Below are 72,089 nucleotides of genomic sequence, written 5' to 3' on the forward strand. Positions count from 1 at the left end.
CTTAACTAACAACCCAGCCACATATAATGACACCAATTTTGACCAACACCCCGTAAATTTTGACACTACTTTAAATGGTTTGTATCTCCGGGAAATAAATGATTACTTTTATGAAGGCCATGACTGTCATAGGTAAAAAAAACATGCAACAATTCCAAAAAGGAATTATTTTAACATCGGAATCTATGATAGGACTATATTTTCATCTTAGGGATAACTTTAAAGTCAATTATATACTAACCCACAGGGTAAACCAAGATTGCTTGGAAAACTTTTTTTCCCAATTAAGAACGCGGGGGGGGGCCTAGATAATCACCCAACCCCCTTAAATGCAATTTACAGAATCCGAATGATTATTCTTGGAAAGAACCCTGGGGTTATAACATCAAATACGAATACTGTGTCGCAATCAGATGACGAATACTTTATAACGAATGTTTTAAAGCAATCTGATATTTCTATTGACGTAGCTGATATTGAAAATCCAAATCAAGTTGATTCTAGCTTTAATTATAGAAGCCCAACACAATCTCCAATGAAAAAAGTTCCTAGAGTAATTCGTAGAACACCCCTCGTAATTATTCGGAAAACAACTGCTCCTCAACTTTCTATTTTAAACCAAGTACCTTTAAGTTTGCCCCCTACGAGTACGAGCTCTACTGCCCCCACACCTGATAAAGAAAACGAGCTTATTTTAAATAATTTTGAAGAAGGTGGAATGGAATATCTAGCGGGATGGGTAGCTAAAAGATTCCACGAAAAATACCACGATTTACATTTGAAATCAAATCGCAACGACCATGATTATATTGTACCTACATGGGTTGAACACCTCAGTTATCATGGTATAATAGTTCCTTCCGAGACATTTTTAAAGGATACGAAATTTATAGAATTAGAGTTTTCAAAATACCATAAAGGAAAAACTTCTAAAGATATTGCTCTAAGCAAAGACAGGGGAGTTACAAATATTTTAACAAATGTAATTTCTGACCAACTTTTAAATTACCCGCGAGACATTATTTATACTTACGTCAAAATGAGAACTATTATAAGAATGAATTATTTAAATTCCAAATTTACTACCGACGCTCAAAACAGAAGGCAAGCGAAAAAAATAACAAAATACATCCAAAACAAAAATCAAAAAGTTCCTCAAATTTAATATTTTACATTATATATACTAAATGTTTTTAAAATTTAGCTTTAGCTTTTGTTTTTTGTTAAAATCTGACATTAAAATCGAAAGTTTTGCCACATTTTGGTATTTGTTTACTATTTTAATATTTAAAAATATAAATAAAATTTCTTAATTCACAATCGCATTTATGGAAATAAAAATACTTCATAAATAATAAAGTTATGTTATTTGATTATTAATAAATATTTATACTATTATTATTAAACCTATCTTGATGAAAACGGCAAAAATAATTGTGCCATTTGCCATTTAGTGCTTTACCTATAAGAACTTCGGGCAGGGCTAAGATTAGTATAAAAGCAAAAAACCGCTTATATTGAAGGACAGACTCTTATAAGAACAGACGTAGCCACCCCGAAAATAGCTCTTTTGAAATCTGACCAGTGACGTCACTGGTCAGAGAGAAATATACCTCTCTCTATTCCTTTCGACTTTCTCTCAAAAAACGAGTTCCAGAGATGCGCCCCCCTTGGTGTTAACCTATGAGCAAAAGATGTGTATGACGTCAGCGCCCCTAGCGGATTATTATTTTTAGTATAGTTTTAACATTTGTTATCTTTATAATCAAAACGAGGCGAGTCTCTCAAAATTTAAAATACACAGCAAAATACTATGAGAACTTTACAGTTTTTTACGAGCTAAAATAAAGAATCGTCTGCGTTTTTCAAATGTTTTCTCCGCTACTGCTCGCGTGTGAATCGAGGGGCTATCCAATCATTCCAATGTTAGAAATTGTGTACATCTGATTTCAGATTACAAGTGATTTCAATATTTAATTGATTAAAGTTATTGAAGCTACTAAATTTACGTGAATTCAAGTGATTTCACGGCTGATTTGTACACCTGAAATCCCTCGGTATGAATATTACGGTATGAGATTTTGTATTTTATTAAATTAAATTAAATTTTAAATTATCAATAATTAAAAACTATTTGTACAATAAAAAAAAATGTTTACAAAAGATTTTGATTGGGGAAATTATTAGTGTAAATGTTGATATTTTGGGTCTCTTATTACAAGCCAAACCCTTATATTATGGTAGCCCTCAATCGGTCCCAGGCTCAGTTACGAAACGTAGGTAACAAAATCTTGTCACTGTAAGATATTTTTAAAATTTTATTGTTTTTAAACTTTTAAAGTGAATTTAGAATTTTACACTGCACGATTTTGCTTTAAAAATATTAATTAATTGTCTGCAGAAATCCGTCAAAGAAGGTTCAGGCAGGGAACACTGTTACTCCTCATTTTCATGCTCGCTGGCAGCGGGTAAAAATCGTCTAAATCCGCTTCAGCTATACACTTTTCACTTTCCGCTTCGATCTGTTTCAAACAGATATTTTAGCTTTATTTTCACGCTTGCGAGTGGCAGAAGTGAATTTTGACAATTTTTACCCGCTTCCAGCGAGCATGAAAATGGGGCTTTAAGTGTTCCCTGGTTCAGGGTCGCCGGGTTCACCAATTAAGCCTTTCTATAAAGTCATTACGCTTGCCCAACTTGTTTTAATGTATCGCTTTCGTCACGAGATACGTAGTAGTTCAGTTCAGTTTTGAAGGTTAGTTCTTTATAAAAAGGGTGACTCGTCGAATTTTAATTCGTGTCTTGCTCAACTTGCTAAAATGTTCCACGCGCTCTTTAATATTTGAGCGTAAAAGGCTCGCGCATTTTTTTTTCATTTCAGGGTGCACGCGCGAAATCGCTCGAGCCCGTTTACGCTAAAATATCAAGACGCGCGTGGAACTTTTTAACAAGTTGAATAAGACATAAATAGAGTTTATGCTAGCGTCAATTGGCTGTCATAGCGAAACGTCACTTCTACGTCACGAGTGACGCGCCCGATACATCTAAACAAGAACGCCAATGTTACTTTATAGAAAGGCCAATTTAATGTTAAAATTTACAGTCGATTCGAATTAGGGTTTCCGTTCGTTCCTTTCAGTTAATTTGGGGAACTTGTACCCAAGTGGATCTAAATCACAGTACCCCATTTTGACGAATGTCAGACCCTTAATTTGTTCAACGTCGTAAAATCATTCTAGTTTTAGCTTGATTCAAATCCATCGAGGACATAATGTGTTATAAAAGAGGGCGTTCTGTTGTGGGGCTACATTTTGCAAACGATAGATTCGGATGACATTTTTAATGAACCGCGTCGGTTAGAATTACTCCTTAATTCGCTCGACGCGCCCACTCGACAAAAAGCCGACTCGGGGGTAACCTAATAGCGCCATCAAAAAGAAGGTGCTATTATTCGTTTATACCCCTGCCTTTTCCCTTCGCTACCAAGTTACCCTTGAGAAACCGCTTCGAAATGATTTACAGTGACATTGCGTATATAAAATATAATTAAAGGGGGCTAATTTAACAAATAATGGACGCGGAAACCTTCGCTGGATTTTTTTTCGCGAGAATGTTTATCACACACAATCCTAAAGGATTTGTGTGTATTGGGCCCACGTACAGTGTAGCCGATGCCGACGTACTCCACATAACTCTACAAGAATTAGGTTTAGAAGGGCCTGGGATATCTTAATCGAAAGTAAATATCTTGCTCTCGGTAGCCCACTCTGAATTTTAAAGATCGGGGGCCCAAATGTTGGTCGATCGGGGCCACAAGTTGGTAATTTCCCTTTTAAGTGCATTTCGGCCATATCCGACTTTAAATCCACATATTTTTTAAATTAATACCGATTTGGTTGAAAATTACATTTTTAGTTAGAACTGATCATTTCTGAACTAAGTTTTCGGTCGCATTAAGAAATTTTAATTTGAAGTTAGATTTTTGGCCAATTCGCGGGACCCCACAACCCGCGTACGCGCTATTGTGATATTTGAATTTCGTACCAATTGATACAGGCGCCATCTAACCCCAAAAATCATTTGCATTTCACTACCTTATTTCCAAAACCAGGTAACTTTAAAAACTCGGTTTGTCTAAAAATTAATTTAAATTAAGGTGTTTACGTTTCACTACCTTATTTCCAAAACCAGGTAATTTTTCAATAAAATTCCTTTAATTTAAGGGGTTTGCGTTTCGCTATTTTATTTCCAAAACCAGGTAACTCGGAAAATTCGGTTTGTCTAAAAATTAATTTAAATTAAGGTGTTTGAGTTTCGCTATTTTATTATCAAAACCAGGTATCTGGAAAAATTCATTTTAAAAATTGTTCAAATTTAAATTTAATATTTATAATATTTTAATACATCGGGGTAGAGGTCGGCGGAACAAATAAATTAACCGCAAAATTTTCAATTAATCATTAAAATTAGTATTATTTGTTTTATACGAATAAACAACGATTTAACTTGCAAAATTAATCATTTTGTAGAATATTTCTGAATAATTCTCGGTTATGGATAAATATAAACAATCGTATAATTTCTTATTCAAACGCCGATTTCTACATCGGGGGACTGTGTACTTAAATGTTCGTGACATCTTGTTTGGAAACTAAACTGTATTTCACAATTTAATGAAAAAAAAGCAAACGAAAGAATAACATTTTTAGGGCTTACCTAATTCGAGCGAAATTGTATTACCGTTTATTTCCTAACTTGGCAATACAACCTCTAGCGTTCCGCGTTCAATATAAACTGACTTTCGATCACGAATCACGCCACTACAGCGGGGTGATTATGTAGCGGTATATCAAATCACGATTGGTTCAAATTATGGGTCTATTATCTGCAAATTGTTTATTCCACTACGAGGATTTTCGAAATTGGTGGGAAGAAAAAAAGCAGGAAACACTTACCGAAAAGATGAAAATGTTCCGTTTCATAGACATCTCGCTTGTCGATGGGGAGGCTCTGGCTGCTCTCTGCGGAAATGAGACTTTGAACTGCCTGCAGGTTCGTCGTCTTCGTGGCGGGTGTCACAACGTGAAGCAAGCGAGCGAGGCGCTCCCAATGACCCCGTCCACATTCACACATTGGGGCGAAATAGCGATTCCTTTCAATCGATCGAGAACGATAAATAAGGCACGAACGTGTTAACAGATTCTACAATTTTTCGATTCCAGTAAACTCTGCGAAATTATTTAATTCAAATTTACGTCGATAGCTATGCCGCAAAATTTTCGTTTGAAAACGAAAACATTTGAGAGAGTTAGCCGTTTTCGGTCTATTGAAATCTGGCAGCCTTGCCTGCCTTCCGGCCTGTATCTCCATACCGAAAATGACCGACGATTACGGCGCCGAAAATATTTTACTAAACTGATCGGCGACGTTTTTGACCGTTATTTTGATTTATCGACTAAGACTAATAGTGATATTTCTCGGGTATAATAATTTCTTAATTTTGTAGTATTGTATTCAGTCATTTTTCCAACATCCTGCAAATTTTAAAAAAGCTTTTTTCATATTTTAAAAATATTTTTACGTTGCTTTGAAAAGTGAAATAATGATTTGCGCGCAGGGCCGCAGGGCGGATTGCGAAAAGCTTCCAATCTGTAAAGTGTCCAGGTGCGTGGAAAGTTTCGGATAGTGGAGCGAGGTCAGGGGCTCAAGCAGTTTCCTCTCTTTTTGGGGAAATTTTCGACGTCACTGAACAAGCTCGGACTTTTAAAATATTGTAAACAAGGCGCGATGGACAAGTACACACAATCGAACTTATTTTGTAGATTCCACGACAAAAAATTGACCAAAATCACTAAAATGGTGGAATGTTCCAATTTTAGGTCACCAAAATTCATAATGGGCCATCGAGGGCAAGATTTTCGCTATCGATGGGCATATAATAGACCCTTCTTGACCTAATTGTTAAAGAGTTATGTAGAATTCGATTAACGGTAATAGTTAGTGTAGGGAGCTGTTGGCTCGCGTGGCATGCAGGGCTTGCCCCCACCCTCCTACGCATTATAACCCGGCCACCTGAATTAAAGGCTTCAAAAGTCGCTTGATGACTTAGGCCTAAGGTGGTGCCTTGGGTATTAGCCTAGCTGATTATTATTAAGAATTTGATGTTCCGTCACTCTCTTCGGGTTTAAACTAAGGGACTGTATCTACTCAAACTTTAAAATTAATTTAAACCCAAGTTAAACTCTCCAATTTTCCAAAACGTTCCAGCATCCGGCTTTAGTTCAAACAAAAACGATAACATAGTCTTAGTCGATAGCTACGCCGCAAAATTTTCGTTTTGAAAACAAAACAGTTGAGAGAGTTGGCCGTTTTCGGTCTATCTAAATCTGGCAGCCTTGCCTGCCTTCCGGCCTGTATCTCCGTACCGAAAATGGCCGGCGATTACGCCGCCGCAAATATTTTACTAAACCGATCGGCGGGGTTTTTTACCGTTATTTTAATTATCGACTAAGACTATTGCTTATCATCAAATAAAATTAATGAATTTCGACAACGTTTTTATTAAATTGACTAATTATCTAATAGTTATAATGATTTCGGCAATACCAAAAGTAAATAGACATAACAGAAAGTCTCAAATTTGAACTTGAACCAGGGCCATGTAATCTGGGAGACTACTTTATCCCTAATCTGCGGCGCGATACTAGTTGGGACATTGAACAAGGTACATGCGTAAACTGGCCCCAAAAGACGCACCAGAGAGCTTACGCAAAATCCCACCAGAGGCGCTAGTTTCGTCTGACACTACTTTCCCAAATTTCCAACCAAATTTCAAACTTTGAGGAGCCTTTAAAATTTAAAGAAACATTTCGTGAAGTGACTCAGGAAAATTAGGATAGAGTTGGCCAAATCAAGGCTTCTTCCCCACCAACGTAAATTCCCCCCCCCCCCCTCTGTACGGCCCTGGTGACAAGGCAATTGAACCGAAACAAAATATTTACTAATAACCGTTCGTCCTTAATTCAAGGGAATTTCAGCGTCTGCATAGTCCCGACCATAAACTAGAGATAGTATCTCGCGAATCTTTCGAAATACTCAACATTACTTTCCGTATTCGAAAGAAATACATAAAATATCTTCAATAATATCCGCTTTCACCACGGCTTTCACTTATACCGAAAAAATAACACTTTCTTCGCTAAACGTTTATTATTATTAAAGGACTTGAGTTGGACAGGTGAAGTTCATTGGATGACAAGTTTGTGGCTCGTCGAAGAACTATGAACATTTTTAATGAACATCGTGAAATTATACTTTTCAAAATCAGGGAATTGACTGACTACATTTTCATATGGAAAATGCAGTCTACAAATTTAAATTTATTATTAAAATTTAAAGTTATAATTTTTATTTTTATGATTATAAATTATAATAAGTCAGCGAATTCAAATTAAAAAATAACTTTCAATTTTTAAATCTTCAAGCACAACGGGGCAGGGAAATATAACTCTTTTCCAATTCCCAGATGGCGCTAGAGACCAACTCCTTTCTGAAAAGAATAAGATCATGGAAAAAGTTATCGTACAATTAAGTTCTTCGTTACTTCGAAATGTTAATTTAATTAAAACCACCTACGGACTGCATTGCAAAGGGATAAAATACGCGAACAGGTAGAATAGTCCATAATGAAAAAGGATGAAAAAGCTAAACCCTAAACAAATTTGAATTGTACAAATTGATACGAGTTATTTGCAAGTTGTTTAAATTTATTCAAATTTGTTTAGAGTTTAGTTTTTTCTTGTCCCTTTCCATTATGGACTATTCTACCTATTCGCGTATTTTATAACTCCAAGTTACTTCTATGCGTTCTTGATTTCCCCGCATTGGCACGATTTTGGGTTGAAAATAATGTGAAAAACCGTAAACGAATTTGAGATAAATTGTGAAAACTTTATTGTTATCAAAAGCAAGCACGAAGATTAAGAAATTGAGTAACAATTTAAACCAAAATTCTTCAAAATGTGAGCTGGGAGAAGCAACCGAAAATGTAACGCTTGCGTGGGACCACTTTTATCACTCAATAGATCGTTAAGCTTAATATTGAGACAATATTGACGGATTTTGAAATGACGTTCTAGCGCGTGACACTACAGGTACATGTCTTGGGCACACAGCCTTCTTTGCGTGCTTTTTTGACCATAATATGTAGAGGTATTTAAAAAGCCGTCAATAGTTACGTAGCCAGGAATCTCAGTGGCGGCGCTCCCGTGGGGGCTCAAGCCCTCACCTGGAAAAACATACGGGGGCAGAGCCCCCACAGAAATAAAATTGAGGATCAATAGCCACTACCACTAGGGAAAGATTTCTAAACTCACTGCCTTTATTATGGTCCGAATTAAGTCCATTTACAGAAGATATTTTGATATTGAAGATGCGACTAACACTAATATGAAATAAGCATCAAATTGATTTCGATAGATTAGTCCTAACAGCATATCGCCTCGTCGTGCACCCTGTTTTACCCAATTATTTTAAGTTACGCTAGATATCCTAAAATATCTTCCTAATGTATGTGACCAAGAAAGGCTTAATGATTTTCTTAAGACATCGACTTAAATTTGGTTACCAATGAACCCATTGTCGGATGAGATATTAGAAAGAACACTTTAAAAAATATATATACAGGGTGCTAACTAAAAAACGATACATGGCCAATAACCCAAAATGTGTTTTAGCTAGGAATGTAAAATTTTCAGGACCTATAGACAATGGAAATTTCCATGACCTTGAACCATCTCTTCAAGGTCATTCAAAATTTATCTCTAGAACCATTAGAAATACAAAGTTGGTTTCAATCAGAAACGTGTTCCCCGTCATATTTTAGAACTAAATAGCTTTGGGCCCACCTAGTTTGACCAATAACAAGTCGAGGGAGTTTAGACAAAATTTTAAAATCGTGATGAAAATAATGTACCAATTAAAGACCAGGTTAAAGGGCTAATAACTCGAAAAGTACTCATGTTAGAGTATAAAAATTTGCTAAACATATTTATCTGGTAGGGTTTTTTTTTAGAATTTTCAAACTCATGGTTCAAAGTCATTAAAACTTTATCTCTAAAACCAAAGGATTTAGAGAAATGGTTCCAATTGGAAATGTTTTAATCATGGTGTTTTTCATATTGTTAAAGTCATTTAGACCGGTTTTTGTCTAAATTCTTTCAACTTAAATGTTATTGATCAAAAAAGAAAGAACCTAAAATGTGACGGGAGACACTTTTCTAATTGAACCATCTTTGTATCTCTAACGGTTCTCGAGATAAATTTTAAATGACCTTGAAGACATGATTCAAGGTCATGAACATTTCCGTTGTCAAGTAACCCCCTGCACGTTCTATTTGTCAACAAATTTAAAATCATTGAAAAGGCGGCAAAAACTCAGCGTTGGAGAACGTCTACGGGAAAAACTCATTTTAGGCCTGACGAATAATTTTTGCACTGACGAGAATAAGCTGTCTATTTGCTTGATTTCCACTAGCGCACGTCGCCGCGTCATAATGCATTTTTCTCTACGCATGTCTAAACATTTGTACTTCCAAACTTGCATGACGTGCCGTTACGCGCGCTAGTGGAAACCAAGGCCTAGTTCTAACCGATAGTTTTTACGTCAACACTCACCATAGCGCCAATTTTCATTTCGAAAAATTCAAATAACGGAAGAAAATTGTGCGTATGAAGTGAATTACGGACCTAGTTGACTTGAGTATGGATTGAAATTTACATCTTTGGATAGCCAGCCGCATCTGGTAACCGACCAACAGGAAATATTTCATTCGGCGCTCCCACTTACGCCACGTTTAGGGTTACGGACGCTTGGCAGGTTTCATGGAACCACTTTGAGTCCAATAGTTTTGTTTTTGGTTTGTTTATTCCTCTCCCCATCACTGTTTGTATATACTTTAAATTTGTTGTCTAATTCTGTATGATGCCCATGGTGTGAAGGCCTACGCTGCCATATACACCAATAAAGTCTTTCTTTAAAAAAAAAAAAAATAGCTTGAGCTGTGTTACTAGTGGCGCCTCTAGCCGCGGGTCCAAATTTTAACCCAGCTTTTACAGTGCTACAGAGGTGTTAACAGGTTTTTCCTTGGAACACGCCTGTCTAGTAAGCGAAGCGTATATATAGTCTTTGGGTTAGGGGGAAGTAAAAAGATATGTAGCTCATTCGTCTCGTAGAAGTTCAGTTCAGTTTATACTTAAAAACAGGGTGCCTCGTCGAATTTACTATTATGTCCCAGGCTTTTGGTAATAAAACGTCATCGATACGTCACCCGTGACGCAGTAGCAACATCAAAACAAGAAAGCCATTGTTCCTTTATAGAAAGGCCTATTGTGATTCAACTCATAGCGTCTTCTTCTCAGAATATAGGCTGAGTTCTTAAATGGGTCCTTCTGTCCCATGGGTTTAAGCCAAGGTTCCGGCAATTATGGCAGCTTATCCGACGCCAGTAGTTTGAAACCACGTAAGATTAAATAAAGGGGGGGGGGGTGTATATCTCGGAAAGCCCTCATATCATGCGCTAAAAACAAGTTCACCATAAAGCGCGTGACACTACAGGTACATGTCTTGGGCACACAGCCTTCTTTGCGTACTTTTTTGACCATAACATGTAGAGGTATTTAAAAAGCCGTCAATAGTTACGTGCTCAGACAGCGGTAATCATTAAATGACGTCAAGATGAGCCGCGGTCACCCTTTACTTTACTTTTACATGTTTGAGTTTTATTGGAAGCGCTGATAGAGGACATGCTTTTGTAGTCTAGTTTCTTTTGGTTATCCGTTCGTGTACGCGTGTGAGATAATTGAACTTTTACCCTGGGAGGCTATTCTCTAAAAATCAAAAATGACAATGTGCGTGTACAGAAGAGGCAGCTATCAAAATATCAAAAAATCGATTGTATTGGTCAAATTCAAAAACGTCGTGGCCGGTCTGTAATGCCGACGTAAGGGATTTTAACGAAATGCTTCGACATACGGTCGATGGTGCCTATTTAAGTCTTGGGCACCAAAAATAAACAGGTATTTTACGTCCGCTTAAGAATTTAGTTTATTTTTTGACTAAAATACCAGATATAGCGTAACATTCTGCCACTACTTAAAATTTAACTTACACAATTGATATTTTGATATCCACCCCTTCTCCACATGCGAATTGCCATTTTTGACTGATCGAGATTTTATTTTGGAATTTTTGATTTTTACAGAATAGACTTCCAGGCAAATTTATTCAAATGACTTTCCAACGTCATTAGTACAGGTTAAAATTTTAGTATTTTAATTTACTTTGATATTCCGCCCGGTAGCTGATATTGACAGTCAGTGGGTTTCCGCAATGGTTTCTATTTATCACAAATATTCCGAATTATTTATTATTTCTTACTTATTATATTTTCTTATTTATTATGGAAAATATTTATAAATAATTCCATGTAAGAAAATGCATTGAATTTAATAAGTTAAAATGAACGAAAAATAAGTAAAGTAGTTTGGATTTTAAATATGGAAAAGTTAATAATATGTCATTTAACCTGAACCCGCGACGCACGAGACTACAACGCAAAAAAATATAACGTCAATTATTCCACAAAAAGACTGTACTAACCAGTTTGGTCGAATTTTGACCACTGATACTGGACAAACCATAGGAGCTAGGGGAAATCGGTTATGGACAATTTTGCTCCTTTAACCAGGCTTAACAACATATTCAAATTTGAAATAAATCCGTAGAGAGGCATTTTCCACAGAAAAGTTCGATGTCCTTTGATCTGGCATTCAATTAACTGACAAATATAATTTTTAATCTAATTGTAGTAAGAGATTCGATAAAATACCGGAGGCCACGTGTTTATGGTAGTGTTAAAGGTAGAGTTATATTTTCTATCGTATGTTTGAACAAAAAAAAGCAATTAAGATTAGCAAGCGAGTGTTTTAATTTTCAGAAAACATTGTGAAACGTAATATAATAACCGTTGAGATGAAAACAATTTGAGTTGGCGGTACATTATTACATAAATAAATTTTGAAGCCAACAGATAATTATCAAAAGAAAAGTTTTGAGTCCAGGTAGTCGTGTGGAATTGTTAGGTCTGTCACTGGTTTTACAATATTGGAAATTTTCGCAGTTGAGTGAATTGAGACCACTTGCCAGAATTCCGATTAATGTCTTTCCGTCTTCGTCAATTTTGCAATTACCGTCAGCCAGGGTTGTCGTTACGCAGGCCAAATAAATTTTGCTCGCGCTTAAGGATAAAAAAACATTAATGTGTAATATCGTATATTTCACAAAGTTAGCGGCGTACCAGCAAAACGTAAATTTATGATATTTGCGTTTATCCGTGGACTTCATTGCGTGTCCCCAATCGCACTTTTTGGCCATTGATACTGTTAGGTTTTGGTCGCATTTCCGCTAATGTGAATTAAACAATATTTGAACTATCGCTTGTAATCATTAAAAACGTTAACGAAATTTACCTTATGAATTTTTCCTTTGATATTTTTCGAATACCACTTGTAGGTAGTGTAATTAACGGTCTGTAAAGTAGTAATTGCAGGTGATGTCCAATCGATTTCAGGGAGATGTAGAGGTGATGTCCAAGCGTTCTCAGGGCGACGTTTTCTGGTGGTAAAAGAACTATCTTGGCCTTGTTTGGGACGTTTGCTTTTCTTACGCTTAGGTTCCTGGGGTCGGCTACCTCCCACGGGTCGTACTATTGGAGTAGGTTCTGGTGGATCGGAAATAGCATGAACTTTGTCTGGAGTAGGTTCTGGCTGATGGGAAATAGCATGCCCTTTGTCTGGAGTAGGTTCTGGTGGATGGGAAATCGCTTGAGCTTTGTCTGGAGTAGGTTCTGGTGGATGGGAAATAGCATGCACCTTGTCTGGAGCAGGTTCTGGCGGATGGGAAATAGCATGCACTTTGCCTGGAGTAGGTTGTGGTGGATGGGAAATAGCATGAACTTTGTCTGGAGTTGGTTCTTGTGGATGAGAAATAGCATGCACTTTGTCTGGAGTAGGTTCTTGTGGTTGAGAAATAGCATGCACCTTGTCTGGAGTAGGTTCTGGCGGATGGGAAATAGCATGCACTTTGCCTGGAGTAGCTTGTGGTGGATGGGAAATAGCATGCACTTGGTCTGGAGTAGGTTCTTGTGGATGAGAAATAGCATGGACTTTGACTAGAGTAGGTTCTTGAGGATGGAAAATAGGATGAATACCCGCAGTTTCTGGTGCAGCAAGAGAATCTAAACGGTTAAACAAACGTATCCTGTCCTATACAGTGAAAGCAAAAACTATTCTTCCAACTCACTCTCCGAATCCCTCTCGTCATCATCGTAGTATGGTTCTACGATTGGGTTTTTCACTTCGTCGTCGTCGTATTTCCCTTTCTCGATGTATTCATCTCCTTCTTCGTCATCGTTAAACTCAATTGGTCCTTGGAAATCGCGTCCTCCACTTGATCCATTGACTTCGTCGTCTTCGTCATCTAAATCCGTCTCCGGGTTCTTTGCATCATCATCATCAATCTCGTCATCTTCAAGGTGCCAACCGTCATCTTTATCCCAGTTTTCATCGTCTTCCATATTACGTTCATTTTCCTCTCTAGCAAGGACTTTCTCGTCAGTTCCATAAGGATTCACAAGGCGTTCGAATAGAGGCCTTGGTAGCGGTTCCTCAACGTCACTATCCCACGATGAATCCGATAATCTTTCGTCGACTTCACGTTGTCCGTCGACAAGTAATGGCAGTGACAATTCATGACCGAAAACGCTATCCGGAAAGGACAATAACGCGAAACAAATACAACCAACTATTTTAATCACCATTACATTAGGCAAATCTTTAGCAAATATTTTTAGTCAAGTTTTAAAAAGAAGAGATTTAAAATATACTTGTTTGTAGCGCATGACTCAGCGCGTGAAATTGAATAGTGCGAAATCACGAGATTTCGAGTTAAAAATGTTTAAGAGATTACGCGTTGCTCAGAAATTAATTAATGACAAGGCTTAGAGAGTCGCGTATAGGGCAAGTTTTATCAAGAACAGTAGATACAGGGACGAGAAAGCAGGAAAAACAATTTCAATTTTAAACGTCTTCATATTCACGGGGAGTTACATGTAGATGTAAACAAACCGCGGCCATTGTTAAGACGTGGTTCACAATGGACAGTATTATTGTAGTTATTTGTTTATTTATTTATCATCAACAAAGACCACGAAGCCACAACAGGCTTATGTGCGGTCTGAAAATGGTTAAATATAAAATTAAAAAAAAAGAAGATAAAACCATTTTTATGTTAAATTAAAAATAAAACTACGGGCGTAATTAAAAAAATTCCCATTTGTTTTGAACACTTAAGCCTTGTCTAGAACCGCTAAAATTAGGTGACCGCCATTTTTTTGGTTTACAACTAACTCTCCTTGAGTTTAGGTCGTTTTGGGTGATATATTCCAACAGAGGCCGCCAATACACTTTCTCGTCCTTGTATCTACTATCCTTGCTTTTATAGAGAGATGGTTAAAAGACTGGGATTTTTCGCCATAGCATAGCTTTGAAAATTCCAGTGAGAAATTCAGATGGCGCTGGCGTCGCCATGAAATATTGGTAACATAGAGATAGAAAATAAATAGAGGCCCAATGAAATCTGAGGATTTGTTCCGTGGTGCTATCCCATTCCCGAGCTATGCGTTATAGGGAAGAAAATACGTGGCGCCACAAACGGCCATCTAAGAAACTAAACTCCCGTTATGGCAACCAGCTGGGCTCTACGACGTTATTGCAGAATGTAAACAAAGACGATATTTCGAGATAAGAAAGGTAAATTTACCTCAAATTTTCAAGAATAAATACAACTATCAATCGTAATAGTATATTTCTGATAGACTGGCATTGCATACAAAATTGGCCTTGGAAAAGGATTATTGTGGTAAGTTTTCTTCGAACTGCTTCTTTCTTTTGACTATCGTTGATGTATCTGCTGATTTGACTTAATCTTATATCCTATGGGCAGTGGTGTAGTCGGGTCAGGGCGGGCCAGGGCGTCGCCCCGGTGCTTTTTTCAAAGGCAGGGCCCCACCCCGCCTTGGTTTTTCCATTTTGCCCGGGCGCGCCCTGCCTCTTTTTTTTTTCCAACTTTCCAGGGTGCGCCCTGCTTCTATTTCGTAAATCATTTTTCTGGAATAAAGGGTGTGTGAATTTATGATAAATTTTGCCCGCAGAAAAATACCATAACAATTTCAAATCGTTACCTATAGCAAAGATAATATAACTACGTACCCTAGATTGGAAATCAAGCGCCTTGAACGTAACGCAGGCTCTTACTGAGTTCCCGGCGGAAGTCGGAAAAAACTACTCCCATGCAGCTGGCAGGGCTACCGACATATAGTTAAAACGTAAAGTTTTAGTGAAAATTGCGCCGTGGTTTTTGACTTGCGGTTTTCAAGATACCAGATATTTTTGCGTTATATTGTTTTAAAACAATAATGGATCATGCCTGTAGCTCTAAAAATGTTTCTAAACGAAAGAAAACTAAAGGTGAGTATAATAATTTTGGGTTATCTATTGAAATTCCTTATCTCTCACCCTGCTATGGAGCCCGATTTTTCCGAGTTCCGGCGCGAACTCAGTAAAAGCCTCACGAGAAAACGGGCTATCGAGAAACGCTGAGATTTCGAATCTAGGGTACGTAGTTATATTATCTTTGCCTATAGGTACGCGAAAAATCAAAGTTGGACGTACATTTATAGCAGCCGGTACAGCCAACTTCGGTTACGCGTGAAATTGAAGTTTGCTGTACCCATGTAGGTAGCGCCCCGGTTCTTTGTTTTTTTAGGACTGCACCACTGCCTATGGGGACTTTCCAATGGCCGTTGATAGCCACAGCCATAAATACAAGGCCTGATGTTGCAATTTCGTCAGTGGCTTGAGTTTACGAATCCGGAAAATTCATTTCCTGTCCATTTAGTATGTTTCTTGATTGACGTTTCACCAATAGATATTGCTATTAAAAGTTGATGATCTGATTTGTCACTCTCATTTTTAATGTAGTTAAAACTTTCAGCTGTGAAGCTAGGCTGGACCGATTTGGTTTATCCATTCTCCTAGAGGGTTGGGATGTGGTAAACAAAGGTGTTTTCTTAAGAAATTGTATGCTTTTGGAGAATAAAAATTAACTGTCATGGCAAAGCTTCGTAGTAACTGAGGGTATTGCTGTTCAATCCAGTTTGGTGTAAAAATTTAAACAGTTCTATTGAAGTTGGACGAAACCTTTCGTCTACATTCAATAAAAGCTTTCGTTTTCTCATTTCGGGAAGAGAGTTTTTTAGAGTTGAAAGCTTTAAATTATTGCTATTCTGCGCTTGCTTAGTTACATAATAAAAAAATATTCTCATAGTTACATGAAGTTGTTTTCACAGCAATCTAACTTTGTTTCTCTCAGTTTCCAGAGCCTTTTGGAGGGTAAGTAGCCTGTGTAACCTAGTGCATTGATGTTTAAGACGATTTATAATGAATAAATTTGAAATTCAAAATCCATCCATACTGACTACAAATTTTAAATAACATTAATCACGGAATATTAATTATTAAGGCAACAATTTTCTTCTGTATATTCTTTATCTGAGGATGACACTTCTAACTCGAGAGTGTCGAGACTATAGAACGTTTCATCTTGGACATCCGAAGACGTTTTGGGAGTTTTAATGTTTCCGTGCAACAGTAGGTGCTAGATGTATATTATTAATCTCGAGTGTCTCCGAACTAACCAAATCATTATGTTAGCTGTAAGTCCGCTATAAAGTTGTTTTTATATATACCGATATCACAAATATTATTAAACCATTAAAATTGTATACTTTTCTCCCGGTTTTGTTGAAGATAAAATCCAATTTGCAACTTCACAAGCTTCAACCACTTATTTAAATTTACATAATTACTATAGTTAAATTATTATAATTCATTCAAAATTGTAAAAAAAGTAATATTTCAAACTTCAAAAATTTTACTTTATTTATGATAATAAAGCCTATTACAAGTTACAGGAACTTCCTTAAAGCCTAAAAAATTTGGTCTTTCAAAAGCTGTAGTTTGTTTCTTACGTCTATTTCTAGTTCGTTCAGAACGGTGTGGTGGCGCTACGTACTTCTTCCCTATAACGCATGCCGCGGAGGGATGAAATTTCCATAACAGAAAAAAGCTCTTCCCCCCCCCCTGGTTGGCCCTCTACTTATTTTCTATCTCTATGATTGGTTACTTCTGTACTATAGCGTTTTGAAAAAAAAATGTGTTTATTAAACCCAAAACGCTGATGATTTCGGTCTTTTTGTTTGTTTTTCTAAAAATCTACTGCATATTTGCTATACTTAGTTGCAGGTTAAGAAAGGCAAAAGATCTAGTACATTTGGTAGAAAGATACCAGCACGAATTTCCGGTAAATCGGCGGTGTGAATTTCGAATTTGGCCTATTTTCTGTTGAATTCCTAAAGGTTCCTACGCTTGTTATATTAATCCATTTTAAAAATGTCTATTGCGCAAATTTCAAAGTGATCAATAAATATTAAATGTAGATTATTATTTTTAAGCTTCATTATATTCATTGAATTATTCTCCTAAACAATCATCAAATCGCACGTTTATGGTCGTCAACGTGGTAATCTCGGCATTACCCGTTCTATACTTACCCTGGACTCAACAAACGGAATTGTTTAGATATGCCTCACTTGAAGTACTAAAAAAAATATTACACCTACTTTTAAATCTTATCTATGTTAATTAATTATTATCACTTTGAAATATAAAGCAGTAGACGGTATTTTCCAAAATTATATAACTCACGCGGTTATACTTAGAAATTCAACTGTAAACAGGCCAAATTCTAAATTCCCGTCGCCGATTCACCGGAACTTCGTGCTAGTATCTTTCCGCCAAATGTACTAGATATTTTGTCTCTCTTAATCTGCAACTGAGTATATATAATGATTTTCACAACAATAGAGCAGTGTTTAGCTAATTGCAAGTCTAATTCAGTATTGAATTAAATCTATAGCTTAATTTGTATAATTATATGAATATAGTATTATAATATGTATAATGTTATTAATATTTCGAGGTTTTTGTAAAATTATAGACCAAATCTTTTTTGGGGCAATTTGGGGGGGTACAAATAAATTGGTTGTACCCCCCGCATGAAATATAAGAGGGTACAATGAACCCCTGTATCCCCTATGCAGCCGCCACTGCCGATAGCCACACTTCATAGGATAATTTAAAATAACTAATAATCATTGGCAAAAATGGCTTACAAACCTTGAAGTCTGATTTTATTGGGAATATTGATTCAAACTTGATATGACTGTACAGATATTTAATAGTCTATTTTTTATTAATAAAACAATCGGTTAAATGAAATAGTCTATTTTGCAGGTTCTGTTAGTTAAATTCACTTTCTGGTAAGAGTATTTTTTTCCACGGTGCGGTTTCTTAGCGACTGCAATTAGACACTGAATTTTTAAAAACGCACAACGTCATATATTCAACGTAGTTTAAGCCCCAGCCGTTTCTCGAGCCGCTTTCGCAACACTGGCCCAATTTAGGTTTTTAGGTACAGTGTTCAAAACAGGATTTTATTAAATTTTTAATAGCTCTATTTTGAAAAATGTAAGTGATAGAGTTATGGCATTTAAATTGTTAGTTGGTGTAGGGATATGTTAGTTCGCGTGGCATATGAGGGGTTTAACACCATCCTCCTACGCATTGTAACCCGGCTAACTGAATTAAAGGCTTTAAAAGTTGCTCGATGACTTAGTCGAGTGAAAATACTGCCATGTTAGGGTATAAAAGCAGGTAAATAAGCCTGTTATACCTTACAATGTAAAGGTATGAAATCGGTCAATTAGCCTAGCTGATTATTAAATTTATTATTATTTGTTGTCAATATAACTGAAAATATTCTATATAAAACTAAATATGGAACCCACCCAAGTTTAATTTTTTTAAATTTAAATATCAATAAAAATCGCTTAATTTGCAGCATTAAAATGATCCAAGTGAAGAAAATAAATTGGCCTATTATTTATAATATTCACAATATTTTAGCTTTCTCACGTGCATATCTCAAATTTCACCTATCTGCCTGGACGCCAGCCAGTCCATTTGACCCTTTTTAGCCCACCTTTTCTATAGAAAGTCGTCCTGGGACCTCTGACCTCGGCTCCCCTTTCGCTTTGTTCTTGCCGTCCTGCACTACCTTGTTTTGGCCCTTTGTCATTTTTAAGAGCAAGGACCCATTTCTCTCCATTTCGCCCCAAAGCCCACCATTATTTATATTTTCTTGGAAATTCGTGGAGATCAGGGGTATTTCCCTGTCAATGTATTTTTCTACGCATTGTTTGTAGTTGGTCCGTATTTTATGACTGTCGCCAATCTGGCACCGTATTTGACATTTATAAGTAGAAGTGATGGCGGATAAACCTTTGATGGTACCATGAATTTATTCATTTACCCATGAATATGGATCAGCTATAGTGCTGTAGGCATCCTCGTCAAAAGGAGGTTGGTCTATAAACTTCGCGCCATTCGTGGGCCCGCCCCTTCTGTTACGCGTCGTCTGCTATCGCATCTGAACGAAAATTCCTAGCCTCGGCGATTGAGTTGGATGGGTTCGAGCTCGTTCGAGAACCAATGCCTAAGAAAAATTCCAAACTAGGGCGTGATATTGAAAATAGTTTAACTAAAATAACAACAAGTGAGGAATCATTATCTCAAAAAGCTATGGCCAGGTTAACCTTTGATAAGGAAGAAGGACTTTTTTAAAAATCCTCGATTTCAACTGGTAGAATATTTTGGTTCAAGTTCCTTGACAGAAAATGAATGTTTGACCACCTGCACTACCTATTCATCTTCAAAATGTGATATTAATTTTTGGCGGAGTGGTTAGCACTTTCGCCTCGCAGCAAGAGGAGCCGTGTTCGATCCCAGCTGGTGGCACTGGGTGCAAACTCGGAACAACTCCTTCTGCGTTGAGTTTGCAAGTTCTCTCCCCACTGGTTTAAGGGGTTTTTCCCCCGAGGTCTTCGGTTTCCCCTTCCATAAAAACTTGTTGAGGTTAACGGTAATAGTTAGTGTAGGGAGCTGTTGGCTCGATCTCGTGGCATGCAGGGCTTGCCACCACCCTCCTACGCATTGTAACCCGGCCACCTGAATTAAGGGCTTCAAAAGTCGCATGATGACTTAGGCCTAGGGTGGTGCCTTGGGTATTAGCCTAGCTGATTATTATTATTCAAATATTTTGAATGAACATAAAATAATATTTGAAACTGAGTTCCTAGCTGTTGGTAATGATAGCAAAATTATACAACCTGATAAATACATGCAATTTGAAGCAAATTGGTATGCTTGTCTAGGAAGATTTTCTTCTGTGTTTTTAAAATGTGATTCAATCTGTGCCCTTACCAAAAAATAAGTGGTCTAGGAAATACTTTAAGTTGGTATTTGGAACAAATACCGCAGTGGTGTAGTCCTAAAATAAAAAGAACCGGGGCGCTACCGGGGTACAGCCAATTTCGATTACGCGTGAAATCGAAGTTGGCTGTACCGGCAAAGGATTGTATTTGGTTTCTGTTTAACGAAATTATGCATCAAGATGATATTCCGGATAGCTGGAAAGAGTCACGTGGTTTTCAAAGGAAAGGGAAAGGCTGAGGAAGAACTCAGTTCCTATCGTCCTATAGCAGTAACGTCGGTCTTCCACAAAGTGTATGCCATACTTGGGAAAGAACGTAATTAGCGGGTATATGGAAATAAACGGCTTGCTCGATGAAGCTCAGTATGGTTTTCGAAGAGGTAGAAGGATTTCGGACATTATTTTTGTGCTTTATTCAAAAACTGTACGCTGATAGCTCGTATATATACACAGCCCAAGGTGTTACTACTGAGGCGTTGAGGTGTGGTGTAGGTTTGCGTCAGGGGTGTCCACTGTCCCCCGTACTGTTAATTTCTTATATCAATGGCCTTGCGGTGAGTTTGTCCGAGTCGGGAGTTGGCCCTAAGATCGAAAAGGTGGAGAAGGATAAAGGTGCCTCTGTTGGCAAAGTGTCGATCCCTGGCTTACTGTTTGCATATGACATTCTTCTTTTGGCACATTCTGTGGCGGATTTACAGGAGCTGTTGGATAGATGTTCCGCTTATGCTAATTCCAAGGCGTTAAGGTTTAGCCCAGAGAAATCAAAAGTTTTGATGTTTGGTACGTCAAAGGAAGCTAGCCCAGTCCCCTTTACGTTGCAAAACGCCTCTTTGGAAGTGGTGGAAGAGTAAAGCTATCTTGGTGTCCTGTTCTGTTCCAAGCCTAACTATATGGAAAATCATGAGCGCAACCTTGTAGCTAAAACTACTCGTCTACGGTGGGCGGTCAAGAATATGGCGGATGGATCATATAACAAATACAGTGTATCTAGGACTTTGTGGAAAGCTGTGGCGGTACCCACCATCACGTATGCAAACGATGTTCTACCGTATTCCCGGGTCTCAATCACAGCCTTTGAATATGCTCAGAGATAAGTTGGCCGTGCTGCACTTGCGGCGGGCCCTTTCGCGGCTAAGGCTGCAATTAAAGGTGAAATGGGTTGGAGCAGCATGGAGGAACGTGAAGCTACGAATAAGCTGAAATACCTAGGGCGGCTGTTACTTATGCCGGCGTCCATGCTTCCTGGTCTAGTTTTTAGATCGCTGAGGCTTCAAGGAGTTGAGACCTGGCTACTTAAGCGTATGGCACAGCTTGATCGTGTCTTTGGCAATGGCACGACCCGGAATACAGCGACGAACGAGAGAGAATGGGCTGCTGTAGTAGCACGAGATGTTCATGAAGCGGCGGAGAGGCGTTGGCGTAATGATGTCAAAAGCAAGAATAGTCTGAAGCTCTACCAAGTGAAACAGAAGCCACAGAGCGAATCGTGTTATGATGGTTCTTGGTGTAGTGGCCTCCTGTTCGACGCTAGAACGGGCTGCCTTCTGACGGGAGAGAGGCAACATCGGTTGTTTGGTTTTGAACCGGCCTGCAAGCTGTGTGGGAATGCCTATGAAGACATCGCCTATGTACTCTTTCATTGTCCGGTTGGTGAAAGCGATGAAGATATCTTTGAATGGCGCATGCGGAACCGGGAAATCTCCTTAGAGGAAGCCCTTGGATTGTCAGGAAATTTTCATCACTTGTATATAGTTAAACACGTTCTGGTTACCTGGAGGGCTAATAAAGATAAGTGGCGTCGTGAAAATATTTAGGAATTTAAATGTTTATTCGTTATATATATATAATTTTATTGTTGCATTCTGTAACTTATATTTGATATTTTCCAGTACTATACACTGAGAGAAAAAACCGTAGTTTTAACAGAAAATTTTTACATGAAAATATGATGCAACACGTTGACAGAATAGTCCTGTAAATATTACCGGGCTTTGGTATTTTTCAAAGATAATATTTACCGGAATAACGTGTATTCTTTAAGAAAGGTGTTTACCGTAAAAAGTACCGAAGAGGTACGTAAAAACCTTTAGCACACTTTAAATCTGTATAAATTACAGGGAAAATATCTGTGAAATTGTCAGTGCACATTGCAAAATTAACATAAATATAATGCTTTCTTTAAGTAAGTTAGCTTACGTTAAAAGTACAGTTTGATGTCGTAAATACGTTTTATGTATTTGAAAACTGTATGTTTTACATATATGGGAAGCTAAAATATACATGTTTGAAGGGAAAAATTCACAAGTTCATAACGAGAACTTTTAATATTTTAGACCACATTTATTACATAACACCATAAGTTTATTTTCGTAACGCTATTTTTTAATGACAGTATGTTTTTCTAATAAAAATATATTTTAAAGGTAAAAGTATACTCTTACTTTTACCAAATAATAATAAACTATTCAGTTGGAACCAGTGGCGTAGTTAGGGGGCACAGGTGGCACGTGTATATACAATTTATGTATTTTATTTGTTTCCATTGTGTGCCCCCTCCGAAATTAAATCCCGGCTACGCTACTGGGTGGAACGTTACATTTATTATTATAAGCGCTCACTTAAATCCCAAAATCGTCTGCTAAAACTCGTTCTTAGGTAACTAGCACCAAACCCTCCTAGCTTTGTTAAACCTGGTGGTGGAAATGCGGAACTCGTTGATCCACCATAAACATGGAACTACATACTCCCTTTAAGGTACTAATTTTTATCTCTCCTGTTACGCAGTATAAAAAAATCTCTAATATTTTATTCAATGACGTTTTTGTCACTCTTTAATCATCAATATTTGAATTATTGCTGTGATACGCTAATGTTTTAAGTTGCTGAATTCCAGGCAAAAGAAGGAACTTATTGTAATTTTGTTGACCTTTTTGTACTGATCGACATAACGATTAATTTTCTTTTATTTTCGGCGTCGGACTCTACCGCATACGATGGTCGACGTTTGTTCTGCACTTCAGCAGTGCTACTACTGGCTCCTCTAACGGCTGGTCAGAAGCTTCTCCCGTGTTTCTAATGGGGTAACGATTTTTTGTAGGGCGACGTCTGTCTAGTTAGCGAAGCGTATTAATAGTCTTTGCAGGAAAAATGCAGATTCTTAGATCGTAGAACTTCGTTTCTTCAAACTCTCGAACAATGTTGCCACTCCTTGGCATTTATCCAGGATCTTGGCATTTTGAGGTCGATCTTGTCTTTACTAAAACAGTACTTCCAACTGTATATTTTACACATTCTTCAATATAATAAACATGAGTACCCGTAAATTATACAATTCTTCCAACTGTATATTTAACACATTCTGCAATATAATAAACATGACTACCCGTCAAATATGCAGTACTTCCAACTGTATATTTTATATATTGTTAAGATAAAACTAACATTTAGACCATTTACCTGTAAATATAAAAAACCTTTGTAAATATATTTTTTAATATATTGTGTACCCTGTTCCGACCCCCCCCCCCCCCCGCTGCGCTCTCACTCGATATAAATAGCCAGTGTAAATGGCGATAGGGCGGAGAGTACCGACGCCTTCGTGCTCAAACGATTCAATCCCTAGAGACGGATTGATGTCCATGCCTAGGGTTGTTGATTAGTTTCACGGGTACGAGTGCGGTTGGGAACAAGATCACAGGGTTCTTCACAGTTTAACTTAGACACCATCTCATAATTTCTTAACAATATTCTGCAATGTAATAACCGTGACTACCCGTCAAATATGCAGTACTTCAAACTGTATTTTTACACATTCTTCAATATAATACACATGCGAACCCGTAAATTATACAATACTTAAAACTGTATATTTCACACATTCTGCAATGTAATAAACATGACTACCCGTCAAATATGCAGTACTTCAAACTGTATATTTTACATATTCTTCAATGTAGTAAACGTGACTACCCGTAAAATAAATAGTACCTCAGACTGTATATTTCACATATTCCTCGATATATTAAACATTTTCGGTTGCTATAGCAAAACGAATGGGTAGTGCAACGTCTCCTTTTGGGAAATTTCATATCTCATATAGGTCTACATTACGCCCGACTTTGAACAAAATCGCCAATAAACACCTCGGGTACTCTCCTTGTTAGTTCCGTACCACATGCATATCAAAAGTCAAAATTTTAGCCAGAGATTCCAACAGCAGACCGGTTTCGCCCTTTTGGGGCTCATCAGTACTGTGTAGGAACTCTGGCTTTACTCGGAGATCTGCCGATATCAGTTAAACTAATAAACATTCAGAGTGCCCTATATGTGAGCAGTCCATTGCAATTTATAATAAAATTCTTCACCAATTATTGCATGGCGGTCGCTATTCAGGAGACATCTACTGTTGGAATCTCTGGCTAAAATTTTGACTTTTGATATAATTATCGTAACGTTGGAATTCAACGGAAGCCCGAGCGTAAAAGATGTCCGCTGAATAGCGACCGCTATGCAATAATTGGTGAAGAATTTCATTTTTCATTATAAATTGCAATGGACTTCTCACTTATAGGGCACTCTGAATGTTTATTACATATATACATATTTACACTTATTTGTTACGTCTAGTCATACTTTGAAAGCATCGAAGATTCCTTCGATCAGTGTCACTCTTATTTTTTACTTCTGCTTATCACACTTATTTGTTACTACTAGTCAGCCGTTGAGTGTCACAGTTATTTTTTCTGGTTATACGACTCAACTCACCCCCTACAACTCCTTAAAATTTTTGCATAACCTTTTGAAACACCCTATATATTATCTCTGGCTCTATTATCATTACCACCTAGTTGTATTATGATAAGGCCCTTGTTATTAGAGATGCCAATGAATCTATCCGATTCTTCGAAAAAACGACTTTACTGGATATATATATATATATATATATATATATATATATATATATATATGTATGTCCCGCCTTTTGAGTCAAAATGTAGCTTAAGCATCTTCACGTCGAGCTGACACTTCCTTTAACTCTTGGGCACCAAAAATAAAAGAGGTTAAGCATTTAGTTTATGATTTGACTAAAATACCGGATGTATCGTAACATACTGCCACTACGTTAACTTGAACTTAAATAATCGATAATATGATATTTCGATATCCGCCCCTTCTCCACATGCGCATTGCCATTTTTGACAGATCGACTTTTTTTGTAATTTTTGATTTTTACAGAATAGCCCACCTACCTTCGAATGACATGTAGTAGGTATTTGTAACGTGAGAGATGTGTTCGGGATTTCGGAAGCCACTGAGTGGTTCATAAAGTTTTTTTCAATTTCCACAGAACAGTTAGTAGCCAATGTGAGCAGCTCACTGAGATGCTAGTTATTTCACTGGCAAACAAATGCAATGATGAAAATTTTTACTCCGACTATGCTGAAGCCCGTTTCTATTTAATTAAGCACTTTCCAATTAACTCGTGAGAAGTGAAAAAGCCCTTAATGTTGTGTAGCGTCTTCTACATAGCATAGTCGGAGTAAACATTTTCCCTGTTTTTATTTAACCGTTTTTACACACTATCCCAAATTTGGATTTGATCACGCGGTACGTAGCCGCTTCCATCCGTGCATTTACTCTCAAGTAGTTTGTAGTAAAACGTAAATTGATAGTGCGTTGTCGAACCTCGATATCCCAATACTAATTTTAAGCGACCGGACGATCAAACGTTGGTCATATGCCCATTATATTATGATTTTAACCGTATTTTAGATTTTTATGAGTACCAACAAGAACGTATATATGAACATTGAACGATCAAATTGGCGCCTGGTGCCATGGTGCAATCGGTTACAGAATAACTCCGCCAAAAAAAACCGCGTGCGGCGCCCGCTAAAGGTTAAAACCGTTTCTAGTTCAAGCGCGCGCTGCACGCGGATTTTAGGGCGGCGTTATTGTAAAACCGATTACATCGTGGCCCAACTTTCTTATACATATATACGTTCTTGGTACCAGCGCCGTACTGTTCATAACTATTTAACCATTGTGCTTAATATGGTAAATGATACGTCAATAGATAGTCCATTACTGATCCTCGATCAATTTCGGTGACGGGGTCGGGCAAAACTTTGTCATAACTAACGTGACCATACGACCCGTTTTGATCAGGACTGTCTCTTTTTTCGGTACTCCGTCCCCGTGTCCCCGGAGAAAGCTTCAGGACGCAGATTTGTCCCGTTTTCAGTGAAGAGTCTCGAATAGCATCTAACTATCACGCGTAAGTAATATATGGAGCTTGCTTGACGGAGCGCGCGGGCGGCGGGGTGGGCAACGTCACCACGCCCGTCACCGTCTACTTCACTCGCACGCCGTCTGACGTGATTTGCAATTGGTTTTTCATCGCAATTCGTTCCTGATTTTTGCGTATTGTGGTCTGCTTAGGTTAGGAAGTGGTAACGTGTAATGTTTTGAATAGTGTTTTAACAATGTCCCGATTTGAGTGAAAATAAAAATGGCCACGTTAGTCATAATCCAACTAGCTCCTCAACCGATAGAAAATGTCCCCACCCAAGATGCACTGATATCATTTTTCGTCTGGGGCCCCAAAATGTGTACAGTACCAATTTCTGTTTTTGCACCAGGACTTTGTTGATCTCTCCAACCGATAGAGTTATGAGGTAGATCAATGGCTTAGAATCCAACTGATAGAGTTATGAGGGAGATCAAGGGCTTAGAATCCAACTGATAGAGTTATGAGGGAGATCAAGGGCTTAGAATCCAACCGATGGAGTTATGAGGGAAATCAAGGGCTTAGAATACAACCGATAGAGTTATGAAGGAGATCAAGGGCTTAGAATCCAACAGATATAGTTATGAGCGAGATCAAGGCCTTAGAATCCAACCGATAGATCTTTGAGGGAGATCAAGTGCTTAGAATCCAACCAATAGATTTATGAGGGAGATCAGTAGCTTAGAATCCCACCAATAGAGTTATGTGGGAGATCAAGGGCTTAGAATTCAACCGATAGAATTGTGAGGGAGATCAAGGTCTTAGAAGCTGTGCAGTGTAAGTTTCGGTTATTCCTCGGTATTGTACACCCATAAGTTTATCCATGCCCCTTAGTAGGCTAAGTTTGAAATGTGCATACGCCATAGGAATCGGAAATATTTTACCCTCGGTAGCCCATTTACGATCGGGGGGCCCATTTATGATCGCGGGGCCCATTGGCCCAGAAGCTGGTCATTTGCCCATTTCAGTGATTTTTGCTGATATTCGACTTGATATCTACATACATTTTTGAAATTACACTTTAGTTAGGTCATAGCTTCGTTTTGCTCCGCTTTTAGTCGCATCAAAAAATTTCAATTGTAAATGAGGTATTTCTGCAACATTAAATATTATTAACTAAACAAACGAACAAAATATTACATTACATTGAGAACAAATAGCTAATTGAGGTATTTTAGCCAATTCATGAGACCTTACGTACTACGGTCATATTTCAATATTGTACCAAAACTAACAATTGAATACGGACTCTAAGTAACTCCATAAGTAGATCATTTTCTCTAAGTAGTCAGATTGCGAGTCCCGGTCGTTTATCTTAGTCTGGGTTTCGTGACGTCAGAGCTTGTATAGGGAGCAAACACGAGAGAGAGAGATGAATTTTGAAAATATTTCGGCTGAGGCGCCAGCGAGCGCTCAAGACGGAAACTGAAGTCCCATGAGTAAAGTCACCCAATAGAAAAATGAGAACCGCAAAGGAGTGGTATAGGTTTTTTGGGGGAAATAATAGTTCTTTTTATAAAATAACCTTGGCCATCTTGTTGAAATGTTGCCTCCCCGCTTCAGCTGTGGATCCGTTTTCTCTCCCACTTAAGAGCTTATGAACTCATTCTTACGCATTGGCTGAACTATTCCAGGGCAACATTTCAACAAGTTGGGCAAGCGTAAAGGCATTTTATAAAATCAACTATTCGAGGAGTCAAGTCCCAAAATTTCTCTCTCTCATGTGCCAGACGTGAAACATACCATAAGAGATGTAAGAAACGTTAGGTTTGGCAGACTTCAGAGTGAAGTTAAGGTGGTACACGGCATAGGGCGGTTGTGAAGGGCCGCCAGACCGACCCCGACAAAGACTGTTGTCATAGGTAGCATAACGTTTTGACTACTTAGAGATAATGATCCACTTATGGGAACTCTTAGGTTGTTAATGCTTGGATAAAAACCTGGTTTAGACCAGAGAGGATCGATGAACAATAATGTAGTAGAAGAATATCTAATCTTTTTATTTTGAACCTTTACAAGCTAAGACGTCGCCATCTGGAGTGACTCTTGCATAAACCAAATTTCAATGAGAAAAAATGTTTATTAAACTCATCTTAATTTAAATTAAGGTACTTTCTTATGTAAAATAGACGCTTCAATAAAACATCTTCAAGAAGTAAATTTCCGAAAGCTGGAACCTGCAATTAACTGTTTATATAGTGCTTGTTAAAATAATGGAAACTTTTCACCTATACGGTAACCAATAAGTGTTCCCTTTAAACCAGGTAGCTTTTTGGCATAATAAGGCTTAGCAAAAACACGACTTTCTGTTTACAGGTGAAAAGTTTCCATTTTTTCAACTAGCAGTATATAAACAGTCTTTGCAGGTTCCTGACTCTAGGGAATATTACTTCTTGGCAATTTCCTTCAGGGATGTTTTATTTAAGCGCCTATTAACATCTCATAACGTAAATGCCGACATCACTCACCAGTCATGGCGACTAGTATGTGGCAGTGGCAAACGTGGAGCCATACCTAAATTAATTGATGAACTTGAAGACCTAACAAAGCCTCCTAAATTCTACAAATGGTCGTCTGCTAAATGGTGGTTCGTCAATGAATCTAAAGCTGGCGGTAGTGTATAATTACAAAATGTCGTTTATTATGAGAGCAATTTACAGTAGCTTTAAAAACCTAGGGTATAATCAGGTTGTCCACAGGACCTGTTATGTTTCTCACTGTAAGCCTTACTGCTTACGAGTAAAAACATTCATGTAGGTGTAAAATAAATGAGGAATGTATTGAATACATGTAATCTTCATCAAAAATAATTAGTATTAATGGCACTTATACATAAGAACTAAGTAAGAAAATAATCAAGTTTTTTGCATAATAATTGTTTTTATTTGATTAAAGCAAACCAGTAGTCTTTAATCAAATAAAAAAAATTATTATACAAAAAAGTGGATTATTTTCTTACTTACGATGTTAGTCCATCAAAAATTTAATCTTAATTTGTTCTGGCAGTACATTTGGATTTCTTTTTTAATTCTTTTAACTGAGGAAAAACGGTCTTCCAAAAGACGCAGCGTTTCATGTCCACTTCGGGTTGTTTGAAGAATTGCTCATTTTCAGGTTCCAGGATCAAAATCTTCTTATGGCGCTGGTTGTATTCAGGCCACGTTATCCCTTCGACTTCGACCCCGGATTCCAATGACCCCACCGGTGACTCGTTCGGATCTCTGCAGGTGATTTTGGAGTTGTATCAATCTTAGGTTATGCAGATTACTTAATAACCTAACTTTAGTAGGTCCCATATATGCGTACGTGTAGATCCAATAGATGCGTACGTGTAGGCCCAATAGATGTGTACGTGTAGGGCCAATAGATGCGTACGTGTAGGGCCAATAGATGTGTACGTGTAGGGCTAATAGATGCGTACGTGTAGGGCTAATAGATGCGTACGTGTAGGTCCAAAAGATGCGTACGTGTAGATTCAGTAGATCTTTACATGTAGGCCAAATAGATGCGATCGTGTAGACCAAATAGATGCGATCGTGTAGACCAAATAGATGCGTGCGTGTAGGCCCAAAAATGCGTTTGTGTAGGCCTAATAGATGTATGCGTGTCCCAAAAGATGCGCACACGTGTAGGCCTAATGGCCCAGGGGACGAATAAATGTGGGTCATCAAATCCATTGTTGGCCAGGTAAGACATGTCTGATTACTAGCCGGCACAATTTTACCAGCAGGCGGGCCAACGATTTTTTGCTACTTCGGTATACCTCGACATCTCCCGCCAACTGGCGACAAAGCATTTTTATAAAAAAGTAGAAGTGAGAGAAGCGCACTTCTTTAAACAGGTATCGCCATCTATACTAGTGACGATGAACTATCGTTACAGGAGTATTCAAGTCAACCCTTTTCACTTATTACTTAGTTTATTAATCCAACCATAAGTAACATGACAAAAAGTATGACATTTTCTATTCTTCGTTCCCAATTTGTTTGATGACAATATGTTTCGCCAATTACCATTATTATATGTACCGAAACCTATCCACAAGTCTTTGGAACTGCCAGGTAAGTATGTCCTTATATATTTCAGCCGCCAATTCTTTTGACGGATCAGCCAAGGCTTAGTGAAAATGAGACTCGGACTATCATTAACTGAACAAATTCAGTGGCATATTTACTATTATAATGTTACTTATGTTCCGACTAAGTAGCGGTATTTGACACCTATACTGGTCATACGCCCCCAACTAGTTTATTACAATGCCACAAATACATACCCAGTTCTCGCAAAGTTGGCCCAATAACGCAAAAGTCGCGCTCCGAAATCTTTGTCCTTTTTGTCGTATCGATCATCGTTGATGACGTCACTCATGAGGTATCGAAGCTCCTCCCCGTGTTGCGTGCCCACCCATTGGACAAAGTCGCTCTGAGGGCTCCGATAGGGAAAGTAATAGGCGTACACTTTGGGACCCGCCAGTGACGAGTAACCTTCTAGAAACTCGTGCGCTGGACACTTGAAGACGTAATCGCTGATGAAATCGTCGACGCTCTTCAGGTTCGCTAGAGGATCATGGTATAAATAATAATAATCAGCTCGGCTAATATCTAAGGCACCACCACAGGCCCCAGTTATCTAGCGACTTTAAAAACAAGTGGCGGCTCCTGTCTAGTTGCATTCTCTCGCACTAGAAGTCGTTAGGGTATAAATCAAAACAAGTTGAGTATGCATCAAAATCTAGCCTATAACGTGTGGCATATTGGAAACTTCTCGTGCTAATTGGCTTTTCGGAATCCAGTGATTATTAACTTATTAAACACGTGGTTTCTGTAAACCAATAGATCGCAGAGAACTTAACTTTGCTTTAAGTCCCCGGAAGGTGCTGCCACCTAAAAGTGTTTTTGATAGAGCCACCATTGGCTTTAAATCCATTATTCCCGGTTGTCTGGTTATGGAAATAGTTACCTGTAAGTCCCACTTACAGGTTCAAATCACGCAGAGCAGTATCGGTTAACTGGAATTTGACGGCACGGAACGAGAGAGAAGAGAGAGCTTTAGCGCCTGCTGCCGTCGGAAGGGGAAAATTCGAAAATTGTCTTCCCCCTTTTCGAAAAATGTTCAGCGTTAAGGCTCGTCCAATGAAATGTGTACGCAACACTGCGATAGCGTGTTTTAAGGCCTGGTGTGGAACTTTCTTATCGAAGCCGTGTATGTCCAGATGTAATAAATAAGTGCGGCACTTACTTATCTAAGCCGTGTATGGCCATAATTAATAAATAAGTGTGGCACTTTCTTATCAAAGCCGTGTATGGCCAGAAGTAATAAATAAGGGCGGTACTTTCTTATCGAAGCAATGTATGGCTAGAAGTAATAATTAACTCAAATTTAAGGTTAATTACCAATTCATGATTTTCTGCTACCTGCTTAAATATAATACAGGCACGAAATAATATTATCGGCTTCTTGGCAAACTTGTTTTATTCAGAGATCACGGCGTGTGGGACAATTCAGTCCACTCGTCCAACAGGAGTGAGATCTGTGTCAAGACTACGCCAACGGGGGGGGGGGGATACTTGGTGATAGGGATGGGACACTCGTGGCGGAAGTATAACAACCACCCGTTTGGGAATTGGTGGTCGTCCTCACTAGGTTAGTCCAATTATTGCCGTGCCAGACGCATGGGATTACAGGACTAAGCCCCTAGCACCTCCCTACACTTACCAATATTTTTAATTCCAAAATTTAATTCTAACATAACTGAACATAATTGGTTCAAACAAGGTACACGACGAGGCGATTTTCTTCTTGGAAGAATCTATCGAAATTAATTTTTACGCTTATTTGATCTTAATGTTACTTGCATCTTCAATATCAAGATCAATTCTGTAAAAACCTGAATTCGGAGCAAAATAAAGACAATTTTGGTAAAAACTCTGTGGTTTTCTCTCAAGGCTGAAATTTCTACCTTCTGCCACTGCTTTTAAAATTAAATTCTTGCAATTTAATGCGTCTTATTACAGAGCAAATTCAAATTTTGGTCAATATAAAAGAGTGCTTAAAAATTTTAAAAGTAAGTTTATTCGCCAAGGATTCCCCAATTTAATTTTTAATTGCGTTAAAATAAAATTATTCGTTACGTTTGAGTTACAAATTTTTATCGGTAGGTACTTGTTTTTTAGGTATGTATGACGTCAGATCACGTCATTCCATCCATTGATATCTGTAATTATTTCGACTAATTATAACATAATTATAGATTCTTTAGAGGGAAACGGAATAGGCTTCGTGCGTAGTTTAAATTTGGGTCATAAGTATCGCCGCCTACCGACCGAGTTTTAAATTGAATATATGAAAGCTGTCTGCTCGTTCAAAATTCTCTCTGCACAACAGCGGAAAGTTCAACCGAAAAAAATCGTCTACTATTTCTTCACATATTTAGTTGACGGATATTAAGGCAGATGGCGCTATATTTCCCAAGCTATGGGAACAGTAAAGCAGTATATAAGGTAATGGTGTCTAATACGCGATAAAAAAGTGTATTGACTAATGATAAAATAGCTAATTAGTTTAGAACCAGAAGCCACTTACAAGACGTTGAATTGAAGTGTTCCCAATCAGTGTATAAGGCGTTTATAGACTCGTAGAAGCTTTCGCATTGTTTTGGCAGTAGCAACTCCACCACCTCTAGAAATTCTTCGTAATAGGGGGCAATTTTGTCAAAGACAGGGACGAAGACGAATGGTATCATTAGAGTAGGGAACAAAGTGCCCTCGTTCTTGACTACTCCGGTCATGATGTCCACTTTGTTGGCGACTCGCGGTGATGGTGTCCTGAACGCTGCCAGTGGCTCTTCGACGATAAAGTGTCCGTCGACCACAGGCACGAATACGAACGCTATTAACCTTTTAATTGGCTCGCTTTTTATCAATTTTTTTGGATCGGCCTCTTTCAAGCACTTTACGAGACTATTGGTGCTGGATAAATTAGGGCAGCGCAGATTCTTACCGGTCTGAAATAGTGAGATTATGTCATTGGTAATGTCAAAAGTCTATAATAATTCCCTTCGGGGGTAGTCTGAAAGCTAAGCGAATTCGAGTAACAACAGAGTTCCACTGTTGAACTATATAAGTACTAATTTTTAAGCATTGTAATTTTGTACGGTGATCTATTGGTAGCGTACGCTTTTGTTGAAATTCAAATTCCGACTCCAGATGATAAGACTGAAAATTTTAGTTTCTTAAACCTAGGAGCAACAAACACAACACCCCACACAAGGAGAACGCAACCCGTCAAAAGTCGTTGATTTTCTTGTGTACGTTTTTCATTGGCTAGACGCTTTAGCGCCTGCTGCCTTTGGAAGGGGAAAATTCGGAAATTGTCTTCCCCCCGCCCGTAAAACGTTCAGTGTAAAGGCTCGTGACGCTCGTCCAATGAAATTCGTACACAACCCTTCGTTAACGTGTTTAAAGGCTAGCTGCGTTCTCCTTGTGTTTGTTGCTCCTAGCTTAAACGATCTTTAGAACTTTTTTGTGATATGATTGTAATTATAATTATGTACACTATAACGTGTTTTAAAATTTTAATTTTTCTCTCTTTAAAAATACTTTGGTGTAGGATCTTCTGATAAGCGTCTTGCTTATGTCACTCTTACATATAAAGGCCATTGTAAAAGGTCGGTAGGTCAATAAGATAACCTCCTACGGTCTGTAAGGCTATGGTGAGGTGTCGCCTGATTTACCTGTTGTCATCTCTGCACACGTGGACGTGCTGGGATAGAGTTGATGGTCTCTATTTAGATTTCGGGTTTGGATTAAAACTGGACATCCTATCTTTTAGTCAAAAGCCACTTTAGACTTAAAATAAATGTTACGTCCTTGGAGTGGTCTGGTTTAAGGGTCTAAATGTTGATAACACGAAACCCGTCCTTCTTTCAATTGAAATTTTCCAAAATGTTGTACATCAAAAATTTCAAAAACATACAAATAATGTGTGTTCTCGCGCTAACGGTATTCTTTCATAGTTATATCAGTCCTATTCTGGAATACTGTTGTTCAACATCTTAAATTAAATTAAAGTCTGTTAGACGGACTTCAGGGTCATGCGTCTCAGATTATTTTCCCTTTAAAGACCTAGTTTCAGAAAATTTCATCCCCTAGTATCCAAAATGGTTTCAAACATATGTTTGAAATCCCTTTCGTTATCGCCCTATAGGCTTTGTCGATTTCAAACGAAAATGACACTCAGCGCCTCTCGTGGTGAGCTCGCGCGTAACTTGGTTAAAAGGTTTTTCCCCGCCCCATTGAAATTAATGTAAAGTTGGCAATAATTAAACGTTAAATAACCTACCAAATGACATAGGAAATATTCCACTTGATAATCTTTCCCGTATACATGTATATGAACTTAAATGTAAAATAAAATCGTCTTGAAAAATCATTTATCGCTTTATAACATTCAAAAATAATATTTTTAACGCGGCATGTAGATAATCGAACAGCTGCTCGTCTAGGTACAGTTTGCGTTGTCAACGCGCGTATTAGAAAGCAAAATGAGATTTTAGAAAGTAGGTTGTAATTCGGAACGATATTAATAATTGTCATCCCTGAATTATAAATATGACTTGAATTAAGTTTCAAGGTTTATTTAAAAGTTAGTTTCAAAACTTTTAATCCATTGGTTCGTTCACAATGTATCTTTAAAGTAGGTGAAAGTTTTAACGCGGTGAATCTTGTACAGTCTTATGCCTCGGTTTAATCTACCACGTATTTTGAAACGGAAAAACCCGATCACTATCGTTAAATGATGGCGAACGCTAATTGTAATACGAAACAAATAACGAAATACATGGTATTTTTGCCTTTAAATGGACTTAGAAAATATTTTAGAGAATCGTATATTTAACGTTAGGGAAACAGTGAACGAAGACAGCTCAGAAGTTCAAGGGCAATGCGTACGAGAGACGTCGGTGACTTATCCCGTCTACGATATAACAATTAATGTAAGTAATTTAATTTTAATTGTCATATAATTTCTATAAAATATTACTCTAGGTTGTAGAAGATAGAAGTATTTAAATTCACCGGGAATCACCGGGAATTTAGGCATACGCATGAACTTTGAGCCCGCCTATTTCGAAAATAAAACGATAAAATATATCTTAAAGGCTTTTTTTGGGTTTCTTTTAAATTAATTTATTATGGAAAAATGTTAATCAAATATTTTTTTTCTAAAAACGATTTGTTAATTTACTTTAAATCATCGCTACATTTACATTAGCGTCAACGGGAATTGTAGTTTATTTTTAACCAAGTTACGCGCGAGCTCGCCCCTAGAGGCGCTGCGCGTCAATCGCTCGTACTCTATTGATAGCGACGGTCAACTCGGTATTCGGACTTCTCGGTTCTCAAGGACATTGTAACTGCTGACAATTTTGACAGCGCTAACAATGCCGGATTTAATTCTTCGACATTAATATGTGTTTCTATAAAATACGGTACGTCATGTGACAATGTTTTGTCTACGTCACTTAGCTGTAGCTCTTGAAGGTAAAGAGCACGCGCTGCAGTCATAACTGGCACTCGTGACGCCGATAAAAACATTTAATACTTCTAATTTTTATTGTTTTATTTTATAGAAACACCTATTAAGAGGTTGGCAGAGTGAGCTGACCATCGCTCTCAATAGAGGGGTTACGATTAAGAAGCAAAAAAGATGTTTGAACCCTTTTTTGGGTAAGGGGGTGAACCTAGGCCTTTAAACGTTTCTTCTTAGCTTGGATAAATAAAAGTGTTACCTGGATATATCACCACGGCAATTTTCTGACCACGAATGTCTTTTACGACCATTAAGTGGGAAATTCTTGAAACTGCCGTAACAAACAGGAAACCTCGTGCTTTTAATACTAGGCTTAAAAACATGTTTTCATATAAGCGCGATTTGAAACTTCAATCTTGGATTGGTTTCTTTTACATACAGGTAAACAATTTAATAATAATTATTAACTTAATGATACGAGACATACGCGAACGATAGACCGCTAAGCCTAATCGCCGTTATTTTCAAAATTCCGGAAACGGATTTCAAACTACTTCCATCGAAAATAAATTTTCCCCCCTCGCTAATGCGTGCGTTACTGTAAAATGATATGTTCAGGTAACGCTAATATTTATTTTAAAGGCATTAAAAACCTCAAGATGAACTTGGGCCTAAGGTGGTGCCTTGGGTATTAGCCTAGCCGATTATTAACGTTTTTTCTATATTATAGTTTATGGCGAAACTCTGTTGTTCGAGATATTTAACGTGGGGGTTATTGAAGCTCTTATAATTCTTCCCTGACGGGAGCTATTATAGACTTCTGGTAATGTATATTTATTGGAAGAAAAATTTACCTGAAATGCTTGTTTTTTGTTTTCCATTTTCTCTTGTAAGACAGACTCCATGATGGGCGTGCCACTTTCCAAGATGGCCCGCTTAAAGAGGCCCTTCGAAAGAGGAGACATCACGTGATGTCCGACGCTGACCGCTCCGGCGCTTTGTCCGAACAAGGTGACGTCATCGGGGTTGCCTCCAAATGCCCCGATGTTGTCTCGCACCCATTTCAGAGCCAATAATTGGTCCATCAATCCGCAGTTGGCGTCGATTTCGGGGTGATCCAAATAGAGAAAGCCGAACGAGGCTACCCTACGAACAAAAACCCGACAACGTCGACCAAGAAATTATTAGAGGGGCTCACTTCTTTCGTGTTTCCAGAATCATAACCATGACTAATAGCTATAAGCATGACCAATAGCTATATGCATAACCAATAGCTATAAGCATGACTAATAGCTATAAGCATGACTAATAGCTATAAGCATGACTAATAGCTATAAGCATGACCAATAGCTATAAGCATGACCAATAGCTATATGCATAACCAATAGCTATAAGCATGACTAATAGCTATAAGCATGACTAATAGCTATAAGCATGACTAATAGCTATAAGCATGACTAATAGCTATAAGCATGACTAATAGCTATAAGCATGACTAATAGCTATAAGCATGACTAATAGCTATAATCATGACAAATAGCTATAAGCATGACTAATAGCTATAAGCATGACAAATAGCTATAAGCATGACAAATAGATACAAGCAAGACAAATAGCTACAAGCATGACTAATAGCTATAAGCATGACTAATAGCTATAAGCATGACAAATAGCTATAAGCATGACTAATAGCTATAAGCATGACAAATAGCTATAAGCATGACAAATAGATACAAGCAAGACAAATAGCTACAAGCATGACAAATAGCTACAAGCATGACAAATAGATACAAGCATGACCAATAGCTACAGATATGACAAATAGCTACAGATATGACAAATAGCTACAAGCATGACACATAGCTACAAGCATGACAAATAGCTACAATCATGACACATAGCTACAAGCCTGACAAATAGCTACAAGCCTGACAAATAGCTACAAGCATTACAAATATCTACAAGCATGGCAAATAGCTACAAGCATGGCAAATAGCTACAAGCATGACACATAGCTACAAGCATGACAAATAGCTACAAGCATGACAAATATCTACAAGCCTGACAAATATCTACAAGCATTTCAAATATCTACAAGCATGACAAATAGCTATAAGCATGACAAATAGCTATAAGCATGACCAATAGCTATAAGCATGACCAATAACTATAAGCATGACAAATAGCTACAAGTATGACAAACATCTAAAAATATGACAAATAGCCTAGATTGGAAAATAATGTCTATTATATTTCAAAGTGTTAATTAATTAATTAACATAGATAAGATTTATAAACAGTTGTCATAATTTATTTTTAGTGAGGTATACTTAAAACAGGATGTCACGGACATTTAAGTACACACAATTTTGCGATGTACGTATTAACTATATTGGAAATATTAAATTTAAATTTGAACAAATTTTCAATCATCTTGTTCATTAGCTTAATAAAGCCAAGAGTAATTTTATTGAAAATTAATTTTGGAAATAAAGTAGCGAAACACTAACACGTAAATTTAAATTATTTTTTAGACAAAGCGAAATTTTCGAGTTACCTAGTTTTGGAAATAAGGTAGCAAAACGCGAACGAGTTAAATGGCGCCTGAATCAATTGGTACGAAATTCAAATATCATAATAGTGCGTACGCGGGTTATGAGGTCCTGCGAATTGATCGGAAATCTCATTAAAATTAAAATTTCTTAATGCAACCGAAAACGTAGTTCAGAAATGATCAGTACTAACTAAAAATAATTTTTAACCAAGTCGGTCTTAATTTAAATAAAGTATGTTGATTTAGGTTAAATCTTGAATTTCATGGTTGTCTACCGATATTTCCTTTCGATTGAAATACCCCAGGCCCTTCTAAGCCTAATTCTTGGAGAGTTATGTGGAATATAGCGGCATCGGCATCGGCTACACTGTACGTGGACCCAGTACACACAAATCCTTTAGATGATAATATTAAAATTAAATACCTTTATTAATATAAATGAACATATTTGGTTACTGAAGAAGTATTTTCTTTAAGAATTTCCTTCGCTAGTTAACGCGTGGAAATCTCCACTTCTTGTCATGCGTGTTTACGAAAATGCGATGTGTTTCGCGAACAAAAGTGAGCTCGTTTGAATAGGGCTGTAGTCTGGTATGTTCAACACTTTGTGAAAATATTTTATCCGTTCACATTTTTATCCATTCACAGTCGTTTAGCGACTCGTGTTGGACTAAAATGTTGACTCGTATGAATAGGGCATAAAATACCTAAGCAAATTTTATTTATATTGGCAAAAGGAAAGACTTTATGATGGTTTCATTGGCCACAGAATGGGTTAACCATGGATCCGCAGATTTCGTTCTATCTACACGTTGTAAAGTAGTTTCTCAAAATATCCAGCAGTGAATTTATTTTTCCAATCAAAATGTATACACCCCATAAATCATCGTACTCCTTGAAACTTGATTTGGTACGGAAATGTTTTGTCGTGTTTTTTTACGCATTTTGTACTTGTCAATTCGAAGGTCGCTGCTTGTAATCTCGACTCTGTCTAGCTGAATATTTTTTATTTTCGTTTTTTTAAAGTTCTTGATGGGGAAACCTTGTGAATGTCACGATTTCTGTCAATTTTGTATCAGTTGCCTTGCCATTTTGTATTTGGTAGAATTCTTTTGGGCAATACAACCAGTAGCGGCGCCAGCAATAGGCCGGGGTAGGCCTGGGCCTACTTGAAATTTTGGTAGGGGCCTCCAAAAGTCGTCTTAAGGGGCCTCCAAAATTTAATATATGGACCTCCAAATTATTTAATATTAAAAAATTCTGTAATTTGTTTGCGAAATAATTTATTTATTTATTAATTTTCCAATATTCAACGCGAGTGATTGGCTTAACGACACTGCTGTTTTTATTCCTTTCAAAGGTACGAGTCGCTTTTATTTGACAGTAGTTTATTTTTAGTTTTAATTTTTCGCGAACGCTACTATATCCAAATTGTATCTTTAATTTTATCTTTACAAATTAGTGGTTCTTAAACTTACTTAACTTAGTGTACCTACGTACATTCATTTTCGTGAAGTTGTAAGCTCTGATGTAAGGGATGTACATGCGAAGTACCGAAGGAATGAATGTAAATTGATAGACTGGAATTCAGTGGTAGAAATAAGTAAATAACCACTATCGGTACACAAAAAAGGATCAACTCACACTCAGTTTTTAGTAATGTTAAAATTCATAATTAACTCTAATTTTTCGTCGCGTACCCATTTTACCCAAAAATTTCACCACTTGCTTCTAAAAAATTAAATAATCTACGTGGATGGATTTGAAAAAATTGTGGTGGGGGGCCTCCATAATTTTGGTGGGGCCTCCAAATGGTTGAGCTACCTCCCCAAAAATCCTGGCGCCGCTACTGATTACAACTATGATATTCTGGAATTTGTTCGAATCATTTTTCTGATTGTTCCTCTAGTTATTGTTTTAATAAATCCTAAACTTAACAACCAACTCGAAACTATAAATTTTGGTAATTTTTAATTAAATCGTTTATAGCGTAAGATAAATGAATGTGGTTAATAAGTTTTAATTTTAAATCGGTTCAAACAGTATTTTCAATTAAGACCCTTAATTAATTTCTAAAAATTATTTAAAATAGCCGTTTATATTCGCACTTGAACCATCGTTATCGATAATTACAGCGCCTTATAGATTCGGTTTTGGTATTATTTATTACACTTTCAAGAACTTTAATTTTTTTTCAATTTTTTATTTTGTGGCCGAGATATAAATTAGTTAATATGAATTAATTAATGACGATGTTTCGAAATGTGCAAGCTCTGACTCGCCTCTGGCTATAGACAATTTATTTGGGCGTTACTCTAACAATACAATGCTTTGCTCAAAGAGTCCTTACCCCATCTGGTGGTAGAAAACGTTACTATACATTCACAGGGTTCCCCCTTAAAATTTTATGATAAAAACCTGACTTTAATTATAATTATGTATATTATAACACGTTTTAAAGTTTTAATTTTATCAGAGAACGGATTTTATAGTTTATAGCGATTATTTTTACGATTTTTAAAATGGTGGTTTTGGGAGCATTCATTCTTGACCAAAGGGTGTTAATATAGACTTATTATAAATATTATTATAATTATAGACTAGATAAATTTTGTTAGTCTATAATGGTTTTAACGATAAAATATGAAAATGACATGCACTTACCGGTAGTTCATAGTGACAACAATGAGGTTTTCCTTCCTGGCCAAAGAACTTCCGTCGTGGAAAGAAGCGGAAGTACCACTAAGGGCGAAACCTCCTCCGTGGATGAAGACCATCACGGTGGAGTTCAGTGGTCTCGGATGAGGAACAAACACGTTGAGAGAGAGGCAATCCTCGCTGAGCGGAGTCCGTGGGTCAAAGTTCTTAGCTCCGGGAATGTCGTATCTATAGAACGGAAATTGATAGCAAGAGCAACCGTATTTCGTGGCGCTGAGAACGCCCGACCACGGTGAGGCCGGTCTAGGATGCTTGAACCTCAAGTTCCCAGTCGGCGGTTTCGCGTACGGTATTCCCAAATACTCTTCTAATTTCCTCTGGCCCGGCAACTCCCGGGTCACGCCTCTCACCCAACCATATTTCGTTTTAAGTAAGCCATTAGCGTCCGGATAGTAACCTTTGGTCGAAACGTAATTGACAATTGCTAAGAAAGTAATCACTAACAATTCGAAACGAAAACATCGTAGCATTGCCATCGAACGACGTTTCAGCTTTAACGCGATCTCTCAATTATGTCTATCCCGAAATGCTGACCTTCGAAACATTTTTGACGATATCGCGTATTTTCCTTCTTATAAGTTGAAAGTTGGAGGTCAGCACCGCGAATAGGGTGGCCAGCGACGAAAACCGGTTTCATATATACCTAATAAAATCAATGTCTTCACTTCTATTTCATTTCATTCCAGACGATTCTAATTTGAGACCCTCAAATGATTTAAGGAGATATTTTAAAAATATACACAAGGGTATATAAGGTGGATTCTTCTAGGACTAAAAGTGTATTCTTTTTAAAATAAAAACGTTTTATTCGCCTGTTCTGGGGATGAAAATTACTCGGTCCGCATTATAACCCGGCCACCTGAATTAAAGGCTTCAAAAGTCGCTCGATGACTTAGGCCTAAGGTGGTGCCTTGGGTATTAGCCTAGCTGATTATTATTATTATTATTATTATTATTATTAACTATTCGCTCGTTCCGAAGTATTAGGGCTACCTTTTTTACTCTTTCAGAAAAGGAGATGTAAAGGAGTTAATCGGATTTTGTCGTCTGCTAGCCAGAATTTATCTGCTGAAAAGGTCCCAGGCAGGCATTTTGGAAAAACGTTTTTACTCCGTCTCGAACTATTCGCCACCACAGAATCGGAATAAAATAGCGTTACTCTTCTTACCCTACTCCGAAATACCTGAATAAGCAAGAATGAATACGTTGATAAAATGTTTAGCGTTACTTCCAATCCCCTTCACGCTCTAGCAGCTAGGAGCAGCAAACACAGCAACAAACACACAAGGAGAACGCGACCCGTCAAAAGTCGTGCATTCTCTTGTGTACAGTTTTAATTGGTTAGACGCTCTAGCGCCTGCTGCCGTCGGAAGGGGAAAATTCGGAAAATGTCTTCCCCCCGCCCGTAAAACGTTCAGTGTAAAGTTTCATCCAATGAAATTTGTACACAACACTGCCTTAGCGTGTTTAAAGGTTAACTGCGTTCTCTTTGTGTTTGTTGCTCCTGGCTGGCAGTATAGGCTCTTTATTCCCTTAAATACACAGAAAAAAAACAATGTTTAAATTCTAGACGTTTTTCTCAACGGGAAAATGCAACGCTCTCACAGACATATACTATACCAACACGCGTTGAGTAGAAGAAACGTTAAGTCTTTGCGCGTCGAATTACAAAACGTTTTCGGTTAAAGCATGGTAAGTTCTAGAAATGATTGTTTTATACGTGTTGACGTCTTGTAGTGGTTAAAATTTAAACTCGTCTATTTGACGAAACGTTTAATTTTGCAACTCGTAGATTTTTCTCGAAAAGTTTTAAACGTGTCGAAATCTGGAAACGTTTACGTATCAAACGCGTCGAAATCTGGAAACGTTTACGTATCTAACGCGTCTAGTTGTCGAAACGTTTTAAATTTAATCGCGTCGAGTTCTTGAAACGTTTAAGTTTCAAACGCGTCGAGTTCTTGAAACGTTTAAGTTTCAAACGCGTCGAAATCTGGAAGCGTTCAAGTTTCAAACGCGTCGAGTTGTCGAATAGTTTAAGATTCAAACGCGTCGAAATCTGGAAGCGTTGAAGTTTCAAACGCGTCGAGTTGTCGAATAGTTTAAGATTCAAATGCGTCGAGTTCTTGAAACGTTTAAGTTTCAAACGCGTCGAGTTGTCGAATAGTTTAAGATTCAAACGCGGCGAGTTCCCGCAACATAAGAATTCCAAACGTATCAAGTTCTTGAGACGTTTCGGATTATTCAAAGTAAAAATTGATTCTAAAGAAAAATTTTATTTGCAAAAAATATTTTATTGATTATCCAACATTTTATGTCAATATGATGTTCTTCCACAAATTTTAAATATTTGGTGGTTTTAACAAATGACGATTTCGGGGACCGATCATTAAGTACGTATACTCTTGATCTGCACCGCAGGGCTCCCCAGTGGCCAAGATAAATATAATCGTGCAAAAACGGACACAACCGTCTCTTAAAAATAAAAAGGTCTCATATCGGGCTCTTTACAAAAATATGGTCTCAGCTTGGACTCGTAGTAGTACATTATATTATACTGGACTCCGCTAAGGCTCACTGTAATTTTCTATATTTTAATGGTCTCATCTCGAGCTCACAAATATACGCTATATTAAAATAGTTTCAGTTCGAGCACACAAAAATACGCTATAATATAAAGGTCTCATCTCGGGCTCAAATTAAATGACCACAACGTTTTGGTCTCTTCTCGGGCTCGTATCATTCTCATAAAAAAGGCTGAGCTTAGCTTCAAATCGAGCTCGGGCTCTTGGTGTGAGATGAGCCCGTTCAGCTATGTTCTTTCCTAAAACTTCATTTTTTGTTTTTCTTTAATATTTGACAATACCAAACTAAAGTGAAGTGAAGTAGAGCTCATAAAGAAGCTTTTGAACTCCGTGGACAATATTTAGTAAGTTGTGTGTCTACAACGAAAGATGCCCAAGAATCATTTAGACGATAAATTTGCGTGTTTACATATATAACACTATAGGTTCGTAGCGCCAAGTATACGATTACGTTCTGTGACGTAAATAGAGGTTTGGTAGAAAATTAAAATCCAAAACGGGGTACATAATTTTATCTAAATTCCTTAGACTTGTTATTGGTCAAATTAGGTGGTATCAAAGCTATTTAGACGGGGAACACTTTTCTAATTGAAGCCAGCTTTGTATCTCTAATGGTTCTCGAGATAAATTTTAAATGACCTTGAAGACATTGTTCAAGGTCATGGAAATTTCCGTTGTCAAGTTCTATGTGTCCTGAAAATTTAAACACATTTTGAGTTATTGGCCTGGTATCGTTTTTTAGTTAACACCTGGATCTGAACCAATTGCAATGTATAAAATTTTATTTTATTCGGATTTGAAATTTATTTGATCCAAACAGAATGAAATACAAATTTTGGACAGTGCCATTTTCGTAATGTTTCCCTTAAAAGTTTAATGGAACTTTAATCGAATAATTAATTTTTTTTTAAAGTTGAAAGAAATTTTGGTCGTTTTTCAATTAACATTAGAAAAAAACCTAAAAATTTCAATGTTATTTCTATAGAAATAGCTATAGCCAAACTATAGGTTTCTATAAACTTCTTTGAAATATTTTATATATTATTATAGAACATTTTTGTAAATGTGGTCAGTAAAGGTTGGCCCAGTCTTCTACGGCATGGCACATTTTTAAATGAAATCAGTCAGGTAGTTATCGCCGCTTTTATATGTAACTTATAAGTCTGCCATAAATGTATTTTCTTAAATAAAACCTTGTTTACGGGATGTGACTTAAATAACGTAATTTCCAACTCCGTGACGAAAAACGGATCATTAATTTTAGAGCATTATGGGAAACGGAATTTAGTGAAGTAGATTTGGGCACGTACACAGAAAAAACAACGTTTAGAATCTAAAAATTTTCCTGAACGCCATCTTCTAACGCTTTTTTAAGCACGTATTAAACCTCAACGCGTTTAGACACCAAGTGTTTATAAGGTAAACGCGTTAAATCACTAAGCGTTTAAACGACAAACATGTTTAGCCGCCAAGCGTTTGTATGATAAACGCGTTTAGCCGCCAAGCGTTTATACGACAAACATGTTTAGCACTTTAGCCGCTAAGCGTTTGTATGATAAACGCGTTTAAAGGCTTAAACACTGAACTTGAGATTGGAATTTTCATTATACTAAAGTTTTATCGCTTTTGTTAATAAGATTTGAATAAGTCGACTTACAATAATGAAATAATAAGAAAACTGTAAAGTTACCAGATTTCAATTCTCAACGTTAACACGTCGATTAATCGCGGCTGTTCTGTCTGTGTCGGCTATTGTTGAAAAATGACCACAACTTGCTTTCGGCTTTGGTGACTCGTGTAACACGTTTAATATCTAAACCCCTGGAGGTAGTTTTATTGTTTTTTTGTCATTTCTAAACAAGTAGGTTTTATTAATGTTTAAAGGGAATATAACCTCAGGTATTTGGTGTGGAACACCAACGCTTGCAGCTCTGGCCGCTCATGCCTTTGGCTTTAAAAATGTTTGGCGCCACTGTACAGGGACATTTGAAAAATTGAAGGGGTCTTCCATAAAGATTGCTTTGCAGGTTATATTCGCTTTAAGAGGCGTTTAGCTGGCGTTTATCTTAGGTAGTGTGTAGTTATTACACGTGTTTTTAGCAACTGTGACAAGCGATTCTACGTTTAGCATCCATCCCGTTTAGAAATTCAACACTTTGGCGTTTACAATTTAAACGCAAAATTTAAGTGTTTAAGTTTTAAACATGTTTATTTATTTTTTGATGTTGAAAATCTAAAAGTAGTTTTTTCTGTGTACGTTCAGTAAAGCTCAGCCATGACACCGATGAGTAAGCGCTGACATCGATTTCCTACTGTAATCGTTTTTGTGTTTCCGGTTTTGACGTCACGATGCTCATCGATGATCCATCGTGGTCATCGGATGGAAGAGTCGTAAAACGCGTTGGCAGAAGATAAATAAGTTCTTCTTATAAAGTTAAGTGGCGTTCTTGTTTAAATGTGGCTCTTACGTCACAGTCTCTTACTTCTACAAGCCCACGAGCTCACGGTACAGTCGCCAGAGGAAAATAGTTTTTTCGAGTGCCCGTGTAAATCACTCGTGCGTAGAACATACTAATAGAGCTGTGTCTTGTGACGTAAGAGCAACATTTGGACAAGTTGGGCAAGACCACTTTTTATTTTATATAATAAAATATATATAAAAATGTTGACAAAGTATTATATTCCAAGGGCGAAAATTATTTAATGAGTTAGATACTGAGGTAAAATCAGCGTTGTCGATAAATTCTTTTAAAGCTAAATTGAAGTCTTTCATCAAATCTAACTTGAAATTCGGAGAGTGACATCCCAAGTATAAATATAATAAATAAATATATTAAAAAAAAAGGAAAAATGTTAAATAATTATCTATGTAAATCATATGGAGAAACTCCATGTGTAAATTATCCCCCTAAATACAAGCACTGCTTAACTAGGGGGAATTTTTTGTCCGTTAAAAGAACCCACTGAGGTTTAAGTGGATAAATGTAAATTTATTTTTTTGGACAAATAAATAATTAATAATAAAAAAAACCAGCTCCAATTTTCTCATACACTCTAAATGTGAAAATAACCAATAGTTATCTCTATACATTTTTTACGCTTATCCAACTTGTTAAAAGTAGACGTATAACATGTTGCTCTTACGTCACAAGACTGAGCTTTAGTAGAATTATATTAGCACGCGCGATTTGCACGAGCGTTAGAAAATGGGGAGCTCCTCGTGATTCGAGCGCGCGCTTGTAGTGTTGGAAAACGTAAGCATATTGACGTAAGAGCTACATTAAAACAAGAAGGCCACGTTACTTTATAGAAAGAACTATTCGGACTTCACCACGACTTCGTAATCTTTCATTTCAATTGTAATTTTAAATGATCAGCTCAAATCATGCACGAAAATTCATGCAACCGAAACAAGTCTAAAGTGTATGGCGTAACGGTGCTAGCTTATCCGAGGCTGCGCCTAAGATCTAGCGTCTGCTACAGACCAATTAAAAAGTCATAAGAACGTTTTTTCTTAAATAAACTTATCAAAATATAAGCAAACGATGCCAAAATTGTATTAAAATGCGAGTAAAATTTACGAATAACGATGATGAAAAACTAATAACGTCTGCTTTAGACGCTACCTATCTAGGTTTCAATGGCGAACCAAAGGGGGCGTAGCGATAGTTTTCGGTCGCGAATAGAGAATTGACTTCTACCAATTCAAAAAATCTTACGCAAATCAGAAGTATACGTCATAACACAAATTCCATCAAATGTTTTTCTAGTGAACTACAAGAGATAAACTATTTTTAATTATGTCTAACACATGCGCAGTTGAACTGTTGGACGGAAGACAGACAAAAATGTTTCTTGGCGTACTTTGAACCCATGACGTCAACTAACGCTTTCCCATTGTGATGGAAAATACAATCCTAATAGTTATTTTTAAAGTCGACAGACTATTAAAATTCGATTATAAAGTTTCGCTTCGATCACTGACAAATGAGCTTGGCGTTCTGCGTAACGGCCAAGTAACACGCGATAAATTGCCTTCGCCAGCTAATTTTCACTTGAAGACAAGGTCTATTGAAAATACTACTCAGCTTAGAAAAACAAATACAAATACAACTTGGACAAATTTATCAAGACGTATTTGCAAAGTTTATCCAGTTGGTATTCACTCGCAAAACATTTATACCGCTATTATTATCGATTTTTGAAAGAAAAAATATTTCCAGTGATATTTTTAAGTGATTTCCAATGACATTTTAAAGTGATTTCCAGTGATATTTTTAAGTGATTTCCAATGATATTTTCAAGTGATTTTCAGTAATATTCTTAAGTGATTTCCAATAATATATTTAAGTGATTTCTCATGATATTTTTGAGTGATTTCCAATGATATTTTTAAGTGATTTACAATGATATTTTTAAGTGATTTCTTATGATATTTTTAAGTGATTTCCTGTAATATTACTTCTTACTGAAAAAACGCGACATCCAAAAGTTATAACGTTAACCAATTTGATTGGTAGGCCAGTCATCCTAGCTTATTTTGGGGCTTGAGGTCAAAGTGGCGGGTACAGAAATGAAATTTGGTACACATGTATTCAAGTGTGCTCTTTCACGTTTTTGTCGAATTTCTCGAAACCTATCGCATTTTTCGAAACACTTGTTATTATCATATTTGAAGTTTATAAAATTCTGAACAAGAAAGTATAATATGTAATACCAAAAAAATCAATCCTTCTTTCATTTATGGGGCTTCAAACAAAAGCGAAGTTTCGGCAAGTTGGATTCCTTAGGTTTTCTGACTCAAATACTTTAAATAAAAATATTAAATAATAAGTACACTAGTACGGTAGTTATTTTAGTAAAACTGATATTTGTAACATTAACTCTACATCAATAAGGCTGTTTAATTATTTTTTATGATTGGTCTAAATGTCTGAGCAATGACAGAACAAGATCGAGAATTTCAGACCGGCTTTTCTGCACCCACAAGCTGTCGTGCAATTATTTTGGGTCACGTGTAATATCTTCCGAACCATAAAGCATTTCTTACTCAAATACTTTAAATAAAATATTAAACATACATTATAAAAATAGAAAAAGATATACTCAGTTGTGGGTTAAGAATGGCAAAATATCTAGTACATTTGGGGGAAAGATACTAGCACGAATTTCTCCCGAAAAATAACATACACCAAAATAAGGGATCAAAGTCCGCTGGTCTTACAAGTCCGGCACAAAAAGGATGGTTAATGTGGTCAGGCTGTCACATACTAACAGTAAGTGTGTCTGAAATCCTTTGATCCTATAGCAAAAGTACTCTCTAACATATTAACACTTCAGTGTGTTCACGAAATAGATTTTGAATGAACTTGAGGACATGGTTCAAGGTCATTGAAATCTTTATTGACTCCCTGCACGAGCTATGCCACCTGTGAATTTCAAATTAATACCAAAAACAAATTTTGAGTTATTAGCCCTGGATCATTTAAGTGGAAACTCTGTATATATAGGTCATGTTAATGCATTCATTTTGTTTTGTAGACGAAATCCGTTCTCTTTCAACAGTTAAACAAATGTTAAAATAATAAACGTTCTAGATGACCATTAGCGCGATGCTACGGTGGAGGAATACATAAGGAAAAAGGCGTGCCACCCAAGCGGCCACTGAAAGTAAAATAAATATATTTGTCAATAACGCCGAGTTAAAAGTACTGGTTCGCTTATGGTCATTGTCTTTTCTTTTTAAGTTGCTTGTGTAAAGGGTAGAGGTTCTTCCAGAACAGGCAGCGTTCAGTTTCAGTTTGAGACAGCTCGTAGAATTTTTCATGGTCGGGTTCCAAAACCAGAATGTTTTTCTTCCGCGAATCGTATTCTGGCCAATAAATTATAGGCACGTCATTGGAGTTTGACCCTAAGTTAGGGTCTCTAGAAATATAATTAGATTCACTAAAGGCTGTTTCGCAATAAACCAAAATGAAATCGTTCTAAAACATACCCCGTTCTTGCAAAGTTGGCCCAATATCGCCTCAGTCGCTTTCCGAATTCCAGATCCTTCTGGTCGTAACGGTCACTTTTGACCATGTCACTCGTGAGATAATGCAGTTCCTCTCCGTGAGTGGTGCCCATCCATTTGGCGAAATCACTATGTGGAGACCGATACGTGAAGTAATAAGCGTACGTCTTGGGGCCCTTCAGAGTCGAGTAGCGTTCCAAGAACTCATTCCAAGGACACTTGAACTCGAAATCGGACCGAAAATCGTCGGCGCTTTTCAGGTTTGCTGAAAACAAATGGAAATTTTGAACTCGTGTCTCCAGAAGTAAATGAACCGAAGTTATTGAAATAGCGCTCAGAATCGGAGGGCGTTTTCCTTATGCAAATGATGAGAAAATCGAGTTAAATAAAAGCTAATTTCCATCCTCGTCTTTTACCGTGATAAATTGCACATAGGAATTGTGGGTTTAGCTATTTCTATGTATAAAAAAATGGTTTCATAAAACCAAAAACCTTTTTTAAGCCTAGGAGCGCAAAAAATTTCAAATTCGAGGTCAAAATGTAACTTCATAAGGAAAACGCCTCCCACATAGGGAGTATAGCAGTCTGATAACTTCGGTTCATTTACTTCTGGTGTCTCTCAATCCTTAATCTAGGGCTTACACGACGACGAGTTGAAGTGTTCCCAATCCGTGTACAGATGCTTGATGGATTCGTAGACTCGTTCGCACTGGTCGGGTAGACAAATGTGCACTACTTCTAAAAATTCTTCGTAATATGAACCGACTTTGTCGAACAGCGGTACGAAAACGAGTGGAATTATCAGTGATAGGAACATCGCCCCTTCGTTCTTGGCGACACCCGTCATGACGTCCACCTCATTCGTGATGCGAGGCGGAGATGATCCGAAGACGCTCATTGGACTTTCCACCAAAAATTCACCATCGACCACCGGAGTGAAAACAAAAGGAAGCAACCTCCTGATTGGTTCGCTTTTTATTAGTGTCTTGGCATCCACCATTTTGAAACATCTGAGGAGGCCCGTGGTGCTCGACAGATCCGAGCAATTCAATCTCTTCCCCATCTGAAACAAATAGCACGGCCATGTAATTTTTCGGACGAAATAAAGTATACTTTCGTAAGTTTTCGCCAAATCGTAAATTTTAAAATTTAAAAAAAAACGTTATCTAGAATCAAAAAAAGGTGTTCAAAGCTCGACCAGTTCAGCGTGCAAAGTGTCAACACGCTGAGCTCGACCAGTTCAGCGTGCAAAGTGTCAACACCTGAGCTCGACCAGTTCAGCGTGCAAAGTGTCAATACGCTGAGCTCGACCAGTTCAGCGTGCAAAGTGTCAACACGCTGAGCTCGACCAGTTCAGCGTGCAAAGTGTCAATACGCTGAGCTCGACCAGTTCAGCGTGCAAAGTGTCAACACGCTGAGCTCGACCAGTTCAGCGTGCAAAGTGTCAATACGCTGAGCTCGACCAGTTCAGCGTGCAAAGTGTCAACACGCTGAGCTCGACCAGTTCAGCGTGCAAAGTGTCAATACGCTGAGCTCGACCAGTTCAGCGTGCAAAGTGTCAACACGCTGAGCTCGACCAGTTCAGCGTGCAAAGTGTCAATACGCTGAGCTCGACCAGTTCAGCGTGCAAAGTGTCAACACGCTGAGCTCGACCAGTTCAGCGTGCAAAGTGTCAACACCTGAGCTCGACCAGTTCAGCGTGCAAAGTGTCAATACGCTGAGCTCGACCAGTTCAGCGTGCAAAGTGTCAACACGCTGAGCTCGACCAGTTCAGCGTGCAAAGTGTCAATACGCTGAGCTCGACCAGTTCAGCGTGCAAAGTGTCAACACGCTGAGCTCGACCAGTTCAGCGTGCAAAGTGTCAATACGCTGAGCTCGACCAGTTCAGCGTGCAAAGTGTCAACACGCTGAGCTCGACCAGTTCAGCGTGCAAAGTGTCAATACGCTGAGCTCAACCAGTTCAGCGTGCAAAGTGTCAATACGCTGAGCTCGACCAGTTCAGCGTGCAAAGTGTCAACACGCTGAGCTCGACCAGTTCAGCGTGCAAAGTGTCAATACGCTGAGCTCGACCAGTTCAGCGTGCAAAGTGTCAATACGCTGAGCTCGACCAGTTCAGCGTGCAAAGTGTCAACAGGCTGAGCTCGACCAGTTCAGCGTGCAAAGTGTCAATACGCTGAGCTCGACCAGTTCAGCGTGCAAAGTGTCAACACGCTGAGCTCGACCAGTTCAGCGTGCAAAGTGTCAACACGCTGAGCTCGACCAGTTCAGCGTGCAAAGTGTCAATACGCTGAGCTCGACCAGTTCAGCGTGCAAAGTGTCAACACGCTGAGCTCGACCAGTTCAGCGTGCAAAGTGTCAATACGCTGAACTCGACCAGTTCAGCGTGCAAAGTGTCAATACGCTGAGCTCGACCAGTTCAGCGTGCAAAGTGTCAACACGCTGAGCTCGACCAGTTCAGCGTGCAAAGTGTCAATACGCTGAGCTCGACCAGTTCAGCGTGCAAAGTGTCAACACGCTGAGCTCGACCAGTTCAGCGTGCAAAGTGTCAATACGCTGAGCTCGACCAGTTCAGCGTGCAAAGTGTCAATACGCTGAGCTCGACCAGTTCAGCGTGCAAATTGTCAATACGCTGAGCTCGACCAGTTCAGCGTGCAAAGTGTCAATACGCTGAGCTCGACCAGTTCAGCGTGCAAAGTGTCAATACGCTGAGCTCGACCAGTTCAGCGTGCAAAGTGTCAACACGCTGAGCTCGACCAGTTCAGCGTGCAAAGTGTCAATACGCTGAGCTCGACCAGTTCAGCGTGCAAAGTGTCAACACGCTGAGCTCGACCAGTTCAGCGTGCAAAGTGTCAATACGCTGAGCTCGACCAGTTCAGCGTGCAAAGTGTCAATACGCTGAGCTCGACCAGTTCAGCGTGCAAAGTGTCAACACGCTGAGCTCGACCAGTTCAGCGTGCAAAGTGTCAATACGCTGAGCTCGACCAGTTCAGCGTGCAAAGTGTCAATACGCTGAGCTCGACCAGTTCAGCGTGCAAATTGTCAATACGCTGAGCTCGACCAGTTCAGCGTGCAAAGTGTCAATACGCTGAGCTCGACCAGTTCAGCGTGCAAAGTGTCAATACGCTGAGCTCGACCAGTTCAGCGTGCAAAGTGTCAACACGCTGAGCTCGACCAGTTCAGCGTGCAAAGTGTCAATACGCTGAGCTCGACCAGTTCAGCGTGCAAAGTGTCAACACGCTGAGCTCGACCAGTTCAGCGTGCAAAGTGTCAACACGCTGAGCTCGACCAGTTCAGCGTGCAAAGTGTCAACACGCTGAGCTCGACCAGTTCAGCGTGCAAAGTGTCAATACGCTGAGCTCGACCAGTTCAGCGTGCAAAGTGTCAACACGCTGAGCTCGACCAGTTTAGCGTGCAAAGTGTCAACACGCTGAGCTCGACCAGTTCAGCGTGCAAAGTGTCAATACGCTGAGCTCAACCAGTTCAGCGTGCAAAGTGTCAACACCCTGAGCTCGACCAGTTCAGCGTGCAAAGTGTCAATACGCTGAGCTCGACCAGTTCAGCGTGCAAAGTGTCAATACGCTGAGCTCGACCAGTTCAGCGTGCAAATTGTCAATACGCTGAGCTCGACCAGTTCAGCGTGCAAAGTGTCAATACGCTGAGCTCGACCAGTTCAGCGTGCAAAGTGTCAATACGCTGAGCTCGACCAGTTCAGCGTGCAAAGTGTCAACACGCTGAGCTCGACCAGTTCAGCGTGCAAAGTGTCAATACGCTGAGCTCGAACAGTTCAGCGTGCAAAGTGTCAATACGCTGAGCTCGACCAGTTCAGCGTGCAAAGTGTCAACACGCTGAGCTCGACCAGTTCAGCGTGCAAAGTGTCAATACGCTGAGCTCGAACAGTTCAGCGTGCAAAGTGTCAATACGCTGAGCTCGAACAGTTCAGCGTGCAAAGTGTCAACACGCTGAGCTCGAACAGTTCAGCGTGCAAAGTGTCAATACGCTGAGCTCGAACAGTTCAGCGTGCAAAGTGTCAATACGCTGAGCTCGAACAGTTCAGCGTGCAAAGTGTCAACACGCTGAGCTCGAACAGTTCAGCGTGCAAAGTGTCAACACGCTGAGCTCGAACAGTTCAGCGTGCAAAGTGTCAACACGCTGAGAGCGCACATTTTCGCTTAACTTTAAACGCAATATGTAGCATCCAACATTGTACACACAAATAAATATTGCAATAAGTAAGCTGCGGTCAGCATAGATGCCAATAGCATGCTGTGAAATTTACAGTTATAGCAACGGCCGTTAATTTCACAAACATCTTTGCTGTATTGTTTACTATCGCGTTTCTTGTTACATAAACTGCAGTATCTACTGTTGAAACTACAGCCAGTAGAAGATACTGTTTGAAAATGGAAATATTTACAGAGTGTTGCTGTTTTTACGTATTTAACACGGTAAAAACATGTTATCCCCAGAATTCTTGCTGTGTAATTAACGTATTATTAAAAGTATATAATACGGCGCAATTTCGCAAAAATCAGTTCTTTTGCCGTTTTTTTAACGGATAGATCAGATGGATTAGAAGTAACTTACGGCACTTGTACATAAAACAATGAAGATTAAAAATTGCAAAAACCACTTCTTGTACAATAAACTTTTTATTGTACAAGAAGTGGTTTTTGCAATTTTTAACCTTCATCAAGATCAAGTATTCTTACTGTTTGTTTAACGGAGAGATCTTCTGTCATTGATATGCAGTGGCGTAACTAGGAACTCCGGCCCCCCCCCGCGAAAAACGACTCGGGGCCGTTATAAACACCACTGATTTTAATCATAAACGTTTGGGGACCCCCTAGTTCTTGCCCCCCCCCCCCCGCGCCGCGGGGTCTGTGGGGGCGCTATTTACGCCACTGAATGATATGTCAAACGATAGAAAAAAATAGATCCTCAATATCCCAACATTCATTTGGCCACTAGGGGGCTCACAAGTTGGTAATTTGCCCATTTAATAATTTTAGTACATTTTCGACTTAAAATGTACATAACTTCCTAAAATTAAGACCGACTTGTTTGAAAATTATATTTTTAGTTAGTATAAATCATTTTTGAACTAATTATTCGGTTGCATTAAATAATATTAATTTTAAGTGAGATTTCTGGTCAATTCGCGGGACCCAACATTCAACTTACGCACTATTGTGATATTTGAATTTTGTGCCAATTGATATAGGCGCCATACAACTCCAAAAACCATTCGGGCTTCGCTACCTTATTTCCAAAATCAAGTAACTCGAAAAATTCGGTTTGTCTAAAAATTAATTTAAATTACCGTATTCGCGTTTCGCTACCTTATTTTCAAAACCAGGTAACTCAAAAATTCAATTTCTATAAAATTCTACTTGGGTTTATTAAGTACAAGATGATTGAACATTGGTTCAAATTTAAATTTAATATTTAAATCTATTTAATACATCGGGGGATTGAGTGTATTCAAAATGTCCGTGACATCTTGTTGATAATACGCTTATCTCAAACCACCAATAGGACCTAAGGATTTGACCGTTGACCAGAAGGGTAAAATGGGGCTCCCCATTGAGATGTGACCTTTAGTAGGAAAACATTTACTGTCAAGTAATATTAGCTCGTTAGATTTCGGCTATTTAGGGGACTTAGTAATTATTCGTTTAAAATGGTTTTTCAAGAACAGTTTTTGTAAAACAAAACGTTTTGTCTATAAAAAGGTTTCAAAATGTTAAACGGCCTTCCACAAATTGTCTATTTTTAAAACGTATAATTAAAACATAAACATTAAACATTAATTTAATGCTTGACGTTCAAATTTAATATTTTTCTGGTTTGTTAATCTTTGAAACAGATTTCTTTAAAATGAGGAATTTTTAAGCCTTTAGATATTTCGTATTTTTTTATTTATAAGCCAATTAATAATTTTAATTTAATTATTTAGAATCAATATTAATGAAAATTATCCTTCACCAAGTGCAATTAAGGTAGTGCATAAATACTTAAAAAAGTAATGTTAGTCCGCAAATAAGATATTTTTTTATAGCTATCAGCATAAGTAACATTATGATATAAGTATGTCGATTCCTATTCTACCGTCGTTTTTTTCAATAATAAAGCCTATTGGCAATGACCATAAAATCATTACGTGGTCAAGGACTAAGAACTAGTGCGGTTTCTAGGTTATTTGTCATTTGGAAGACTGAATGTGGTTGACTACATTACTAAATAAATTAAGGTATAAAATTAGAATAAAAGTAATATTTGCACCTTGAAGGCTTTAACTGGTAAGAGCTCTAAATAGTTTTCTCAGTTCGGAGAACTGTTTTTGTTATAATATATGACCATTTATTAAAACTCGAAAATTAATTTTCTCTTCTTTCAAACAAATAGTTGTCAATCTTAACACGTGACTTTAATATAAAATAGTATTTATGGATCACCCAACAACAAACTATCACTTACTTAAGCTCTTAATGAACGACAAATATCTGTTTTTGTTTTGGTGCTTAAGGCTTAAATTGGCACCATCTACCGTATGTCGAAGCATTTCATTAAAATCCTTACGTTGGCATTACAGACCGCCACGATTTTGAATTTGACCAATACTATCGATAGTTTGATATTTCGATAGCAGGTTCTTCCGCACACGCGCATTGCCATTTTTGACGGATCATGACTTTTTTGTCATTTTTGATTTTTACAGATATCGATGTCCAGAAAGAAAATCATAATTATCAGAATTAAAGCGATACCCGTCTTTCTATGATGCAGTGACTAACAAATGGAAATTTTGATTCCAAAGGGGAGCTTCTCTGGCTCGCTACGATTTTTTTTTCAATTTTTACATTGAATTATTGGTATATTCCCATTCGATCGAAATCCCATTCGACCGAATTCAATATGTTTCCGAAATATAGCCCAAAAGACGGATTCGGCTCATTGGGACCTTTTGTTTTGTTTTTTACTTCTGCTTCGAGATATAGCAGGGTACGCAAAAAACGTTATATCTAAACAAAATTGCTACAGGTGTACTAACGGTAAGGTTAGGTTAGGTTAGGTTAGGTTAGGTTAGGTTAGTCTCGTCTCGTCTCTCACTTCCCTAGGGTGGTGCGCTTTTATAAATATATTTATGCTTTGAACTTTTTATTTATATCAAGAATACAATAATTCGAACAATTTCATTTTTTAATGTGAATGGTTAAGTTTGTAGCAATTGCGTCGAGTAAGGCTAACGCGACGAAATTTGATATACTATAAAAAATAATATAAACGTGCAAAATTGGGCTGTAAGCCGCACAATTGGGGTATTTTCGATCGATTGGGACTCAATGTTAAATCGTTTTCGAACGAATGGGATTTCGGTCGAATGGGACCAAAGCGAATTATTATTTATCATCTTATCGTTCTGATAACAAGTATTCGAGACAAAAAGTGGTTTTCGATCTTATTTATCGCTATCACTTTAGTTTGACCATATTTTTTTAACGAGGACAAATTTCCTCTTCCGAAATCTCGGAGTACACAAAGCCATTCAAATATGATACTTATGCTATCACACACTTCCTAAAGGTCCTGCACGACCCTCCTACAACCGGTCTACTTTTGGGATATTAACATAAATATATCATTGATAAAATACTGAAATATTTGGTTTAGTAGTTATCTAATAGGCGTATATTGAAAAGTGGGTAAAAATGCCAACCCACCCTGAAAATTTTTAATTTTTATGAAAGACCAATACAAACTGCTATTTTGTTACACGTCGTCGTAAACTCAGACGAAATTCGTCTCCATATAAATTCAAATTTCGCAGGGTGGGTCGACATTTTACCAACCATATAATATACGCTTATACGAGATTTTACGAACTTAAGAGTTTATTTTCTTTTGTGAAATATGTTTTAACGTGGAATATATTCGGATCAACTTTAATTTTTTTAAATATTCACTTCAAATAGGTGTTTAAGTCATTTTTTAACTAGGATCTTTGCCGAAATCCGTGTTTCTCTATCCGTTTTAGGTTATACGTTTAAACGTTTTAATCGGGGTTCAAAAATCGAAATAGAAAATCCTAACCTCACGTTTCGAATAATTCATGTAAACGGATAATTCTAAGCGTTTAGGGCTATCCGTTTTATAAACGCAATACACTTAAGAATACGTAGATAGGTTTATACGGATAACAGTAAGCCCTAATTTTAACCCAATTTTTTTATTATGTCATTATTCCAATAAAAAAATTAAATAAAAAAATTTAATAACCATTTAAAAACTTTTATTATTTCATTTACTTACTATGTAGCTGAGATATCAACTAAATAGTTAATTAGTTAGTTTATTAGTTTGGACTTTTTTGTTAGACTTAAATGGTGCGAAGGGAATTATTTACCTTTTGGCATAAACGATTCCAAAACACTTGTAATGATTAACTTTAAAATTATTCTAGACTTGTCTCTAAAACATGTTATTTAATATTTAACTTAAGCATTTCAAATTATTTTGGTTAACTGTAATGCTTCGAGACTTTCATCCTTAAAACAATTTCCCAATTTAATTAACATACAACGCAAATATAATAATTAGTATGGTGAAATTTAATTAAATAGCAACAATATATATTTAAGATATTAGGAAAACTTACAAGGAGACGACCCGAGGTTATAATCACCGATTTTGTTCAAACTCGGGTATAATATACACGTCTATGTACCTTAAAAAACCTGAAAGGAGAAAGTTGCGACGGGCTTTCGTTTTGCCATGGCAACCGAAAACGTTTTTGACAACATGATTTGGGATTATTTCCATTGGAAATAACATGGGGTTCTGAAGGATTTTAAGGGTCCCCCAATTGACAAAATTGCATTTAAACTTGATTAAATTTAATTTTTAAAATCAATTTAATTTTTTTTTCAACGTTTTAGAAATTTAGAAATTTTTTCATTTTTTAAAAGGTTAAGGTTTCAATAGAAAAATCCCAAATCATGTTGTCAAAAACGTTTTCGGTTGCCATGTCAAAACGAAAGCCCGTTGCAACTTTTCCGAAAATGCCCCACTTCCGGGGCCCCGATCTCACAAATGTTACTAATGCCGGCGGGGCATGATATTTCCAATCGATTAACGTGTCTTTGTACCTCTAACGTTACCGCGATAAATCGTGTGAACACTCCGGCGGCGGACACCATACCTGAAACTTATACACACTAATCCTTTAGCAACGGTGGTAAATTTTAAGTGCAGCAAACAGCAAATACTGTTTCTTACTGAACTTTACAATAGCAACTATCTTAAAAACAGGACTTTTTTAATTTTAACAGTAAATGCATGTTTTTTTCAAAAACAACAGAAAGCTTTAAACTACACAATTCATTGTTCTTAAACCAGTTAAACCGCACCTTACTCTGTTTGCTGTTTTAACGCCGAGTTAAAAGTACTGGTTCGCTTATGGTCATTGTCTTTTCTTTTTAAGTTGCTTGTGTAAAGGGTAGAGGTTCTTCCAGAACAGGCAGCGTTCAGTTTCAGTTTGAGACAGCTCGTAGAATTTTTCATGGTCGGGTTCCAAAACCAGAATGTTTTTCTTCCGCGAATCGTATTCTGGCCAATAAATTGTAGGCACGTCATTGGAGTTTGACCCTAAGTTAGGGTCTCTAGAAATATAATTAGATTCACTAAAGGCTGTTTCGCAATAAACCAAAATGAAATCGTTCTAAAACATACCCCGTTCTTGCAAAGTTGGCCCAATATCGCCTCAGTCGCTTTCCGAATTCCAGATCCTTCTGGTCGTAACGGTCACTTTTGACCATGTCACTCGTGAGATATCGCAGTTCCTCTCCGTGAGTGGTGCCCATCCATTTGGCGAAATCACTATGTGGAGACCGATACGTGAAGTAATAAGCGTACGTCTTGGGGCCCTTCAGAGTCGAGTAGCGTTCCAAGAACTCATTCCAAGGACACTTGAACTCGAAATCGGACCGAAAATCGTCGGCGCTTTTCAGGTTTGCTGAAAACAAATGGAAATTTTGAACTCGTGTCTCCAGAAGTAAATGAACCGAAGTTATTGAAATAGCGCTCAGAATCGGAGGGCGTTTTCCTTATGCAAATGATGAGAAAATCGAGTTAAATAAAAGCTAATTTCCATCCTCGTCTTTTACCGTGATAAATTGCACATAGGAATTGTGGGTTTAGCTATTTCTATGTATAAAAAAATGGTTTCATAAAAACAAAAACCTTTTTTAAGCCTAGGAGCGCAAAAAATTTCAAATTCGAGGTCAAAATGTAACTTCATAAGGAAAACGCCTCCCACATAGGGAGTATAGCAGTCTGATAACTTCGGTTCATTTACTTCTGGTGTCTCTCAATCCTTAATCTAGGGCTTACACGACGACGAGTTGAAGTGTTCCCAATCCGTGTACAGATGCTTGATGGATTCGTAGACTCGTTCGCACTGGTCGGGTAGACAAATGTGCACTACTTCTAAAAATTCTTCGTAATATGAACCGACTTTGTCGAACAGCGGTACGAAAACGAGTGGAATTATCAGTGATAGGAACATCGCCCCTTCGTTCTTGGCGACACCCGTCATGACGTCCACCTCATTCGTGATGCGAGGCGGAGATGATCCGAAGACGCTCATTGGACTTTCCACCAAAAATTCACCATCGACCACCGGAGTGAAAACAAAAGGAAGCAACCTCCTGATTGGTTCGCTTTTTATTAGTGTCTTGGCATCCACCATTTTGAAACATCTGAGGAGGCCCGTGGTGCTCGACAGATCCGAGCAATTCAATCTCTTCCCCATCTGAAACAAATAGCACGGCCACGTAATTTTTCGGACGAAATAAAGTATACTTTCGTAAGTTTTCGCCAAATCGTAAATTTTAAAATTTAAAAAAAAACGTTATCTAGAATCAAAAAAAGGTGTTCAAAGCTCGACCAGTTCAGCGTGCAAAGTGTCAACACGCTGAGCTCGACCAGTTCAGCGTGCAAAGTGTCAACACGCTGAGCTCGACCAGTTCAGCGTGCAAAGTGTCAATACGCTGAGCTCGACCAGTTCAGCGTGCAAAGTGTCAACACGCTGAGCTCGACCAGTTCAGCGTGCAAAGTGTCAATACGCTGAGCTCGACCAGTTCAGCGTGCAAAGTGTCAACACGCTGAGCTCGACCAGTTCAGCGTGCAAAGTGTCAATACGCTGAGCTCGACCAGTTCAGCGTGCAAAGTGTCAACACGCTGAGCTCGACCAGTTCAGCGTGCAAAGTGTCAATACGCTGAGCTCGACCAGTTCAGCGTGCAAAGTGTCAACACGCTGAGCTCGACCAGTTCAGCGTGCAAAGTGTCAACACCTGAGCTCGACCAGTTCAGCGTGCAAAGTGTCAATACGCTGAGCTCGACCAGTTCAGCGTGCAAAGTGTCAACACCTGAGCTCGACCAGTTCAGCGTGCAAAGTGTCAATACGCTGAGCTCGACCAGTTCAGCGTGCAAAGTGTCAACACTCTGAGCTCGACCAGTTCAGCGTGCAAAGTGTCAATACGCTGAGCTCGACCAGTTCAGCGTGCAAAGTGTCAACACGCTGAGCTCGACCAGTTCAGCGTGCAAAGTGTCAACACCTTTTGGGAACCGCTGGCCTATAGGCACCACCTTAGGCCTAAGTCATCAAGCGACTTTTAAAGCAATTAATACAGGTGGCCGGGTTACTAATTGGTGCCTACCTAACTTTGGGTGAGTTGTGGCGACTCATACGCCATTTTATAAAACATTTATTTTTAAATTTTTAAATTAAATTGATTTTATTAATTTTTTGACTGCGAAGGGGGCACTATGATTGAATGGGCCCCTGGGTCGCAGCCCATAAAGAACATGCCTAAATCCTCCCCTGAACACTAATTTAAATGTTATTTTATTATCATTTTTTATTTTCATTTATTTGAGGGTGACCCTCAACATTTTCTTCAAAATATTTTCAAAATCTCAAATCTGGGATTCGTCACTTTTCAGAGAATTACCGGGAGGAAATAAGTTCGGAAATTTACCTCAAACGAAAATTGTTTAACTTGGGCCTTTTCGAGTAACAAATATTCAGTGACCGGAGTTCCGCTGTCCATGATGGCCCGCTTAAAAAGGCCCTTCGAAAGAGGAGACATCAGGTGATATCCGACGCTGATCGCTCCGGTGCTGTGTCCGAACAAGGTGACGTCATCGGGGTTGCCCCCGAACGCCCCGATGTTGTCCCGAACCCATTTCAGAGCCAATAATTGGTCCATCAGTCCGCAGTTGACGTCTGTTTCAGGGTGATCCAAATTCATAAACCCAAGCGACGCTAACCTATCAAAATGTAACAGGGTAATACATAGTGTTGTAAGTGGGAAAAGTTTCCGTATTTTTCCGAAAAAAATCAAAAAAGTTTTCATTCCATGATTAGTCTAATATATTGTTTGCAAATTTAAATAAAGCTGCATTTTCGCCTCATTTTTTCGAATTTGAAAGTAAAACTAAACCTTTAGACTAGTTTAAACTGATTAACAATGTAACACTATTAATATTTTGTAGTTATGTTTACTGATATTAGACATTTTATATCGATAAAAAGTTAAAAACCCTTAAAAAGTAATTGGTTTCAATTTTTTATTTTTCCGATTTGCGGAAATATTCCGGAATTTTTTCCGCATTTCATTTTTCCGGAAAATTAACAACACTAGTACCATATGTAACATAATTACTCATAAGTATGCGACTAGCTCTATTTCTTCACTATCGGTTTGTTTAACAGATATTGCGTCATCCGTACCCGACGTAATACATGATGTCATTTTTGACGTCATCGAATCTCAAATGCCGTCGCGCAATTAGCTCTACGTCTGATAAACCGACGGTCTTTTTTTTTTGTAAACAAAGCTGTTTGAACAACCAAGGCTTAGGAGCTACAATGAACTACAATATAATGCAATTAATTTGCAAATTAATGACGTTTTCGGAGACTCAGGTTCTAAAATAAATTTGCATTGTCAAATAAAAGAAGCAGGTTTATTGGAAAAAATAGTTGGAACTTCAGGTTGAGCTTTTCTGGGGCATCTACAAGGTTGGAACTTTGCAAATTCTTTTGAGTCTAGGCCTAACTCTTCTAGGATTGGTATGGGTTTTAATAACGCTGGTGGAATATCCCACTTCGACGACTTGTTCCATTTTCGGAAAGCGATCACTGAACCGTATTGATCATTTTCCCCAATCTTTTCTTTTTCTAAACTACTCCTTAATTAACTTCATCCGCACAAACTGAGCGAGTTTATGAATTTCAATAAAGCTACATTGGGCTGATTAAAACTGCGACACAAAAAATTCCTTCTAAATTTAGAGGTTTTCCATTGGCTTAAATACATATGTTAATAGACAATTAATTACTAGAATGAATAAAAAGGTTAAAATCTAACGTAGTCCACCTTTTTACTGGTTTGTGGTGAAACAAACCGTTAGTGAAGATTTTTGAATGGAATAAAGGTACAGTGGCATACTTATGAGTAATTGTGTTACATATGCTAGTACTAATGAAACTGGTTTAATTTGAACCAGTACCGCGATAAATCGGCTTTTCTTAAATTGGCTGTCGTATACTCACCGGTAATTCATGGTCACAACGACGAGGTTTTCCTCTCGGGCCAAGACACTTCCGTCGTGGAACGCGGCGGACGTGCCCGAAATGGCGAAACCTCCTCCGTGAATGAAGACCATCACGGTGGAGTGCAGTGGTTTCGGGTGAGGGACGAAGACGTTCAGAGTGAGGCAATCCTCGCTCAGTGGAGTTCGGGGGTAGAAGTTTTTAATCCCGGGAATGTCAAATCGAGCGAATGACATTTGGTAGCACGAGTTCCCGTATTTCGTTGCGTTGAGAACGCCTGTCCACGGCAACGCTGGTTGAGGGTGCTTGAATCTCAAGTGTCCAGTCGGACACTGCGCGTACGGTATTCCTAAGAAGGCTTCCACTTCCCTCTTGCCCGACAACTCCATCGCTACTCCTCTCACCCAGCCGTTATTGGTTTTAATTAATAATTGTTCGTACGTGTGGGTATCGCGACAAACTCCCAAAGTTATAAGCACGAAGAGACTGAAATAGAACATGAGTGACATGGTGACGAAGCCACTCGATGCCTCCTAGTCAGTGAACTATCAAACACCTTTTAACAAATTTTGTTACACATTTATTCTTTTTTAAACTTAAACCACCGTAATTAAGGTACAAAAAGGGACCGTTTATTACAGCTTCCAACTTGGAGGTCAAATACCTAAATAGGCTATGATGTGGAGGTTAAGAAAGCTACGTAAAATTGTCTAGAGAATACGTCGAGTGTATTTGATGTACAAGTTGTTAATTACCTACAAGTAAAACTTGAAGTCGTTAGGCTTACGAAATGCCTTACGAAAACCTGACATGGTCAACGTATTCGCTTTTATAATCACTCTATTCTACAGACAACCATCGTCTCGGAGTTAATTAAATGCAAAACCGGTCTTATATTACGAATTTAAAATTCGTCCATAAACAAGAGGTCACGGACATTTGAGTATTAAGTATATTATGTCTATACAGACTGTATAATATTAAATTTTCTGATATTTAAATTTCTTAATCCTTGCTCACTTGTACTATAAGTAACGTAATCATCGTAAGTATGACATATCCTATGGTTAAAATTTTCTAACCGAACCCTTTTTTTCGCAATTGGACTCAGTAGTATATTATCGTCCTTGGCATTACTATATTTAAGTTTCGTCATATTTTAGACGCTGCGGAACTAAATCTGGGTGGTGCAATAACTCTGAAATCAGTGCGGTTACAATTTTTGTTAATGGTTATAGTTATTATGTTACTTACGCTTCTACCAATATGGTTGTGTCTTTGCCACTTTCTGGTATTCGGTTATGCAAAAACCTCATTGTGAAAGAACAGTTTAAATAGGACCGTGAAATAATATTAGTGCTTTCTTGGCGAACTTGTTCGATATTAGAGTAGTTGAGGAACATAAATTAAAATCAAGGTAATACATTATGTCTTACTTATTATTCTTCCAAATATAAACCTATTTGAAGAATTTTCAAAAAAGTATATTTTAATCTAGTGATTGGCTTTTGTAAAAATAAACTAGAGTTGTTAGTTTTTTGGAAAAATTAAACGCGGAAAGTTTTCCGGATTGCGGACAATTTTCCGCAAATCGGAAAAGATTGAAACATGTATTACTTTGTAAGGGTTTTTTTTCTAGACTAGACCAGAGGTTTAGTTTTACTTTTGGATTCGAAAAAATTACGCGAAAATGCCGGGAAATTTCAATTTGGGAACAATATTAGGCTAATCATGGAATTAAAACCTTTTTTCTTCTTTTTCCGGATAAATACGGAAAATGTTCCGGAAAAATAGAACTTGGAAGATTTTTAGACTTACAACTCTGCAATAAACTGTCTTTAAAAGTATGAAAGCGCGTGCACGAGAACTCAATTCAGTATTATTTGCTTTTTGTTACAAAACGTTTTTATTATTTTTTAAATTATAAAATATAAAATAAATAATAAACATATTATTAAACGCTTTAGAAAATAAAATGACCGAGGCCTTTTTTCCGGAACATTTTACGTATTTTTTCGAAAAAAATTAAAAAAACGTTTTCATTCCATGATTAGTCTAATATTGTTTTCAAAATTAAATAAAGTGGCATTTTCGCCTCATTTTTTCGAATCTTAATGTAAAACTAAACCTCTAGACTAGTTTAAACTGATTTAGAATGTAACACTATTATTTGTAGTATGTTTACTGTTATTCGACATTTTATATCGATAAGAAGCTGTAAACATAAAAAACCCTTAAAAAGTAATTTAGGTTTCAATTTTTGCGGAAAATATTCTGGGCATTTTTCCGCATTTTATTTTTCCGGAAAATTAACAACTCTATGTTAGAATAATAGTAAGGACGTGGTGTTTTAGACATTAGTAAATCTTCTCGGCCATCGCTGGTTTCGTATCCAATCTGTAACGTACGTTTTACGAATATTTATCTCAAAATAAAAAACTTATAAGATTTTAAAAAATTACCTCTTTGACCAAAAACCGTTTGGAACTGGGGTAAATTTGCTTTTAGGCCCAATCATATAGCGAAAAGAATATGTATCGCTACTTAAGGTTCCCTATGATAGAAAAATAATTAAGGAATTTTTAAAAGAAAAAAATCTTAGAAACTTCAAGCTTTTCCAAATATGGCCTTATTTCCGTATCAAAAGATTAACAAGACGTTCAATATACTAACACGTACCTTTTTTGTCTTGAAAAAATAACTTTTGGCCTAAAAAGTTGAAACGAAAAATAACGCCAGGTGTTTGGGTTTGAATTTTCGCCGCCATCTTAGGGGCTACCGCCAGCGCCCCTAACCCCGTATGAGCGATTTGCGAACTATCCTAACTTTTGAAATCGCGCAATTTAGGCTTAAGTCTCTTATAACTGGAACGCGCCGCGCGTGCAAAACATATTTTTCGCGTCTTCAGAAGCGCGCTTTTACGTTGTTTTTCTGTCTCACCGACTGCTCACCAGGTGTCGCGGCGGACGCGCGCTTTTCAATTTCCTGAAATTTCTTTATTTTATTAAAAATCAACCACTCAATATTTTTTGATGCGGTTTTCGCCATAAATTTTAGTTTTTAATGGGCTATAGGGCTATCTAACTAGTTAAAGCTTGACCGTTCCCCTTTAAACTAAAAGGGTATTTTGTAAAGATATCTTTAAAATAGTGATCGCGATCGCGGTACGGTTGATCAAAATAACATGGGTTATTAATAAGGGAATCACACATAATCTCCGGTTTCCCGTTAATGATTTCACATTTTTATCCGTAATTTTCTTTGGTACTTTTACTTATAGAGAGAGCTTTGGCCGAGACGTCTTTCTTTTAGCCATCACTTCTGGAATTTGAACAGTTTTCCCTCTTTTTTTCTTCTAAAACGTGTTTTTTTACTGACGTTATCTAAGGTGGCTGCATCCCGAAGTGGGAATATACTACACCTTTTTAAATTTATCGACCATGTGTTAGAGTGGAAAAAATATAAGTTCCATGACCCAAGGGCAGATTAATGCTTATATTAATGATTTTTTAAATGATAAAAAAGGAAGCGATAACTCACTTAAGTTATTTAGGTTACTATATTATTTCCGTTGGAAAATTATATTGCTCGTTTTTAAAGGAAAAAGTTAATTTGAAAAAGATCGGAACTAGAAATTGTGAAATGTCGTAAAAAGAAGTCTCAAAAACTCGACCGAAAACTAAGATTTGCGTTTTCCTCGGGCCCTACTGTCATCTACACAGCCAAGTTAGGTTGGTAGTTTAAGCGTTAGAATGAGCATTTTCTCTGTCATCTTAGACAGCAGTGATAAATCTGGATATAATCCTTTCAAACCGTGAAAAAATATGTTTGAACCGTTTTTCAAAAGAAATAATTCTTTAACTTGTATAAAAGGAAATACGTATAAAAAAATATTACAAATCATTTTTCTAAGTTCGAGTAGTTGTAACATAAAATGTACGTTTTTTATACGCATCATTACTAGATTTAATATTATTATTATTAATAGATTTATGCTTTTTTGAAAATCTGTATAATATAGGGACAATCAAAAATGTACTAGCTAGTATTACTCTCAGTTTCAGTCTCCATCACCTACATAATTATCGACGCAGTTAACCACACCAATACCAATGCACTATCTTACGTCGCAATGCATTTCTGGACAAGGTCCGATCGAATTTAGAAAAAGTTATTTATTTCTACTGTTACTATTATAATTAGTAAAGCAAAATTATTCATCCTGAGATACAAACACCCAATTTGGGCTACCTAATTTAACCTCTGATTTCAGATTAATTTTAATTTCCAATCTCACTTTCTAAAGGATGATAAAATTAGCGGATTAGTCCATTATGAAAAGGGATAATAAATCTAAACCCTAAACAAATTTGAAGAAATTTAAAAACTTACTAATAGCTCGTACCGATAGGTCTTCGAGCGAACAAAAAGACGCGAAACTCGGACCAAATAGATCTTCGAGTGAAAAACTAAATTAAATTAAATAAAATAGCCAGAAATTCCAACGGTAGACCGGTTTCGTCCTATTTGGGACTCGTCAGTACCGTGCGGGAAATCTGGCTCGCGACTATAACAACGAATAGAGAAACTAAGCCTAAATATTAAAAAATTCAAAACGAGGTGGAGATTAGTATATACGCAATGTTAAGTTAAATGGAACCACCTATGGACTGCATTGTAAAGGATTATAAAATTAGCGAATAAGTAGATTACTCCATTATGAAAAGGGACAATAAAGCTAAACCCTAATTTTATCACCCTTTACAATGCAGTCCATAGGTGGTTCATTTTAACTTCACTTTCTAAACAATTTCAAGCTAAAATTTTATTTATATAAATAGCTAGGCTTAGTTTGCTTAAAAAAATTGACGAAACAGACCAGTTACTGTTCAATGACATCCCATCAAATAGAAAATTTAGCTTTAAATTGTTTAGAATGAGAGATTGGAAATTAAATTTATTTTGAAATTGGTAGTTAAATTGGGTATCTCAGCATTCCAATCTCTCATTCTAAACAATTTCAAGCTAAATTTTCTATTTGATGGGATGTCATTGAAACTTTATCTTATACTCATTTACTTGACCGGAAAGGAGCATCTGATGGAATGTTACTTCTGATTTGCGTATACACAACCGTACCTAATGTTTCTTTTAAATGTGTTTTGTTAACCTGTGATAGAAGCTTAAAAAAACTTAACTTTTTAAGAGTTCACATTTCAAGGGATCATTCTAAAACAAATTGCTCGACCATTGGAACCGGTGCAATATATAATCCTCAGTTCAAGTGTTTAGTAAATCTTCGTCAAAAAGGATTTGAACTTCTATGGAACTGGTTAGCCACACCAATAACCACCATATAAAGAATGAAGAAACAGGTTTACGCCCTTTCTACGATTGTGACTTTTACTCCTCAAAAACAACAACATTTAGCGCACATGCGTCAAGGAAACCTGCCATTTTAGATACTACATGTGGCAATGAAGCCAGCACCACAAGTCTGTTGGTATGGATACATTTAGAGACAATACAGAGCAAATTGAAGAATCAGAAAACTTTTGTAAAGTTATGGACTTGTTTTTGTTAAACCTAATGCCAGCTTCCATAATTCAGGATATTGTTGACTAATTGAGAAATATATCTGCATTGCAAGAAAAGGTAGTTACTAAAGATGTCGTAGCGTAAACTAGATGCTCAAATGATCTTCAAAAAGGAGAATTAAAATATGTTCTTACTGACAGATTTTTTAATAAAAAAAATTTAGATATGGAGCTAAAAAACGGACTACTTCAGAAAACAATATTACAAAACAATCTGAGATGTTAGCCCAATAACTATAAATCTTGGATACGATGACAATATAAATCTCCTATGTGCAGTACGTTCCTATTTGGGAGTGGTTGAAATGCATCCGTCCATAATTAAAAATTTACAAAGCTATGAAAGCAGTACCAGAAATGACTCTGTACTTACAAGTTAGTGAAGGCCCTCTGCTTAAGTCTCTTGTGTTCGGTTAAAGTAATATTTCCAAAGATATTTTACTTTTAATTATTTTTCAAGATGCCTTGAAATTTTAAATCCCTTAGGCTCTAAAAAGTCAATTCATAAGCAATTAGGTGTTTATTACACAATTGGTAACCTTAAAAAATATTGACGGTCGTCTGTAGACCATGAACCAAAAATAGCAATACCATGATTTTGCCAAACGCTAAAAGGCCGTGCATTTTGTGTTACGGGTGATAATTTGGAATCTCATGGGATCCGTGGCTTTGAATAAAGTTTCAGAGCTTGGTTTATATGACGCTTCTGTGGTATCAAAAAGGAAAATGATACTGACTTGAGGGTCAAATATGAAAACTGTACAAGATACAATTATGACGAAGTTGTTAATAAACTGAAGTTAGCTAGTTTATTAATACCATATTTCAGGATTTCAGAAAGATTCAGTATTTAACAATTTAAAATACTTTCATGTTTGTAAGTTGTAACCCTTGCTTACCCAGTTGTATTGGTCAGGACATACTCGAAGGAGTCGCTTCATATGATATGAGATTGCATGTAGGTAATTTTGTAGCTGACCGATCCTTCATAATTAAGCAGCTAAATACAGTTATTAAGAAGTTCAATATTTTTTGCAATGATTTTACAAGTGGATATTGGTGTTTTGTTAAGTTTTATTATTATTATTATTATTATTATTATTATTTTCCCTATCATGGTTTATGATCTATTTGAAGACAAAGATATTTTTAAGGTTATTGGCGAACTGATTTTTGCAACCCAAAATTTTAAGGCTTAGTATTTCTTCTACCTGTCACCCTTAAAATTTTCTTACCCTCAATGCTTCGCCTGGAATTTACGCTTCCCGCAAAACATGGACACGGTGACACCCTGCTGATTTTCGAAGGAGATTTCTCGCTTGCCTCAAAGATAATCTAGATTCTCTTTGCTCGCCTATTCTTTAGTCATTTAATAATAATAATAATAATAATAATCAGCTAGGCTAATACCCAAGGCACCACCTTAGGCCGGACTGTCGACCAACGTCGCGTTACTGTCAGTTGTAAATGACTAAACAATAGGTATTTCGTTTACAAACTCGTCTCACTAGTCACAGCGGACAAATCGTTTTTTACCTTCGCCTACACTATGATGTAACACTGTTCAGTATCATTACAAACATTTCTACTTTATTTCGAAACGGGTGCGTTTTTCACAAACCATACCAGATGGGAAACATTCGGTTCTCCAGAAGACGACAGAAAATATTGCGAAATATTCCGGATATAAACCGAGCCTCATTGATTCACTAGTTTTGATATTTTAGAATACGATGTTCATTTTGAATTCATGTTTAACACTATTGATTACGGCCATAATTTCGTGATTTAGAGTTGATTTTAATTTCCACGATTTTCTTCTGCCTGTCAGCCAGGAAACTTCCTGACCCTCGACTCTTCCCGCGCATTTTTTGGAGAAGGTCGAGTGGTCTGCCTGCTTCGCGACATTTTCTGCCTCGATCCCTGTTGGCATCCCGCGGTTTTTCAAAGGAGGATGCTCGGCCGCCTTTTCTTTCTCCGGTGGTGTGGTTTCAATCTTACCGGTACACCGGGCTATAAATCTGATGTCGACCTGTCGCTCTTAGAACGACAATTGACCATTTTAATATCCTTAGCGTTAGAGTCATGTCTAAATAACTACATTATAGATTTTACATTTACTAACACTTGTCAGTTGTCACGGCTGACAAAACGTTTCCTACCTTCGCTTTCGCTACGAGGTTACAATAGTGAGTATTATTACAAGCATTTCTACAGAATTTCGAAAGGGTTTTCTTAACCATATGTTTTACGTTAAACTAGTGGCGGCCTAAGGGGGGGGGGTGGTCCGCCCCGGGTACCAGGGCAGCAGGGGGTGCCATCGGAGAAGCTCGAGGGGGGGGGTGCAAATCAGAACGATTAAACTGGAGGAAAACGGACCCGTGAAAACTTCTGCACGGACCTGGGGGGTGTCACAAAACACTGCCACCGCCCCGGGGACCCAGCCTTCTTAAGCCGCCACTGCGTTAAACATTTCTAATATTTTCAGTACAAGTAAAACTGCACTGAAATATTGAGTAAAGTAAATTGCTCATGCTAAAGATCTAATGGGATTTGATATGAAAGAAAAAGGATTTCAAGCTTGGAAGATACGACCACAATGATGTTACATTATTGCAAGAGATATGAAATGAGATTACCGATGCTGAACATCCCAAACCTTCAGAGGTTCAATCCATATT

The 72,089-nt window shown here is 37.6% G+C and overlaps 4 protein-coding genes across 6 annotated transcripts; all 4 read right to left on the bottom strand.

Annotated features, from left to right (window-relative positions):
* Positions 1 to 11,977: 11,977 nt before the first annotated feature.
* Positions 11,978 to 13,941, bottom strand: LOC149945536 (uncharacterized). 3 transcript variants are annotated; one of them, XM_090175281.1, is made up of 5 exons: positions 13,361 to 13,941; positions 12,819 to 13,295; positions 12,529 to 12,776; positions 12,357 to 12,463; positions 11,978 to 12,296 (listed from the first exon to the last, which is right to left on the bottom strand). In XM_090175281.1, exons 1-5 carry the CDS (start codon positions 13,875 to 13,877, stop codon positions 12,062 to 12,064), a joined length of 1,584 nt encoding a protein of 527 aa, XP_090031407.1. In that variant the 5' UTR covers positions 13,878 to 13,941; the 3' UTR covers positions 11,978 to 12,061. The 3 variants fall into 3 exon arrangements, with proteins under 3 accessions (XP_090031407.1, XP_090031406.1, XP_090031408.1); XM_090175280.1 differs by having other exon boundaries at positions 12,529 to 13,295; positions 13,361 to 13,940; XM_090175282.1 differs by lacking the exon at positions 12,357 to 12,463 and having other exon boundaries at positions 12,154 to 12,296; positions 12,529 to 13,295; positions 13,361 to 13,940.
* A 15,846-nt stretch (positions 13,942 to 29,787) lies between these two features.
* On the bottom strand, positions 29,788 to 42,068 carry LOC149945537 (acetylcholinesterase-like). The gene is made up of 7 exons (XM_090176597.1): positions 41,545 to 42,068; positions 37,181 to 37,472; positions 33,381 to 33,801; positions 32,650 to 32,685; positions 32,551 to 32,607; positions 31,072 to 31,354; positions 29,788 to 30,019 (listed from the first exon to the last, which is right to left on the bottom strand). Exons 1-7 carry the CDS (start codon positions 42,066 to 42,068, stop codon positions 29,788 to 29,790), a joined length of 1,845 nt encoding a protein of 614 aa, XP_090032723.1.
* A 7,838-nt stretch (positions 42,069 to 49,906) lies between these two features.
* On the bottom strand, positions 49,907 to 51,256 carry LOC149945538 (acetylcholinesterase-like). The gene is made up of 3 exons (XM_090176598.1): positions 50,836 to 51,256; positions 50,176 to 50,458; positions 49,907 to 50,105 (listed from the first exon to the last, which is right to left on the bottom strand). Exons 1-3 carry the CDS (start codon positions 51,254 to 51,256, stop codon positions 49,907 to 49,909), a joined length of 903 nt encoding a protein of 300 aa, XP_090032724.1.
* An 8,397-nt stretch (positions 51,257 to 59,653) lies between these two features.
* Positions 59,654 to 64,320, bottom strand: LOC149945539 (acetylcholinesterase-like). Its single transcript, XM_090176599.1, has 5 exons — positions 63,812 to 64,320; positions 62,232 to 62,523; positions 60,583 to 61,003; positions 59,923 to 60,205; positions 59,654 to 59,852 (listed from the first exon to the last, which is right to left on the bottom strand). The coding sequence occupies exons 1-5, from the start codon at positions 64,318 to 64,320 to the stop codon at positions 59,654 to 59,656; spliced, it is 1,704 nt and encodes a 567-aa protein (XP_090032725.1).
* Positions 64,321 to 72,089: the final 7,769 nt, after the last annotated feature.

Source organism: Leiobunum rupestre, chromosome 5 (assembly GCF_980474605.1).
Source record: "Leiobunum rupestre chromosome 5, qqLeiRupe1.1.hap1, whole genome shotgun sequence".
Taxonomy (NCBI): Eukaryota; Metazoa; Arthropoda; class Arachnida; order Opiliones; family Sclerosomatidae; genus Leiobunum; species Leiobunum rupestre.

Excerpts from the sequence above, each read along its gene's own strand:
- LOC149945536 (XM_090175280.1), bottom strand. The coding sequence starts at position 13,877 with ATGGTGATTAAAATAGTTGGTTGTATTTGTTTCGCGTTATTGTCCTTT. Across the intron at positions 12,464-12,528 it reads TCAAAGGAAAAATTCATAAG|CGGAAATGCGACCAAAACCT; the intron begins GTAAATTTCGTT and ends AATTCACATTAG. Across the intron at positions 12,297-12,356 it reads CATAAATTTACGTTTTGCTG|CGCGAGCAAAATTTATTTGG; the intron begins GTACGCCGCTAA and ends TTTATCCTTAAG.
- LOC149945539 (XM_090176599.1), bottom strand. The coding sequence starts at position 64,320 with ATGTCACTCATGTTCTATTTCAGTCTCTTCGTGCTTATAACTTTGGGA. Across the intron at positions 61,004-62,231 it reads TTAAACAATTTTCGTTTGAG|ATGGGGAAGAGATTGAATTG; the intron begins GTAAATTTCCGA and ends TATTTGTTTCAG. Across the intron at positions 60,206-60,582 it reads ACACTTCAACTCGTCGTCGT|CAAACCTGAAAAGCGCCGAC; the intron begins GTAAGCCCTAGA and ends ATTTGTTTTCAG.
- LOC149945538 (XM_090176598.1), bottom strand. The coding sequence starts at position 51,256 with ATGGGGAAGAGATTGAATTGCTCGGATCTGTCGAGCACCACGGGCCTC. Across the intron at positions 50,459-50,835 it reads ACACTTCAACTCGTCGTCGT|CAAACCTGAAAAGCGCCGAC; the intron begins GTAAGCCCTAGA and ends ATTTGTTTTCAG. Across the intron at positions 50,106-50,175 it reads GCCAACTTTGCAAGAACGGG|AGACCCTAACTTAGGGTCAA; the intron begins GTATGTTTTAGA and ends TTATATTTCTAG.
- LOC149945537 (XM_090176597.1), bottom strand. The coding sequence starts at position 42,068 with ATGCTACGATGTTTTCGTTTCGAATTGTTAGTGATTACTTTCTTAGCA. Across the intron at positions 37,473-41,544 it reads GTTGTCACTATGAACTACCG|GGTAGCCTCGTTCGGCTTTC; the intron begins GTAAGTGCATGT and ends TTTTGTTCGTAG. Across the intron at positions 30,020-31,071 it reads GCCAACTTTGCGAGAACTGG|AGATCCGAACGAGTCACCGG; the intron begins GTATGTATTTGT and ends AATCACCTGCAG.